This window comes from Onychostoma macrolepis, chromosome 03 (genome assembly GCF_012432095.1).
Source record: "Onychostoma macrolepis isolate SWU-2019 chromosome 03, ASM1243209v1, whole genome shotgun sequence".
NCBI lineage: Eukaryota > Metazoa > Chordata > Actinopteri > Cypriniformes > Cyprinidae > Onychostoma > Onychostoma macrolepis.
The window spans coordinates 12,251,910-12,323,998 of NC_081157.1; the positions used below are offsets into that span (position 1 = coordinate 12,251,910).

Here is a 72,089-nt window from a genome sequence, read left to right on the forward strand (position 1 = left end):
ACTCTTTTGTCTTGCCTGTGCCATATCTGTTTATTGATATTTGACCCTGCCTATGTTTTGACTAGGTTCACTAAATAAAGCTTGCACATGGATCCGTACGCCTCACGTCCCTCCAGCTCCATAACAGAATACTCAGCCATCTGTGAGCGGAAGTCCATGGTTTATGTAGGGTGTGTGATTGTGTGATAGTTCTCAGGTGTGAGTGTGTGATTGGTACAGCTGTGTGCAATCAGTGCAATGGATGATGGGAATTGTAGTCTGGTGAAAATGCAACAGTAGTGTGGTGCAAGAGTTCATGTGGTGAGCAGGTGACCTTTGGTGGTGAGTGAACAGAAGTGCATGGGCAGGATTCGTGACACATATGGTATTGAAAATATAAATTTAAGTATATAAATAGTATACTATTTATAATTTAAGTATAACAATTTCCTTTTTACATATTGCATTTACATGTTATTTTGCATATTGCTTTATCAATTGAATATTTCTATCCATATGCTTCCATAGTGTATCCCTTGAAAATGCAGTATAATGTGTTTTTGTCTTTGCTCCAGAAAATAAAACATTTCGAAAGTTCTGACGACGAAACAGACATTGAGATGAATCGACAATATGACAAAGCAAAAGTGAGTATTTACCATAATATTGTGCAATACATGAAATTTTTAAATAAAATTGAACCTCATGTTGATGATTTTGCAGTCCTAAGACGGAATATCCTTTTAATGATTATTACAGAGATATTACAAATCAGAAGATCTATGGTTTTGTTTAAAGGGGAGGTTTATTGCAATTTCAATTTTTTAACGTTAGTTAGTGTGTAATGTTGCTGTTTGAGCATAAACAATATCTGCAAAGTTGCAGCGCTGAAAGTTCAATGCAAACAGAGATATCGTCTTTTAAAATTCTGGAAGTTTAATGCCTACAAAAACGGCTGGTAAGAGACTACAACGAACTACTTCCCGGGTCTGATACGTCACTGACCCAGATAAACCCCACCCTCGGGAACATGTAAGAAGTGGGCGAGGCCATGCTGCGCTGCTTTAGAGAAGAGGAAGAGAAAACTAGGGGTGCATGTAAAAAATCTATTCATATATGAATCACGATTCTGTCTTCTAACGATTCTAATGGATTCACAAGTTTCAAAATCAATGTTCTAAAACAGAGGTTCTTAATACTGTTCCTGGCTCGCCCTTCTCTGCATCTCTCTCTCTCTCTCATTCAGATCGTCAGATCAGCTCCAACAAACTGTTACGAGAAGCGTTATACATGGACGCGTGTGCGGTTGCCGTACTGTATTAAAGCTTTAATCAGAATAAAACCGTATATTAAAAGCTAACATAAGCAGTAGCATAATAACAGCGTATCTAAAAGTATGAGACAACAAACAAACAAACAAACATACCATTAAGAGCCGTGCTTGCACAGGTTCTGCGTGATCCTCTTCACTAATATCCTCACTAATATTCTCAATCGGGCTCAAATTGATAAGCAATATAGACGTTTCTATATTGTTATAAATCATTGTTTACAATACAACCGGAGCATGCCGCCGAGCTGAGGGGCGGGACATTTAGACGCACGCTCCGTGGTTTAGCGAATCACAACACACTGAGCCAGCTAACCAATCAGAGCCCATCACGTATTTCTGAGGGAGGGGCTTCATAAAAACAGGAAGTAATCGAGGCGTTTGTCAGAGAAGGGACAGAGCGGTGTGGAATAAAGGTAAATTATATGAAAAATAATGCGTTTAAAAAAAAATGAAGCATGAACACGTTAGACTGCACCCCATAAACACAATCAAGCCTAGAAAAAAAACAGTAAACCACCCTTTTAAAAGTCAGTTGTTTACAGAATTCACGTACAGATGTCCTGTTGGCCCTTCCCTGTTTTGTATGTTGTATATAACATGTACAGTATTTACATTGTTGTATTTTTATTTCTTGTGGACTTTGGTTCAGAGACAAAAAAAGGCTTGCAAAGGAGAGGCTCCTCACTCAGTTGAAGGATACACTGAGGAAACCACTCCACTCCGCTCCACGCAGAACCAATCCATTACACTCCACTTCCTTACATAGTGAGGAGGAAGTTGAAGCCAAACCCGTGGACACAAATTTGGATTTGTTCGATTACCCAGACAATTCTCAACCAACCGTATGTCATTTCAGACCATAAGCAAGGAACAAAAACATTTGGACCGCGTAATAGTTAACCTAATGTATTTTTAAGCGTAATCGTTTAGCAGGTTTTCAAGACCAATGTGACCACATTAAGTGTTTTGCAAGTAGAAGATTATCATGCAAATATATATATATTTTTTTATAAATGTAGGACACCTCAGGAGCTCATGAGGTAAGTGGGGAGAGCATGGAACAGTCATTATATGTCAGTGGTGAAGTGGTGGAAGCTTTCAAAGGTACAGTATGAAATACCTGAAATGTGTTTTCCTCTGCTACGGGAGGCTATGAGGAGAATTCTGTTTTATATATATTATTACATTTGTGATTGCAATCTTCCATTGACTTGCAATGTATTCAAAGCAGTGGGTAAAAAGTGGTGGTACAGGATTTCAGTTTTATCCAGGGAAAGATTCTGAGCATTAGGAATTAACAGTAATAACAACCGTTGTAAGCATTTCAAGCAGGCACCCATCTTCATCGTTAAGATTAAAACTGACAGAGTGTGTCTGCCTCTAACAATGCTAGGAAGTCTGTTCCAGAGTTTGGGCACTAAATAGGAAAAGAATCTAACACTTGCAGTTGATTTTGATATTCTATGTATTATCAAATGGACAGAGTTTTGAGATTTCAGTGGACATGAAGGACTATAATGCGATATGAGCCTGCTCAAGTACTGAGAAGCTAAACCTTTTAGGGCTTTATAAGTAATCAGCAAAATTCAAAAATGTATATAGTGTTTAATAGGGAGTCAGTGCAGTGTTGACAGAACTGGGCTAATATGGTCATACTTCCTGGTTCTAGTAAGAACTCTAGCTGCTGCATTTTGGACCAGCGAGAGTTTATTAAGCACACAGAGCAACCACCTAATAAAGCATTACAATAATCTAACCTTGAGGTCATGAACGCATGAATTAGCATTTCTGCATGAATTGATGTTTCTGTATTTGACATTGAGAGCATAGGTTATAATTTAGATGTATTTTTAAAATGGAAAAATGCCGTTGTACTAATGCCACTAACATGTTTTTCAAAGGAAAGATTGCTATCAAATAGCACGCCTAGGTTCCTAGCTGATGATGAATTGACAAATCAGGAATCAAGTGCTAGACAGTGTTCTAGGTTATTACATGTGGGGGTTTTGGGGCCGATAATCAGAATTTAGCAGTAGGAAATTATTAGTCATCCAATTTATTATATCAGCTATACATTCTGTTTTGTGAATTAGTATGTTTCATTGGGCCACGAAGAAATATAGAGCTGAGTATCATCAGCATAACAGTGAAAGCTGGCACAATGTTTCCTGATGATATCGCCCAGGGGTAACATGTAAAGGGTGAAAAGCCTTGTGGAACTCCATACTGCACGATATGATACTTCTTCATTTACTGCTACAAATTGATGACGGTCATATACGTAAGATTAGAACCATGCCAACGCAATTATGCGAACATAATTTTCTAGTCTATTCAACAGAATGTTGTGGCTGATTGTGTCAAACGTAGCAAGTCAAGTCAAGTCACCTTTATTTATATAGCGCTTTTACAATACAGATTGTGTCAAAGCACTTAACAGTATCAAATTGGAGGATAGAGTGTCAGTAATGTATAATGATAAGATTAAACACTCAATTTTCAGTTAAAGGCATTTCATTATTGAATTCAGAGATGTCATTGTCTAGCTCAGTTTAGTTTAAATAGTATCTGTGCAATCAAATCGACGATAATCGCTAGAAATTAAGTGTCCCCAACTGTTACGGGGCTGACGAGACGAGAGGCGATACTTTATTGGGCAAAGACGTGGTCGTACAGGCAGGGTCAGACAATGGCAAACAGGTATGGCAGAGACAAAACAAAGAGTAATCCTAGGGCAAGCAAAGGTCGACGATCGGCGAACAGAATCCAGTGGGCAAGGCAGAGAGATAATCCAGGGAACACGGGCTAAAATCAAACACGGGAAAACAAAGGCAAGGCAAGGAAAACTAATAGGGCTCTGTAGGGCAGCGATAATGCATACAATACTCGGCCACGAGGGAGAGAATGTCCAGGGTTGAAATAGTGTGTGTGATTAGTGATGCTGTGTGATCAGGTGTGCGTGTGATTGGTGCAATGAGTGATTGGTGACAGCTGTGATCGGTGTTGGATGATGGGAATTGGAGTCCATGTGATGTGTGGTGTGAAAGTCCATGTGGTGAGCGGGTGACCTCTAGTGGTAAATGAACGGGAGTGCAGACCAGATTCGTGACACCAACTGAGCAAGCCAGAGGCGACAGCGGCAAGGAACCAAAACTCCCTCTGTGACAGAATGGAGAAAAAAAAACCTTGGGAGAAACCAGGCTCAGTCGGGGGGCCAGTTCTCCTCTGACCATATTTGATATTTTTCATTTATATTATTTATTAATTTGTTATAATTGTAATGTATATTTTATTTATTGTTTCTCGGTCTATTTTTATAATATATATTTGTTTGTTTATTATAATTTAAATTTATGTCTCAGGGCTGCAGACATCATCTCTTGGTGCTGATCCACCATCTGATCGGATACGGACTGAGAAACAGAATAAGAAAGAAACAGACAAATATTAGCGTAGATGCCATTCTTCTTACGATGTAACGAGTACATCGTGTGTTATGGGGAGTGTTCCCGGTTCCGGTTGATCTAATTAATGCAGCCTAACAACCCTTTAACGGATTTGAATAATAGAAGCGTATTAATGCGTTATGTGTACGCCAGGATAAAGAGATGGGTCTTTAATCTAGATTTAAACTGACAGAGTGTGTCTGCCTCCCGAACAGTGTTAGGTAGACTGTTCCAGAGTTTGGGTGCTAAATAGGAATAGGATCTGCCGCCCGCAGTCGATTTTGATATTCTAGGTATTATCGGACGTGGAGGACTATAATGCGATAAGAGCTCGCTCAAGTACTGAGGAGCTAAACCATTCAGGGCTTTATAAGTAATTAACAAGATTTTAAAATCTATCCGATGTTTGATAGGGAGCCAGTGCAGTGTTGACAGAACCGGGCTAATATGGTCATATTTCCTGGTTCTAGTAAGGACTCTAGCTGCTGCATTTTGGACCAACTGTAGTTTGTTGATCAAGCGTGCAGAACAACCACCTAATAAAGCATTACAATAGTCTAACCTTGAGGTCATAAACGCATGAATTAACATTTCTGCATTTGACGTTGAGAGCATTGGTCGCAATTTAGATATGCTTTTGAGATGAAAAAATGCAGTTTTACAGATGCTAGAAACATGGCTTTCAAATGACAGATTGCTATCGAACAGCACACCTAGGTTCCTGACTGATGAAGAAGAATTGACAGAGCAGCCGTCAAGTGTTAGATAATGTTCTAGGTTATTACATGTGGGGTTTTAGGTCCGATAATTAACACCTCTGTTTTTTCAGAATTTAGCAGTAAGAAATTACTCGTCATCCAGTTTTTTATATCGACTATGCATTCCGTTAGTTTCTCAATTTGGTGCGTTTCACTGGGCCGCGAAGAAATATAGAGCTGAGTATCATCAGCATAACAGTGAAAGCTAACACCATGTCTCCTGATAATATCTCCCAAGGGTAACATGTAAACATGTAACTGTCAGACTGTGTCTCCGTGTCCAGTGTTTTTCCCTCCTCCTGTGACCTTATATGGAAGTTCCTGTCCTAGTTTGTCATTATGAGTTTATTAGTCCCCGGCCCTGTGTGTTTAATTATCTATCTCCCTGTGTACTTAAGTCCTGTGTTCCCTCTCCTCGGTGTTCGGTCTTGTTATTGTCAATGTGTTTGTGAATAGTGTGTTTCCTGAGTGTATCATTAAAGATCTAGTTATTTGTATTCTCCTCGCCTCCCTCGTCTACAACACAAGCGTGACAGTAACATGTAGCACTAAGATCCAGTAGTACTAATAAAGAGATACAACCACGATCAGAGGATAAGAGCAGGTCATTTGTAACTCTAAAATAGTCTTAATACTATTTTACGGCATAAATCCTCACTCAAACTCATCAGATACCATTTTTATCTAAGAAGAATATAGTTGTGTATATATATATATATATACAGTGAGGAAAATAAGTATTTGAACACCCTGCTATTTTGCAAGTTCTCCCACTTAGAAATCATGGAGGGGTCTGAAATTGTCATCGTAGGTGCATGTCCACTGTGAGAGACATAATCTAAAAAAAAAAAATCCAGAAATCACAATGTATGATTTTTTAACTATTTATTTGTATGATACAGCTGCAAATAAGTATTTGAACACCTGTCTATCAGCTAGAATTCTGACCCTCAAAGACCTGTTAGTCTGCCTTTAAAATGTCCACCTCCACTCCATTTATTATCCTAAATTAGATGCACCTGTTTGAGGTCGTTAGCTGCATAAAGACACCTGTCCACCCCATACAATCAGTAAGAATCCAACTACTAACATGGCCAAGACCAAAGAGCTGTCCAAAGACATTAGAGACAAAATTGTACACCTCCACAAGGCTGGAAAGGGCTACGGGAAATTGCCAAGCAGCTTGGTGAAAAAGGTCCACTGTTGGAGCAATCATTAGAAAATGGAAGAAGCTAAACATGACTGGCAATCTCCCTCGGACTGGGGCTCCATGCAAGATCTCACCTCGTGGGGTCTCAATGATCCTAAGAAAGGTGAGAAATCAGCCCAGAACTACACGGGAGGAGCTGGTCAATGACCTGAAAAGAGCTGGGACCACCGTTTCCAAGGTTACTGTTGGTAATACACTAAGACGTCATGGTTTGAAATCATGCATGGCACGGAAGGTTCCCCTGCTTAAACCAGCACATGTCCAGGCCCGACTTAAGTTTGCCAATGCCCATTTGGATGATCCAGAGGAGTCATGGGAGAAAGTCATGTGGTCAGATGAGACCAAAATAGAACTTTTTGGTCATAATTCCACTAAACGTGTTTGGAGGAAGAAGAATGATGAGTACCATCCCAAGAACACCATCCCTACTGTGAAGCATGAAGGTGGTAGCATCATGCTTTGGGGGTGTTTTTCTGCACATGGGACAGGGCGACTGCACTGTATTAAGGAGAGGATGACCAGGGCCATGTATTGCAAGATTTTGGGGAACAACCTCCTTCCCTCAGTTAGAGCATTGAAGATGGGTCGAGGCTGGGTCTTCCAACATGACAATGACCGAAGCACACAGCCAGGATAACCAAGGAGTGGCTCTGTAAGAAGCATATCAAGGTTCTGGCGTGGCCTAGCCAGTCTCCAGACCTAAACCCAATAGAGAATCTTTGGAGGCAGCTCAAACTCTGTGTTTCTCAGCGACAGGCCAGAAACCTGACTGATCTAGAGAAGATCTGTGTGGAGGAGTGGGCCAAAATCCCTCCTGCAGTGTGTGCAAACCTGGTGAAAAACTACAGGAAACGTTTGACCTCTGTAATTGCAAACAAAGGCTACTGTACCAAATATTAACATTGATTTTCTCAGGTGTTCAAATACTTATTTGCAGCTGTATCATACAAATAAATAGTTAAAAATCATACATTGTGATTTCTGGATTTTTTTTAGATTATGTCTCTCACAGTGGACATGCACCTACGATGACAATTTCAGACCCCTCCATGATTTCTAAGTGGGAGAACTTGCAAAATAGCAGGGTGTTCAAATACTTATTTTCCTCACTGTATATGACAATATTAGTATTTTTCACAGAAGAGGGAGGTTTGAGATCAGTCTAGGATCAAGTTGTTTTTTAATGACATAACAGGCAAGGTTTTTGGAACATATTCTAATGACAATGACAGATTAATAATATTCAGAAGAGGATCTATGACTTCTGGAAGCACCACTTTTGGTAGTTTAGATGGTATAGGGTCTAACATACATTTTATTGGTTTAGATGATTTAACAAGTTTATGTAATTCTTTCTCTCCTATAGCATAGAATGAGTGGAATTGTTCCTCCAGGGATTTATAGATTGTCTTTTTCTGCCTTTGTCTTTAGGATGGTTCTCCATATTTTATCTGTTTCCATTCAATGATTCACAGTTTGATCTCATTTCACCTGTTAGATCTCTGGCAGTCTTCTTGTAGACACTCTGCTCAACAGGCTGTTTATGTTTCTGACAGATGATCTCACCAAAAATAGCAGCTGATGCAGCTCCATGACAGTGGCTGCGTCCGAAACCGCCTACTTCTCTGCTATATAGTAGGGGAAAAGCAGTAGGTGAGCGAAGAAGTATGTCTGAAACCTTAATATTCATAGGAGTAGTCGAGAAGTTCCTGGATGGTCTACTGCTTCAGCCCAGATTCTTGAGTGCTTATCAAGCCCACAGGAGATCAATACGTCATCATCAAACGTGATGGAGAACAGCGACGAGGCTGTTTACAAATGTGAGTATTATAAAGCAAAAACATGATTGCATGTGTTAAAATCGCATTTGTTGAGCTACTGTAAATGGTTCATTTGCTTAAGGTGTAAGAGACAGTAACATTATAGTATATTTATCATTTTGCTGTAAAAACATGTTTTATTACGTAGCCTATAGCGAACAGGGGAGCTCCAGTAAACACACGCACGTCTCCAAAGAGCATTTACATAAACCATATTCATCTTAAAGACGATTACTAAATGTTTATTTAATATGTGACAGGAACATTTTCTAAAAGAATTACAGATGAGCGCATCACAACATGAACACACATCTGAGTGAGTGATGTAACGTTACATGTGTTATGTAGAATTCACTGTCAACACTGCTTTAGATGAATGTAAGTAATGTAAATAAACAAATCTACATGGAGTAACTAAACATAAGTTTTCTATTTCATTTGTATTGTTGATAAATTGGAACATTTGTGGTGGATAAAAAGCGAGTTAACACAGGAGCAGCTACCTCAACATGTAAATATAGTATTGAGCAGATAAATCACAGAGGTGACTGAATCTTGTCTGGATGTTACAGAGACACACGAGTGTTTATCCGGTGAAGAGTGACTGATGGAGGGATGCTGCCATCAAAGGCTTTGAGTGAGTACACTATAGAAATGAATAAAACATCTTTTAAATCTTAAGTTGTAGTTTATTTTAATTATTGTAATTTCAAACAGAGCTATTACAGCACTTTTCTGATTCTAGATTTCTGTGCATTTGATGCAGAGCTTTTGTGGTGGAGCAGGTGACAGCGGCATTTGTGGAGAAAAAAGAAAAGAAATACTTAAAACAAAAATATAAAGTAAGAAAAAGTATGAAATCAGTTTGTTACTTCTAATACAGAAATCAAATGACATTGTGCTGTTAAAATGACTGTTTTTGTTGTTTGTGCATCGTTGTATGATCTGAAATGTCCACAGACTGCTGTGAGCAGTGAGGATGGAGAGCCCACACCAGCATCCTGGAAATTATCCAGTGCCATGAGACGCTCCATCACTGCACCTGACCTTACTCTCTCATCTGAGCTGGATGCTGCTGGTCTTTTCTTGTCCTGCTGGTTTCTGTTCATACAACATCAGTCAATAGAGCCCGAGTTTCAGAAGCTTCAAAAGCGTCATGAATCTTCTGAAAGTCAGGCTCGACTGACTGATATCATATGAACAGAAACCAGCAGGACAAACTTGACCAAAATCACCTTTTGTGTTGCTGAAGGACACACTGATGGTGATGACTGCAGAGATACCAGTTCACTACACCACAAAAGTAAAGAAGCTACAGTATATCAAAAATTGGCATGTAATTGTAAACATGTGAAATAAAATTTGGCAAGAAATGAAATGCTGACATGTTTTACTGTGTAAATGTTTTACAGGTAGTTGTTCTCATGGAGAGCAGGCACACAGATGTTTGGAGCAGACGGAGCGGCAGCTAGATTATCCCACACGCATTCTCATGCTCTTGTTCAAGATTGTGTGTTTCAGGGGTGTCATCATGGTCTTCCTCATCCTCTGTGCACTCAGACAACGATAGCCTCGATGTCCCTTTCTCATCCATGATCAGATTCAGTCTGACTGCAGCAGTGAGGGAGGTGATGGACGGCAGAGACAGGTGAAGGTGGATGCGGTGGTCTTCATCAGAATAAAGCTGCAGAACTGGACCAGCTGTGTTGAAATGGCAGTAGGATGTGGGCTCACCATCAGTAAATACATAATTGTCAGAACAATGTTTGGATAAAGCTTTGTTTCATGTGTCCTTGACTTGTATGTATTTATTGTCTTGATTACTTTTATTTATTATTTTACTCATTTATTCATGTTTCCTGTCGTTGTCAGTAAATTAAATATAATTGTTTCATTAACATGCATTAATTCATTACTCGACTGAAAACTGAGATGTATTCACCTTGGCTGAAATTGACTAGTAGTGTGTAGTTATGCATAGCTATGGCATATGACAAAACAAAATACATTTTGCTTATTTTACTAAAAACTGTAATTAATTATTGGTCAGCATTTCTTTATTATTGTTCATGATTTGTGGTGTGGGCTAACGATGCATTCTGAGGTAATCTTAATTTCTAAGTAGTAATTACATTTATTGAGTGTAAAATCAACAGTCTTCTCCAAAGACGAGAACTTCTGAGCTGATCGACGTCTCCTTTGCGGAGATATTACAAACATTGCAAACATGGAGGAAAACTGCACTAGGTAGGGTTGTGGATTTATTTATGTTATGAGGTGTTTGTGCGCCTGTCGCTCTTATTTTCTTTTTATTATTATTACTGCAGAACTTATAATTACATACAAGCTCAGGGAAAGATGGTAGTATCTTTAACAATGAACAACATAATGACAAAAAAACAAAACAACTATAATGGGTTTGCGTACATCATAGTATGAGATTATATACAGAAAAAAAAGAATATCTGAATAATAAAATTCATATAATCATAATGCATTAAAAATTGCATTTGTTTTTATTTATACTGTAAGCCTCAGGGATCAAACCAGAGAGACATTCAACAACAACAAAAAAAAAAAAAAAAAATGAGGAAAACAAAGGAGATTTAAGCCAGTTTTGCGTGTGGATGAACAATTTTGCAAATAAAATTAAGAGATTAATAACATATTCAAGAGAAATGATTTTAGTTTTTCTTAATAAAAAAAAAAAAAAAAATCTTTAAAGATTAAACTGTGGTACGGTGACGCATTTCTGCCGCACACATATTATTTTTTCCACTCAATTATGTCGTAATAACGAGATCTTATGTCGTTTTAACGACATCTTTTCTCGTAATAACAAGATGTTTTCTCGTTAAAACGACATATTTCTTTCTCATAATAACGACATATTATGTCATAAATATTTTCCCGTTATAATACATTATGTGAGCAAGCTGATTGTCCGTGCTACTGTCCTGACATAATCTGCACGCTGCTGAAGTTATGAAATACACTGTTTTAAATGTATTTTAATGTAATGGTTTTAATTTGTAGCGGCATGTTTATTAGGATTAATCTCCAATCTGTCTACAATATAGTGCTATTAACTGCACTCAGACCCATGACTCATTTAGGCTATATGATCAGATCAAAACAGCTATTTTTGAATATCCACTCCGGGCTTGGAATATTTCTTTATTTGAATGACTGAAGTTTGATTTAACAACAAATCGAAATACGAACAAAAAATAAAGACATTTTCTAATAGGCTAATAATAATAATAATTATTATTATTATTTCGTTCTGTTTGGCAAATGGGAAAACGAAAATTAACGGTCGATACTTTACTCTGATTATGTATTAAATTATATCTTTAGTTGAATCAAGCTGCGCATCGCGTTCCTCTTCTGGGTTAAATTCCAGGCTTCGCTTTAGGCCGCGTGTCCACCAAAGCGTTTTTTTGCCAGCTGAAAACGCTCGGCTGTGAGCGCTTGACAGCGCAGCGTTTTTTTCCGTATAGATTATAGACTGTACTCTTTGGTTGCTATGATACGGAATCCGCTGAAGTAATGGCAGACACATAGCGAATGAAATGTTTCTCCAAACATTGTATTTCATGACACTATTATGGTAGTCCTGCAATTCGATCTATTAAAGAAATAAACACTCGGAGACAAGCAATATTAACTATTGTTGTTCAGCCTTAGTACAGTCGGTAGTCCCGCCCCTCCTCCACTCTGATTGGTTGGCTGACTAGAAAGTGACAGTGATGAGCACAGCATTTAATCCAAATTTGAACATTCTTCAACTCAAGGTGCCGAGAAAAACACGCCCGAACTCTCAGCGCGAAAAAGACGCTCAGCGCTTGGCACGCTCCTGGCGTTTTAAAAAACGAGGCGCTCCCATTTAGAACAATTGAAAAAATATGCCAGTCTCGGCTAAAACTTGGTGGACACACGGCAATTGGCTACTGAAGGAATAGGCTGCGCTGCGCCTGGGTGTGTGAGCACAATAGTACAGATGAGCTCAGACTGGAAAGATTGTACAGAACCTCTTGTTAGATTTAGGCTATAGGAATTAAATAAACACAAATTTGTTTTCTATTTTTTTATTTAGACCTTTAGACATAACAAGGTGCGCCAGAAAGCGCACCCTGTTATTTTACAAAAGCAATTTGTAAAGTTTTGTTGTTATTGTAGAAGTATAGAAAATAAAGGAGACATTTATATTTCTTTCTATATAACTTAGCTAATGGATCGCGCTGGCGCCGCCGAACCAAGAAGAGCAGTAGCCTACTGTGCTTTATATGAAACGTATATTTGCAAGAAATATAGCCTATAAAACAGCCAGACAGTATGAAGAAACGTTATTGTGACTAATTTCCAGAGCGGTACATCAGATGAACTCTTCTGTGTGATGGGATAGACAAGACTGAGTTGAAAAGTGGCGTTTTTAGGCTGGCCCATGCACAAATAGCCTATAGCATAAGCTCTTTTTTTAACCCACGAACAAAAAATACGAAAAAGCTTTCCCGTTTGCCAAACAGAACGAAATAATAATAATAATAATTATAATAATTATTATTATTATTAGCCTATTAGAAAATGTCTTTATTTTTTGTTCGTATTTCGATTTGTTGTTAAATCAAACTTCAGTCATTCAAATAAAGAAATATTCCAAGCCCGGAGTGGATATTCAAAAATGGCTGTTTTGATCTGATCATATAGCCTAAATGAGTCATGGGTCTGAGTGCAGTTATTGGATAGCACTATATTGTAGACAGATTGGAGATTAATCCTAATAAACATGCCGCTACAAATTAAAACCATTACATTAAAATACATTTAAAACAGTGTATTTCATAACTTCAGCAGCGTGCAGATTATATGTCAGGACAGTAGCACGGACAATCAGCTTGCTCACATAATGTAGGCTACCATCTATTATAACGGGAAAATATTTATGACATAATATGTCGTTATTATGAGAAAGAAATATGTCGTTTTAACGAGAAAAGATGTCGTTTTAACGACATATCTCGTTTTTACGAGAAAAGATGTCGTTTTAACGACATAAGATCTCGTTATTACGACATAATTGAGTGGAAAAAATAATATGTGTGCGGCAGTAATGCCTCACCGTACTGTGGAATTTATTAGTAGATTTTAAATTATAAAAAAAAACTTAACCCAAAATGTATTGGTTATACTACAATCACAAGGGCAGCTGTTTCTTCTATAAGACCGAAAAGTAGCTAATTTATTCAGCATCAAAATATTTACAGACAGATGAATTAAGCCTGTCGCTCATATCTTTTAAGTTGTTGCTCTTGTTATGATGTCATAGATCACATGATAACGTCAACATGGCGGATCGCATTCATACTCAACGAGATTTGGCTGTAGAGTACGTACTCTTTTAGCGCTCGTTAAGTAAGTACTTATTGAAATTAAGTACCTACTCATTGAGTAGGCGGTTTCAGACGCAGCCAGTATTTTTTGGAAAATACTATAGTACTCTCCTCTCTTCCTCTCAACATATATTACAGGATCATTGGCATCTCTGAACAGTCTGTGTTGGTCAATGATCATCTTGTTTGCTCTCTTACAGATGGAAAGAACCAAGTCCATGAAGAATTCAATCTTAAGCCCGAGACACACTGCACGATTTTCGGATGTCCCAGACTAAATATTGGCATCGTGAAACAATCGTGGCGATTTCTGTGATCATGGCTCCTAATCGGTGGTCCTGTGTCGTACAGTGAGAGAGGTTCAAAGATGGCCGTTGTCACGGTCTTGCGACCAAAGATAGCCTACGATACAGCATGATCATCGCACAGTGTGTTTGCTGCTACGATCCACGTTTACTGACCAACCAATAAAAATGCGACATGAAATCAACAATGCATGGCGATAAAACATAAAACTGCTTACCTCAAGCTCTTATCCCTTCCTCTTTCACCGTTTCCATAAAAACTATAAGTGCTAAAGTGTGATTTATCAAGCTCTTTTTGTTTACCACTAGCGCATCCTGATGATGTTTTATTCTTCTATAGGAACGTGCATCGTGGCATACGAGTCAATAGGTGTCATCATCGTACAGTCTACACACATCGTAGCCAAGTTTATTAGATCCATGTCGCACAGTGTGACATGCAATTGCATGTAATGATATTATATTGCTAAAATCGTGCAGTGTCTCTCGGGCTTTAAACACATATTTTATTGATCCTTCCTGATGTGCTATTAATCTCGCCTTTATGTAACAGCTGATGTTGTAGCCCATCTTTGAAATTTCAAATGACTGAATCATTGAGTCTGTCTTCTGAGAAACGTCTGTAATTAATGTTCTTTGGATTTAATCCTCTCTAGATAGAGCATAAGGGTCATTCTACAGAAACGTCCACTTTTCTGTCCCTAGACTTTACAGAAATATTACAATTGAAATACACACATATATATATAACCAAACTTCTCTTGAGCTGATCTGATGGCATTTGTGAGAAATCAGATGGATTTCTTAAATTGTACGTAATCTGAATAAATTGGTACAGAGAAAACATCCCTACACTCACTACTCTCCCTCCAGTGATCTACAGGAATACTTTCACAGATGTCACTGAGAATCTCTCTCATTATGTCAATGTCTTTGATTGGAGGAGTATCTCTGATGATCTTTTTCACACTCTGTTCCCAAAACACATCAAACTCTTTCTTCAGTAGCTATTTTTTTATAATTTGTTTTGTCTTTGAGATTTAAGTTTTAAGTTTAAGTTTTTGTTTAAGGTTAAGTTTTTTTGCTCTTTGTTTTCATGTTTTCATGATGTGTCCTCTATGCATCTGTCATTTTCTTCAGGTCTCGCTGCAGGAGAATCTCTCACAATGTATTCCTGAAGATCTTTGATTTCAAATGATGTTTTCCACTGAATCAGTATATCTTTATCTTTGTTTTGAATTCTGACATCATACAAGAGTAAAAACTCTTCCTCTGACAGTAGATTATTATTGCAGTCCCTAAGATGAGCAGTCCTAAGCAGTCCTTAATTTTCTCTTTAAATGAAATTTGTACCTTAAAAACCTTTAAAAAATTGATGTTTGTCCACCCAAATGTTCAAGACTTGGTTTTTCTCTAATCAGCAATGATATGAATAATTTATGCTCCTTAGAGGCCATGGTAGAGTTACATACTGATTTTCTATCAGGGTTTTTCCTCACTCAAAATGAGGCGGAGGTGGTACCAATCCTGATCATGTCTTCAACTGGTGGAAGCAAACACTTTTTACAAGCGACGTATTTAGGTGTTCTTATAATTAGATTGTTGAAGAAAATGCCAATTAACATGTTAAAGCATATTCTACAAAAACCTCACTTGTTGAACATTACAAATACAACATAACAGGTAAAAGTGGGCCCTTTTGCAGTGTAGTTGGCTTAAACATAAGGTTGTTAAACATTGCATTGAAGCCATTTTTCATTTACACAGTGCACAACCAGAAGCAGAGCATTTCAGACTCCTATTTTTCATTGATAAAATCTTCATCCACTCTTCATAGTCCAGTGCCTCCTGGACCACATCGTATTGATGCCAATATACATTTATCCATTTATTATTATAAAGAGCTTTTCTAGAAAACAAAACAAAACCTTTTCTTACGACCTTACATTAACTCTTGTAGGTGCATTAGAGATACAATTAGCATCATGATACATAAGACACTTTATAAGATTTATACTACGCTTTTACTCACAACTCAATTTAAACCACCATCGAGTATTAATAACAACTTTGTAATAACTTGCAATCTAATGTGGGTTTTGGTCATATTATGTTGCTAAAATATGTTATTTGTAACCTTTTATATTAGGCTAATTGCTACATCAGCTTATTATTTCTCATATAAAGATCATTTATTGTTATGAGAATAGCCAAGAATTTCATGAAAATAACATACAAATCATATACTTTCATAATTATATGTTTATTAGCTTCATATTTTGTGTGTAGAAACGTTTCTCTGGGTTTATGTACAGAATAGAATGCAAAAGTGTAATATAAGTTCTCCAAAAATGTGAACTTTTGGACTAAAAGCCCTATTGGATGCTGTTGAGCGATACTTGCATGTGACTGCCTGCTTGAATATTGTTGACAACTAGAGGTGGCACAAAATTTGATGGAGGCAGTTGCCTCATAATTCTCTATGCAGGAAAAACCTTGGTCTTTGAAGTAGCCTTGTCCACTTTATGTATAAAACTCTAATTCATAAGTGCATAATGCATAAGTCGTAACAACAAAATTTTACCCCAGTATATAATTTTATGATGACAAAAATCCTATGCCTTTTAAATCAGTCTGTTATTGTTAAAGGTTTCTCATTGAAAGCAATGGGTGTACAATGGCACTACAATAGTACAGAGAATTTATCTACTGTAGTTCTGGTATAAAATAAAAATTTTCAATTGTGTGTTAAGGATGTTCCTTTTCCTATCATGTACTACTCTAGAACAGATGCCTTAATTTATGCACTCATGTTTTTTTTTCTAATGCAGGCAATCAAACTATCTTTTTCCAAAATACAAACACCTAAAGGGCTTTTCACATTGCGCTTAAACACCGCTGTGGTCTAAACACCGCTTTTATCCCCAGGTAAAGGATTGTTTCACACATGTACACTGCCCTTCAAAAGTTTGGAAACACCCCTTGCAAATTGTGGTTTTGGATGATATCAGCATAAATCCTTATCATTTTTTGGTGCAAATACTGTACATTAAAGTAACTTGACATTATCATTGAAGACCGGCAATGATAATTTTCATTTTGATTACATAATAATGGCAATATATACATGTCAAAGTCAGACATGCCCCTTTGCCAGCTGTGATGCCTTGTTACTGGTTTAAACTTGGCCCAGGTTTTTAAAAGATTTTTGGGTCAGCACACCTTAATAGCTTCAACAATTGATTGCTAATTAAGTTTAGAATACAATGAACCTGTTTTATGAATGAGCTGTAATAGCTGCTAATGGTGGATATTTTGATGAATCGAAAATGTAAGTATTTTCTATGTATAAACTGTTTATATAATAAAATATGTTTTCCCTTATCAGTGAAAAATTATCACAAATTAAAAAGGATTCATGCCAATATTGTCTAAAACCCCACTTTTCTAGGGCATTTCCAAACTTTTGGAGGGCAGTGTAATTTAGAAGTTGGGTTAGCACCGCTTTTTATCCAGGGTTAAGAAACCCTGCTCTGGAGCGTTAATATTGAATGTTACAATGTGGTTTATAAATCTATGTAGAGTAAATTAAAATGTGCTGTTTTATTTTTTTCCTTGCTATACATTTTTGCATAATGATACAGTGTAGAAACTAGATCAAACTTTTTTGAAATACCATTTTGGTTCTCGTTTGTTTTATATTGTTTACTGCTTAGTTTAAAAGCAGTTTCAGCTCTATTATTTTTAAAGGTATTTATCCAAACTTTCAACAGCATCTTGTTTTGTGAGCTTTTTCCATTCATCTGGAATCTCACCCTGTCCCTCAAATGTTTTTTCATAGTGCTTTTCAAGTTCTTTCTTGAATCTGCACACAAACCACTTCCAGTAGGGTAGTTCAGAGAGGTCAGGGGTGATGCTCCACTTTGCATAAACTCCTCCCGCTGTTCTGTATTCTTTATATGGAAAGACGTTGTCTGAAACATGAAATGTTTGATCAGTTGTCACTAAATTTGTGCAAATATTAGCACAAAGCTTCTTTGATTTTACATAATGCCATCCATTAATTCCATCCACTCTGTGGAAAGGAACGCTATGATCTCCATCATGGTTTTCTATGGTGTTTGTGCAGATGGCTGTACAGAACGGACACTGAACCCAACAGCACTGACAGAAGTGATCAATCAGAAGCTCATCTGGCCTGAACTTGAGGTCCAGTTTTTCATCAAATACATCTATTTTAAACTCTTTACTGATGTCATATGTTATAGCAGGAAGTTCTTTCTTTATCACATCTTCTAGGAGGTTGAAATCATCAACATCATCATGTTTGACTCCACTGAAATCTTTTACAGAAAAGATCAGCTCATCTGAGAGCTGCTGTGTGAAAGTCTTCAACCACAAACCAGCATCTCCACTGTTGACTTGAACATGTTCAGTAGATTCACGAGCTGCTTTCATGATCTTGTGCTGCAGTTGTTCAATGTTCTCCTTCATCTTGGGTAAAACACTGACTCTGAACTGATCAGTGATGTACTGACTGACTTCATCTCTGATGAAACTCTTGAAGTGATCTCTGGGAGTTTTAATGTAGTTTATATATTTTTTAAAATTATTCTCTTCCGCCAGTGTCTTCAGGATGTGTTTCTCCAGATTTGATCTGTTTCCATTCAGTGATTCACAATTTGATCTCATTTCACCTGTCAGATCTCTGGCAGTCTTCTTGTAGACACTCTGCTCAATGGGATCTTTGAGTTTCTGACAGATGATCTCACCAAAAATAGCAGCTGATGCAGCTCCATGACAGTATTTCTGGAAAATACTATAGTACTCTCCTCTCTTCCTCTCAACATATATTACAGGATCATTGGCATCTCTGAACAGTCTGTGTTGGTCAATGATAATTTTGTTTGCTCTCTTACAGATGGAAAGAACCAAATCCATGAAGAATTCAGTCTTAAATACATATTTCACCGGTCCTTCCTGATGTTCTATTAATCTCGCCTTTATGTAACCTGTGAGTTGTTGAATGCAGCTGATGTTGTAGCCCATCTTTGAAATGTTGAATGACTGAATCATTGATTCTGTCTGTTGTGCAGTGTCTGTGCCTAATGCTCTTATTTGAATTTCATCCTCTTTAGATAAAACATAACCAAACTTCTCTTGAGCTGATCTGATGGCATTTGTGAGAAATCGACTGGATTTCTTAAATTGTACGTAATCTGAATAAGTTGGTACAGAGAAAACATCCCTACACTCACTACTCTCCCTCCAGTGATCTACAGGAATACTTTCATAGATGTCACTGAGAATCTCTCTCACATCTCTCATTATGTCAATGTCTTTGATTGGAGGAGTGTCTCTGATGATCTTTCTCACACTCTGTTCCCAAAACAAATCAAACTCTTTCTTCAGTGTTTCTTCATCATTTGTTTTGTCTTTGAGTTTTAAAGCAAGTTCTTTACTCTTTTCATAGAGAGTGTTTTCATGATGTTTCCTCTGAGCATCAATCTTTTTCTTCAGGTCTCGCTGCTGAAGAATCTCATTTAATTTCCTCTTTGTTCCTCTCACAATGTTTTCCTGAAGCTCTTTGATTTTGATTTCAAATGATGTTTTCCACTGAATCAGTATATCTTTATCTTTGTCTTTCTCAAAGAATTCTGACATTGATTTTTTCACTTCTTCACTTGTTTTCTTCAGTTCTTTTTGAAGATCAGTTTGCGTGACCTCATGAATTGCATCATTATATATTTTGTTGTGCAGTTTGTTCTCAGTTTCCAGCATGGCACTGCGAAGACTCCAGGTCCACTTGCTGTAGTTGGTCTCCAGTTTTCTGTAGGCTGCAATCTCCAGAGAATTTCTGAAGCTGAAGACAAATCGTTCCTTCAGTAAAGCCTCCCAGAGATCTTTAATACGAACCTTTAAGTCTTTCATCATCATTCCATTTGATTTTGTGGCATGAGAAATAATAGATTCCTTCAGTTCTTGAATATTTTCACAGTAGTTTGGGTTTGGTGGTGCCATGGGTGGGCTGCCTTCCCAGAATTGAGCAAAATACTTCACATCATTCTGAACATCAAATTTAATGACGTCACTAAAGCGTTCTGCATCACAGACTTCGTCTTTAGCAGCGAGTTTTGTCATTTCATCCAGTGTCTCCTGCAGTCGTCTCTTTCCCTCCATGTTTTTCTCTCCAGCTGTGATGTCTGAAACGTTCTGATGCACAAACACACAGCTGGGATACAGTCTGACCTTCTTCATCCTCAGAAAGGCCTGAACAACAATCTGAAGAGTGTCCTGCATCTCAGCTGGATTTTCTCCAAAGATGTTGATCAATGTCAGATTTCCAAGACCAACGACAAATGTGGCCAATTCATTGTCATGATGTCTTGTTGATCTTCCAGCCAGTTCTAGAGCACGAAGACCCTCAGTATCGACAACCAGAATATAGTCAAAGTTCATCTGTGTTTTCATCTCGTCTGACACTCTGACCAGCTGCATGAAAGCTCCTCTGGTGCACCGGCCAGCACTGACGGCAAACTGGAGTCCAAACATGGCGTTCAGCATGGTGGATTTCCCAGAGCTCTGAAGCCCTAAAACTGACAGCACAAAGACTCTCCGATCTCCCAGTTTCTGGATGAGTTGATCTAAAACAGCAGAGATCCAGAGCAGAGGAACATGAGCAGCATCTCCATCCATCAGCTCCAGTGGAAATCCAGAAATCATCATCTCTGCTGCAAGATTTGACAGAGAAGAGAAGTTAAACTGTAGGTTTTTTTTGTTCTTCTTTACAGATGAACATGATTCATAGATCTGACCGATCTCCCTCATGATGTGCTCCAAGCCAAAGGTTGCAGCTTGAAGCTCCTCGGATATTTTCTCAAGTTCTGTTTGTTCAACTTTAAGTTGATCAGGTTTTTCATAATTTTCTTTCAGTTTTAAGACTGTTGACCATTTTTCATTATACCTGTGGTGTATAGCAGAAAGGTCAGCAGAAGTATATTCATCCAGCAGAATTCTGAGCCATTTGAGAAAGAACAACTTCTCATCTTCATGTTCATCATATGAGTTCATTCCTTTAATAAAGAGCTTCATAAACTCACTGATGTCAGATTCATGCTGCTGTGTACGAATTTTCTTCATTTCTGATTGTTTTCTACTGATGTCCATTTCTGTCTCATCTCCTTGAGGTCGATGTAGTTCTTTGTTCTTCTGACTCCACTGATGCCACAGTTTCCCCTGATGAGGCAGAAGTGATTCTTTGATTTCAGTTAGATCTTTATTCTCCAGTAAACTCATCATCTGCTGTGCTGCTTCTCTTCCTCTCCTGCAGTCACCATCATCTTCCTCATCTACTCTGATGTCTGAGTGTTTGGACACATCTTCAAGTCTGAAAATGGAAGATGACTCAGAAAAACAATCATTTATAGCTCTTCTGAGTTCTTCAGATACATCTGACTGATTTCTGTCTTTCAGACCTATTTTGTATTTCCCTTTTCTCATCTCAATTACAGTAGAATCATCCTCAGTAAGAAGACAAATGAGTGGCTTTCTTTTTCTGAACAGGTTTTGTATTATTGCTGCACTTATGTCATTCCTCTCAAGTCGTGGTAGAAGAACAACATTGACTGAGGCCATTTCAGTGAGGATCTGCAGCTGTTTCTCATGTTTTCCTGCATCACCGTGTAGATTACAGAATGCAACACAGTCAGTGAATTTATCTGTGTTTTTCCCAGAAGGGCAGTACCAGGCGATCTCCACCACTCCATCCATCAGGACTCTGGTTCTGCTGCTGCCTGGGCAGTTCCTGTGGAAGAATGTGTTGTGTCTCTCATTTATCAGACTGTTCATTAGATGAGATTTAGAAGAGGACACAAAGCCAAACCTGAAGAAACACACCATTGGAGTTTCTGCCTTGTAGACTGACTGGTTTTGACTGATGGTTTCATTGTTGGTATTTTTTTTCTTCCAGCTCTTGTTGATTTGTCTAAATGTCCAGAGAGGAAACTCAATCTGTCGTGTGAATGGATCAGGAACAAGTAGAGGCAAAGCAAACTGACACTGGGATAGTTTAGTCACCATCAGCTGCTTCAGGAAACCATCAGCGCAATGAAACACGGCCATCTGGACATCCATCGGGTGGATTCGCTCAGACTGGCTTGTTCCTTTTTCAGAAAAAGATATTGCTTTGAATATATCACCACTGTCTTCAAATGATTCATTGTATCTTTGTGTGTGATCCTGTTCATTGTTCTTTTTAACATTAAGATATCTTGCTCTGTAGTTCATCATCATTAGTTTTTGTAAGAAACTCAGAATCAGCTCCTCCTCAGCACAAGACTCATGGGACTGTAATGAATGTGCCATTAACTGAAGAACATCTGCAGCTCTCAGTTTGTTGTTCCTGTGAAGATGAAGTCTGCGAAATGGATGCTTTATTTTTTCTCTTTCCATCATTTCCTGTTTAGTCACCATCTTGTCTGATCTGTTGATATGGTGTTGATCTGGTTTGACTTTTGTTATAATGTCCTTATTTTCTCCCTATTTTTTAGACAAAATTAATAGATTTATTTGTTCAGTATTAAATATAATGTGGAAACAGTGTGTAATTATTGATAATGAGAAATGTTATTTGCAACCGATTTCTTTACTTGACCAAAACACTGTTACAAATAAAACAGCAGATCATTTTATTTCTGTCTGCATTACCTTTGTTTTGAGTGTGGTCAGGAGCACTTTCTTTATTGAGACTCATCTTTGCTAAACTAACTCCAGTGGCTCAAAATGAGCTCTCTGTAGGCCCAGCAAGACTACAGAGATATCTCAAAAGGGGATAAGAGATCCCCTATACAACCAACAGGATCTTTGTCCTCCCTGACCTTGCACAACATATGTGCAGGTAGGCTCTCTGGGGTAAATGCATATTTGCACAGACCCCAGGCCCCAGCTGAGAGTCTTTGTTCTCCCTGGGGTGTCACTCATTGTGTCAATGCATCAGCTGCCAGTTTGAGCTTGCCTGGGATGTGAGTGGCCCACAGTGACTTCAGTCACTGCTGACACCAAAGGAGGAGATGGCAGGCAAGTTGCGACATGCAACTAGAACGTAAACTGCTCTGGCAGTTTATGTAAGCAACTTCTGCCATGTTGTCCGTCCAGATCTACGTGTGCTTGTCCTAGATTAACGGTCAAAACCTCTGCAGGAACAGCAATACTGCCAGCATCTCGAGCCAACTGATATGCCTGCACGGTCAAGGTCCTGTCCAGGAGCTCAGGTCCTGTTGGATAAGGCACCCCAGCCTGACTTTGATGCAACTGTTGCAACAACACCGTGCCTGGACACTTGTTTTAGGGAAACCCCTGCCCGTAGAAATTCAGGTGTTGTCCAAGGTCTGAATGTACTGTGGCAGCACACAATGCATACTGCAATGCAATGCCCATTTCGGGACTTAAGTCTGAAGCCAGTACTAAAGCTGTCTCATATGCATCAACTAAAGGCCATATGCTCCAGGAACCTCTGAAATAGTTTCAGTGGGACCAGGGCTGGTCCTAAGCAATTTGGTGCCTCTTGTGTGGCAGTCAATTCCACCACTGATCATTCACACTGAAACTGCATAGCTTTATGAAATAAAATAAATGGTACATTCAATATACGTAAGGGTACCGCACACAAAAGCTGACATTATCTACCTAGCTATTTACCATATTGACCTGAATATAAGACAATGTTTTTTTCTTGTAAATACATCTGAAAAAACGTCTTATATTCAGGGTCTAGATTTTGACATGTCAATAATACACCCACAACAATAGGTGGCGCCAAAAACGCATAAAACGAGTGTGCCATGAAATATGTGATGTGATGTGTGTTGTAAAGATCGCGAGTGAAAACAAAAGAAAAATAAAAGCTTACAACGGCACGAGTTATGACTGTCATGTTAGCCTGATGGGACCAAACTTCCTCTGTAAGTGATTTTAAAACATAAGACAGTACCCAGATTTGAAGACTACAATAAGATTTCACTTCTACTGTTAATACAATTTTGGTAGGCTACTATGAGATGGATAGCCTAAATGTTATATAATTCAGATGGGCTACCTGTTATTTTTATGGTACTGTACTGTATATCAAAAAGTGTATATTTTTCAGTGTCATTGCTGGCACATTTTACCAGTATTTACCATACTTTCAAAACAAAAATTAAAATAGGAAAAATTATTTAAGAAAAAAATGTTTTACAGACAGAAAAAAAACAACAAATAAACAAACAAGATTAGGTTTTCAAAAAGCCTTTTTCCAAAAGATACATGTGGAAAAAAAGGGGGTCGTCTTATAATCAGGGTCATCTTATATTCGGGTCAATACGGTAAATTAGAGAACTTTACTATTAATGTCCAAAGGTAGCTGGAATATTTTAATCTAATTTTATTACATTGCAAAATTGCAATACTAATACTTACATCTTAATTTCAAACATTCTTAAATTTAGGGATGCACCTGTAGTGAACAACAGTCAAACTGGCATTCCAAGGACCAGTTTATGGCAGGGCCCCTCTCTAACTGCCAATGTGGAGGGAGATGTGCCCCACTGTGATTGGATCTTGGTGGAGGAACATAAAAAGATGATCAGAACCATCAGATAAGATGCCAAGACAACTGCCAGACACCGCTAACAGGACAGGAAGGGAGACCTTCTACATCCACAACCACCTAAGAGAGGACTTCTCATTGGACTACAGGTTGACCCTCACCATCTCACCCAATCCTAAGGTTTAGGAAATGACTGCCATAAAAATTCCTCCAGATCTCTGGATGCAACAGCAGTGGCCGAAACAAAAGAAAGACCACACAGATCTATCCAAATCCATTCATACCTATGTTTGGAGACCTTAAATGGATGCAAACTGCAAGGGATTCACTTCATCCTCAGATGAATACAGTTTATGTTGATGGCCATTGACTGTTAACACAACAGTTCACGGAAGCAGGCCTATTAACATATTATGGTATGAATGAGTGATAGTTCAACAGTTTCCTATCATGTTTGGACTCTTTTTGCTCCTCATGATGCTGATAATAGTTTGAAAGAGGTTTGGTAAAGAAATATTGCATGGGTGAAATGTTAAAGACACTGTTTAACTTTGTACTCCACTGTATGCAAATGAGTTCCACACTAGGGCAGGCAACATCATGGCCACCTTGGACACAAGTGGCCAATCACATTCCTGGAACGGAGAGGCGCCAGATTCCAATCTCCTCCTCATCAAAAAGAGATAAAGGTACCTTCCCAAAAGACACTCCTTGTTCTGAGTCTGAGTCCTGTTACCGGGAAGGCAGCAACAGGAACACTTCCCGTTTCTGAGTCTTTCATCTAGAGAGACACTAACTGAAACACCAAAGTTCTGAGTCTCTGATACATCCAGAGAGACAGTAGCAGATACGACGTTCTGAGTCTCTGGCCTGACGAGGAAAGAGATTTCAAGACAGCTAAGGTTTAACTCAGCTCCTGAGCAAACCTTCCTTATCGCATTTGGCTGCCCTTCAGTTGCAAAGGACCCAGCAGTGACGGACCCCGTCTGACTCTTGCCGCTCCGAAAGCAGCACAGCCCAGTGTCTGCCACTGCGGAGGTCCTTTGCGGAAAGGACCTCCGCAGTGGCAGACACTGCCTGAAACCCACAGCTCCTCAATGACGCAGCCAGGCTGCAAAGGACCCCGTGAAGACCTATCTGACCCAGCTGCCCGGTCCATGCTCTAAGGACCCTTTGTGGCACAACAGAAGTTCAGCATCCTCCAGGTCAGCGCATTGACGGCTACCGGAACGCAACTCTGTGCCCTCCCCACTGCACGCAGTCTGCATCACCAGTGGAAGACGTCTCTACCGCCCGGACCGATCACCCGCCTGTGGAACGTAATTATAAACTTACCAAACCTCTTTCTTAAAGACCTTGGCTTAGTTTATACCTGCAGCCTATGTTTCTCTAACCTGTTTAGATAACATTTACTTGGGGTCAGCATTACAAATAATTATATATTATTTGTTCAGAGATAAATAAGCAGTTATTTATCGTTAATTCCACCAGAGCCATTAAGTGGTTCCCATAAGCAACATTTCCATAGAAATCTCTTCCATTGCTGCATTCAGCTCAACAGCATTGCATTCAGCCGTTCTGTGTTCATTCCATTTATTTGTTTTTGCGATTTAATCTTCCTTCATATTTAGTTGTCTATTATTCTCTATTAGCAGTGCATATTCATTTATTGGTATCATCACTAATTGTTGTATTTACTCTTGCATATCTATTGTTAATAAATTTAATTTATCTTATTACAATTGTGTCTTCTTTGTAGGATCAGAACGAGTCAGACAAATTTAAGATTCGATCAGAACATCGAAACATGAGGAGCCGAAATTCCAGAGAAGCCCAACAGGATGTCATAAATCTGTCCATGGTACTCTGGCGCCACAAGTCTGGAGCAAGCCTAACCAACAAGCCTCTTTCACAGAACAGCTCGCAACATTAAGACAAAAGAATACTTATTGATAAGTCCAATGCCGGAAGGAGATCGTCAAATTTGGGGCAAGTAATCAAGATTAATGGTCAAAGAGATGGCCATCACATGGTTCCACGATAGAAATCACAAGCTTCCTTAGATAGACTTTTTCCCCACAAGACAAAGACTGAGACTGAAATTCTTTAGGAGACCTTTTAACCTCTCTCTGGTCTACACCGAACATGCCCCTATTTTTTATAACATGTCTTTTTCATATGCATATTAAATCATCCTAAAAGGGCATTTCTATGCATAACACCATGTTATGTATGTAACCCACACATTAGACTCTCATGTTTTAAGCACATATTATGTATGTCTTTCTAATAACTACTGAATGACTTTAAGGGTTAGTCGTGTCTGGTATGTATGAGTTTGACAATTCTAGCTTGAAACGTTTCTTCCAATTGATTCTTTGTCAAATGTATCATATTCTGGTTATAGAAATCCCATCCAAAAGTATACTTTGCAAGAGTGTGTAAAATTCTGACCATGTGACCAGATAACAAACTGATTTATGATGGGAGGAACACCCCTAGCTAAGATAATAGCCTATCTAATTGGTCAACACACCAGTTGGGAGGTGTTCCAAAAGCCGAGTTTAAAAACTCAGGACACCATCAAATCTTCCCTCTTCTGCGTTCTTCTTCAAATCCAGCTGCTCTTCTCTTCTAACTTTTAGCCATGCATTTTGTCATCACTTTCTGTGCTCTTTGAGCGCCATTCCAGCGTGCTTCGACCTGCACACCAGCTGCTACCACGATGAGAAGAAAAACCACCCTAGTCTCATTACTCATTTTATTCTTTTACTTTAGTTTCTTTTCTTTCCGTTGAGTTTCGTGTTCAAAAGTTAAGTTTGCCGCAAAGTCCAGCTCCGACTGCACCCGCTTCAAACTTCAACCAGCAACTGACTCCAAAACCGTCTTCAGCCAACGCCCAACCATTGGCTTCCCAAGACATCACTTCAAAGACTACTGAACTTTCAGCCAATCGGGAAACCCCCTTTCCTGCAACAACGATGACAGAAGGGAGTCCCTTTAACACAAAGGCAACGCGCAAGTAACCTCCAGATTCTAACTGAGCTGGTGCATTTAATATAAATTTTAGCCTCATTGAGAAACTCAATGCGAGGGTTAATTAAGTGATTAAAGTAATAAAGTATCTCTTTATTAGTTCTACTGGATCTTAGCGCTGCGTTCGACACTATCGACCACAACATTCTTTTGAATAGACTAGAAAACTTTGTTGGCATTAGTGGAAGTGCCTTAGCATGGTTCAAATCGTACTTATCTGACCACCATCAGTTCGTAGCAGTGAATGAAGAGGTATCATATCGATCACAAGTGCAGTATGGAGTACCTCAAGGCTCAGTACTAGGGCCGTTACTTTTCACGCTTTATATGTTACCCTTGGGAGATATTATTAGGAGACATGGTGTTAGCTTTCACTGTTATGCTGATGATACTCAGCTCTATATTTCTTCGCGGCCCGGTGAAACACACCAAATTGAGAAACTAACGGAATGCATAGTCGATATAAAAAACTGGATGACAAATAATTTTTACTGCTAAATTCTGAAAAACAGAGGTGTTAATTATCGGACCTAAAACCCCACATGTAATAACCTAGAATATTATCTAACACTTGACGGCTGCTCTGTCAATTCTTCTTCATCAGTCAGGAACCTAGGTGTGCTGTTCGATAGCAATCTGTCATTTGAAAGCCATGTTTCTAGCATCTGTAAAACTGCATTTTTCATCTCAAAAGCATATCTAAATTGCGACCAATGCTCTCAACGTCAAATGCAGAAATGTTAATTCATGCGTTTATGACCTCAAGGCTAGACTATTGTAATGCTTTATTAGGTGGTTGTTCTGCACGCTTGATCAACAAACTACAGTTAGTCCAAAATGCAGCAGCTAGAGTCCTTACTAGAACCAGGAAATATGACCATATTAGCCCGGTTCTGTCAACACTGCACTGGCTCCCTATCAAGCATCGGATAGATTTTAAAATCTTGTTAATTACTTATAAAGCCCTGAATGGTTTAGCTCCTCAGTACTTGAGCGAGCTCTTATCGCATTATAGTCCTCCACGTCCGCTGCGTTCTCAAAACTCTGGCCGTTTGATAATACCTAGAATATCAAAATCGACTGCGGCGGCAGATCCTATTCCTATTTAGCACCCAAACTCTGGAACAGTCTACCTAACACTGTTCGGGAGGCAGACACACTCTGTCAGTTTAAATCTAGATTAAAGACCCATCTTTTAGCCTGGCTTACACATAACGCATTAATACGCTTCTATTATTCAAATCCGTTAAAGGATTGTTAGGCTGCATTAATTAGATCAACGGAACCGGGAACACTCCCCATAACACACGATGTACTCGTTACATCGTCAGTTGAATGGCATCTACGCTAATATTTGTTTGTTTCTTTCCTAGTCTGTTTCTCAGTCCGTATCCGATCAGATGGTGGATCAGCACCAAGAGATGATGTCTACAGCCCTGATCGTCAGCGGAGACCAGGACACCCAGATGACCCCCAGAGATATATCCCTAGATATATCAACCAAAAATAACAAAATAACTAAAATATAATAAAATACCTAACTACATAATACTACTATTGTTAGAAATTGCAACAAAATTAAAATAGAAATATAAACTTTTGAACTGCGGGTTTCGTCTGGTCAGAGGAGAACTGGCCCCGACTGAGCCTGGTTTCTCCCAAGGTTTTTCTCCATTCTGTCACAGAGGGAGTTTTGGTTCCTTGCCGCTGTCGCCTCTGGCTTGCTCAGTTGGGGACACTTAATTTCTAGCGATTATCGCCGATTTGATTGCACAGCTACTATTTAAACTAAACTGAGCTAGACAATGACATCTCTGAATTCAATAATGAAATGCCTTTAACTGAAAATTGAGTGTTTAATCTTATCATTATACATTACTGACACTCTATCCTCCAATTTGATACTGTTAAGTGCTTTGACACAATCTGCATTGTAAAAGCGCTATATAAATAAAGGTGACTTGACTTGACTTGATTGATGGTTGTTCAGGTCTATGCAATTGCACATATTGCTATAACTTGGGATATCACATTTTCATTCTCTTAAACTCATCCTTTCATCACTTTCTCTCTCTCTGCAGCGTGTGAATGTGTGAATGCGTGTGTTCATGTGTTAGATTAGTACAGTGGTTCCCAAACTGGGGAGCGCGGAGTTATGATAAGGGGGGCGCGGCAAGGCTAGTGTACATACAGTCAGCCGATATTTATAGGGATGCAACGAAATTTAAAAAGAGAAATACGGTCCAATGAGCCGAAAATATGTGCCGCGCCACCTGGCAGTATTCAGCGTGCACTCTCTCTCTCTCTCTCTCTCTCTAATCACTGCAGTCGTGACACTCCGCTGAATATTCCACTCTATGAATGTGCGCAAAGCAAAGTCCACTCAAATAACACACCAACAGAAAATTTCTATGTATACTTGTTTATTTTGCAATAGCGCTATTGTGATGTAGCATGCTGTACTGCACAACGGTGGTAAAATGACGCCCCCCTCTCGTGACGCTATGCTCTGCTCACGTGCTCTGATAATAATAGTTTTGTAGGACTATAAAAAAAAAAGTTATATCCGATTCTGTTTAATAGAACTGAATAAAAAATAATATATTGATTGATATTTAATATTAATAGGCTATATTTTCTGTCCAATTTTATTGTTACTTTCAATAAACGTGGTTATTTTATTGGCTTGTGATTTTTAAATTCAGTATCATTAAAATTGAGTTAAATTAAAAAGTCTTACAAAAATGACTTATTATTTAATAAAATAATAAATAATTATTATAAAGCAGTTTCGGTTTTGGCCAATAATGTTCTTTTCGGTGCATCCCTAGATTTTTATGTAAAAATACATGTTTTCAGGGTGATACAAGACCCCACTGTGAAATTATCTTGGTAATTATGGCTTCTTGCCACATATGTAAATAAATGAGCAGAAAATGTGAATTTCATCATATTTTATTACCTCAAGACGACTTGCAGTCCCCGCTGCAGCGGTCTGTTATCAGTTCTAGCGGTTGTTGTCGTTAAATAACAGACCACTAGATGGTGCAATTGATTAATCATAAATGAGAATTGCTGTTAGCCGAATAAAATTATGAATGAATGACGCATAGTAGTTCTGCTCTAACCAAGGACAAGTTTTTGAAAAGACAACAAGTGCCAGGTAAACGTAAAGTAGATGATGAATCTACTTCAAACACCACGGACTTCATTTATAAAGTGTGCGTACGCTCACATTTGATCGTAGAGTGTGCGTACGCTTAAATCCACGCCAGCGCTCATATTTATAAAGACGGTCTTTGACGTGGAAAAGTGCTTAGCGTCACGTCAGGGTCTGAGCAGACATACGCACTTTTTATTGTCAGAGTATTGCAATCTTTTTTAATGTAAGCTGTTCTTGCAGCTCGCTCTTCTAAATTCTGATGATTGGTAATATTTTATATGTTAATTATATTAATTAGGAGTCGTTTACAAGGCAGAGAGCTGAAACCATTCAATTGCGCGCAAGTTCAAGATCATTTGCGATTCATAGATTTCACATCTGAAAGAGACGCGTACGCGCGTTTTCTGTTCGTACGTTCATTCTAGGAATCAAACGTACGCATATTTGAGAAATGATCATAACATCAAATTTAGGATGGTTTCTGCGCAACATTTTATAAATGAGGCCCCACAACTACAACAAAGAGAAGAAAATATGATGAGGCATATCTATATAATTCGATTTTTGCGCAGAGGCGAGTTTGAAAAAATCTGTTGAAAACAATGAATACTGTTACATAGTTAAAAATAATAATAATAAATAAATGTTGAAGCTGCATGCTTTACTTGTAATGCTTCTACTCTAAAAGTGACCAGGTTCCTTATTTTTATTTTTATTTTTTTTCTAGTTGTCACACACTGAATTTGTGTTAATTACCATTAATGAATTACAATGTTTCAAACAAATCCTCCTGGAGCAGGTGTGTTTATGTGTATGTGTGGGGGTGGGGGGGGCCTTCATTTTTTTTATTCTGCAAAAGGGGGGCCCGACAGAAAAAGTTTGGGAACCACTGGATTAGTATATGTCTTGGGTTTATATAAACAAAGTCTTATTTATATTGAAAAGAGAAGTATCTTGTGTTTTGTGCTTACAAGTTAATGTCTTAAACTGCCGATCTTGTTACTGTGCTTATTAATAGTGTTTTCACTATATTTTGGATTTTAATATCCAGTGCAGAGTTGATGTTGTACGGCTCGTTCAGTGAATCGCAGGCCGAGTCAGTGATCAGCCACAAAACAGCGATTCTGTCCAAATTCCCTATAAAATCATAAATGATTCCCTTTGAGCTAAATCATATAAATCAGTTGACCAGCTCCCTCCAATGTGTGCAGTTCAAATTATTGAACAGCTTGTGGGAAACACGCCCGTATTGCCAAATTACCAGTCTTTGACTGGTGCACTAAACTAAGTGAGGTGGGAATTGGTCATCTGATATACTCATAACCGCACCTTGAGTGATGTGTGACCCAAAATCACAACGTCTTAGGTGACATGAGTCCCACATACTACAACTATTTGGGCAAGGGCGTTCTGTACGCCAAAAGACGTTGTGTATCACAGTTTTTCAGTTTGGTTTGTTACACCCCTAACCGCTCTGTGCATCACGCAGCCTCACGTATCAATACAAACAGCACGGGGCATCATTTTTTCTGCCTCTAGAAGGCTGCTCTCATACTGTGTAATGACAATGGACCCTTCTCAGCCACTCCAGCAATAAATGCAACCCAGACAAACTGCTGGTATGTTTTTTGCCGATAACTGGTAATTCCAGCATTCGGCTATCAGTGCCGATTAATCTGCAGAACTGATCAATCGATCAACCTCTAGCAGAGATCTCCACTGATGCTGGAGATTCCCAGCACCGAAAAATCTTCAGTAGACATAATATTATTTGTCAAAAGCAGCAGGCTTAAGATGTTATTCAGCACATTAGTGCAATATCACAGTCCTTTAGGTATACATGTAGTAAAGTTTTAAACATGGTAAGAATCCAGGTCTGGTTGCTCTTGATTAAATTGGTAACACTTTATAATAACGTTCAGTTGAAAGGCATTTATAAGTGATTAGTTAATGATGAACTAATCATTTGCAAATCATAACTATATGTTCATAAATGATTAATAAGTGATGTTAATATTTGTATCTATGTTTTGTAGATTAAGTTATAAATCATTTACAAGTGATTATATAATGATGAACTAATCACTTACAAAACGACTATACATTCACAAATTATTAAGTAATATGCTAACGATTTACAAATCTTAAAAAATAGCATATTATGAAATAATCAAACATATCCTCAGTAAATGGTTAATAAGTTACTACTTAATATATTATTAATCACTTATAAATCATTGAAATGTCAACATTGTACTATTATCTCAGCGTTAAAATACTCCATGTGTGTCAGAGAAGACATCTGTCTATACCCTCACCAGTCAGCACTTACATTGCAGGACACACTACAAAGTATTCAAAACCTGTTGTGTAAATGCATGAATAAATAATTTACAACACTTTCTGCATCCCCTAATCTAAAGTGAAAACTATTCATCAGTTGTAAATGTTTTAGCATTCATAGATCTTTCACCCCAGTGTGTACACACATGCAACCTGTAACCAGCAGGTTTGTAAAACATTTACAAGTGATGAGTAGTTTACACTTTAGATTAGAGGATGCAGAAAGCTTTGTTTTTTATTCATGTGTTTACACAACAGGTTTTGAATACTTTGTAGTGTGTACTGCAATGTAAGGGCTGACTGGTGAGGGTGTAGACAGATGTCTACTCTCACACATGGAGTATTTTAACGCTGTGAGATAATAGTACAATGTTGACATTTCAATGATTTATAAGTGATTAATAATTATATATATTAACTAGTAACTATACTGAAAAAAATGATTCATCGAATTTACTAAATATTTTTAAGATAAGTGGTTGCAATCAATTTATTTTAGCTACATTTAAATAAAGAAATTTAGTTGACTAATTTTCAAAAAAAAAAAATTGTTAAATGTAGCTAAAATAAATTGTTTGCAACCACTTACCTTGTATAATTTTTTTCAGTGTATTAACCTTTTACTAAGGATCTGTTTGATTATTTCATAATGCTATTTTTTTGAGGATAACTTACAACAGATTTGTAAATCGTTAGCATATTACCGTATTGTCTCGAATATAAGACGACCCTGATTATGAGACGACCCCCCTTTTTCCAGATGTACCTTTTGGAAAAAGGCTTTTTGAAAACCAAATCTTGCTTTTTTTTAGTTTTTTTCTCTCTCTCTGTAAAACATTTTTTCTTAAATTATTTTCAAATTGCATATTTTTCCTATTTTAATTTTTGTTTTGAAAGTACGGTAAATACTGGTAAAATGTACCAACAATGACATTGAAAAATATACACTTTTTGGTAACACTTTACAATAAGGTGTCATTTGTTAACATTAGTTAATGTATTAACTAAAGTGAACAAACAATGAACAATGCATTTATTACACTATTTATTAATCTTTGTTAATGAAAATACAGTTGCTCATTGTTTATTCATGTTAGTTCACAGTGCATTAACTAATGTTAACAAACACAACTAATGAACCTTATTGTAAAGTGTTACCCACTTTTTGATATACCATTGAAATAACAGGTAGCCCATCTGAATTATATAACATTTAGGCTATCCATCTCATAGTAGCCTACCAAAATTTTATTAACAGTAGAAGTGAAATCTTATTGTAGTCTTCAAATCTGGGTACTGTCTTATGTTTTAAAAATCACTTACAGAGGAAGTTTGTTCCCATCAGGCTAACATGACAATCAAGACTCATGCCCCTGTAAGCTTTTCTTTTTCTTTTGTTTTCACTCGTGATCTTTACAACACACATTACATTACATATTTCATGGCACACCCGTTTTATGCGTTGTTGGCGCCACCTATTGTTGTGGGTGTATTACTGACATGTCAAAGTCTAGATCCCGAATATAAGACGACCGCTTTTTTTCATATGTATTTCCAAGAAAAAAAACATTGTCTTATATTCGGGTCAATACGGTACTTAATAATCATTTGTGAACGTATAGTCATGTTTTGTAAATTATTAGTTAATCATTAACTGATCACTTATAAATGACTTACAACTGAACATTATTATAAAGTGTTACCATTCAATTTTATATATGTTACTGCAAACTACTGAATATAAATTATTCAATATGATCTGGTTTTTGTGTGAATACTCACCTTCACTGAGTGAATTGATTCACAGTCTTCAGGTGTTTGCTCAGGGATTCTGATTTTTGTTATTCCCTTTTCTGTGTCTTCAGATGAATCTTAAATAGATTAAACAAAATTAGCTTTATAAATACCACCGTTAACGATAATGTCATTATTGATAACATTAAATAATTATTTTGGGGTTCATTCAAAAATTAAGAATGTCTGACATTCATTTCATCACTTTTTATGTTTTTAACAAAACTTAAAGATGCAGCTTTTTAATTTAGAATAAGTGATTAAATCCAGGGTCAACCATAGCAGTACCCTTTTTAGCACTTCTAAAGCCACTGTTCTGAAAATCACCATTGGTTAAAAATCACAGATGAGTGGTTTCATTTTTTTAAACTCTTCTGTGCTGAACACTTGTTGAATTAGCTGTACTTTATGTATGGAGAGTATAGCTTCATTGACGGCCAAATCTCAATTTCTTACATCAAACAGGATGGACCATCTTGGGTAATGGTACATTATCAAATGTCCATAAGAACTCAGAGTCACGGAATTTTAAAACCATAATTTACAGGCATTAAAAACCATAGCAATTAACTCTTTCCCCGCCATTGACGAGATATCTGATCAATTAAGAGATGGCGCTTCCCCGCCAAAGACAAATTTTTACGGCAATCTGTGTTCTTGGTATATTAGGGTAAGGAAAGCCCTAGCGCATGTCCTGAATGAGTTATGGGACTTGCGGGTCTTCTGGGTGTGAATACAAGACGATCGGCATAAATGGAAGGATCAGAGAAAATGTAGATCATATATGTAGACAGTATTGGGGAGAGTTACTTTTAAAAGTAATGCATTACAATATTGCGTTACTCCCTAAAAAGTAACTAATTGCGTTACTTAGTTATTTTTTATGGAAAGTAATGCGTTATGTTACTTTTGCGTTACTTTCACGTTACTTTTTAAATATGAGCAGGGCTTGATTGTTTGTTTTTCATATAAAAAGTTATATTTATAGCAAATGTAAAAGCCCTTTCACACAAAATTTTTTAATGAATAAACAATTTTATTTTGATATATAATATGTTCTTATAGTAATAGCAGAAAATATTCTGAGCGCCGTCAAATTTAGGTGAAAATCATCAAAAATGCTGGCGATGGCTGGCAACTTTTTTAAAAAATGCTGGCGGGGAAAGAGTTAACAAATCCTAAAAGGTAAAGTGAATAGGCTTATAGTTTTTCTAGTCATTCTAAAGAATTAAAACATTTATTCTGTATGTATTTATACTTTTTGTCCCTTTTACATCCAACATTACCATGCATTTTCACTGATCAGATCACACTCTGACTGCACATTAACAGCCAGGTGTAAATGCTCCGAAGTGGTAGGCTGATTTTATTTTTGGATAAATTATTTTATTCACTACATTATCTCTCTTAAGTCACCATATAGTGTACTGATAATCAAAACAATTCTGAGCTAGATCAAGCTTTAATCTGTGCAAACCCAGCTATCACTATATGCACCTCTAAACAAAGAATGAAAAAGAACAGACTGACCAATCGATCGATAGATCAGTATTATACTAATGTATCATAGTCATCAAGGAAAAGGAACTGGATGAATATTCTAAATAATACCAATGCGACTGTAGCAATGTGCCCATCATTCAATTGGCATCAATTAGCACTCTCACCACCATAACATGAAGAAGCAAGCTTTCCCCGGGCCCACCTACACTCACAAAAGCACAAGGCGCATCCACGAAAGCCTGTAGGATGCCAAAGCTACTCTCACTGCCCCACTCCTCTTTCACTACCATAAGTAAAGAGCCATCTAGGCATTCAAACATCTGTCTGTGTCGTGCCTCCTTCCTGCCCCGCTACATTGGTGGAGAATGCGGGCATTCAACCCCCGTGTGCAGGCGGCGTAGCTTGTGAGGCTGGTGAACTTGTGGGTCCTTCACAGAGATCCACAGGTGGCTGATGTCTCTGAGAGAGCGATGATAGACCGTCTCTTGAAGCTGTACCCCGGGCGCATCGCATACAAGAGGTGGTAGAGGCAGTGGAACTATCAGAAGCTATACAAGCTAGAGAGGCTGGGGAGAAAGCTGGCTCATTCACTCGGAGAGCAAAGCTGCGCAGAGAGCAGCCTCAGACTGCCAGACATACCCGTCCTGCAGTATATTAACTGTGTATTCTGATCTCTTCCAGCAGGTAAGGCAAGGAGGCTCCTTTGCGAAATAACAATTGGAGAATGATCGGTTGAAGCACTGCTGGGGGCAGGCCAGAGAGGTCAAAGGCAAAGATCACCTCCCCGGGCCCCACCCCACTCCTTATTTTGTGGTCCAAAATGTTCTCTTATAATGTGTGGCAAATAGAAGAGTAGAAGACAGAGCTGGTCATGGAACTGTCCCACTCACATCCAATGGCTGGGCACCTGGGGGCAGCCAACACCCTCCAGAGACTATGGGACCGCTTTCATTGGCCAGGAATGGATGTAGAGGTCCAGTGGTTCTGTCAGAGCTGCCCTGTGTGTCAACGCATCGTTCCTCAGCGACCTCCACCAAGTCCCCTGATCCCACTGCCAATAATTGAGTTGCTATTTGAGCGAATAGGCATGGACCTCGTAGGGCCAATCCCCAAGTCTGCTCAGGGACATGAACACCTCTTGGTGATTGTCGACTATGCCACCCGATACCCCGAGGCAGTCCCCCTCCGTAAAGCCACATCGGCAAATATCACTCATCTAACTCTTTAGTCAAGTAGGCCTCCCCAAAGAGATCCTGATAGACCAAGTGTACCACCCGCAGACAGACGGCCTGGTGGAACGCTTCAACCAAATGCTCTAAACGGATACTGCCACATGTGCTCTTTGGTGTACAGAAGGTACCCCAGGCCACCACAGGATTTACCCCCTTTGAGCTTTTGTTTGGCCGTCAGCCCTGAGGCTTACTGGATATGGCAAAAAAGGCCTGGCAAAAGAAGTCCCCCTTTCACACCACCATTGCGATGTAAGGGAGCTGTGAGACAGAATTGAGTGAATAATGCTGTTGGTGAAAGAACACATGATGGAAGCCCAGCATGCCCAGAAGTGAGTCTACAGCAGACCGTCAAAACCCCGGGAATTCCAGCCATGCGACTGGGTTCTGGTTCCACTAACTAATGCTTCCTGTAAATTCCTTGCTTCATGGCAAGGCCCATACACTGTGATGGAGCAGATAAGGCCTGTGACATACCGGTTAAGGCAGCCTGGGCGCCGACGCACTGAGCAGATCTACCAAGTCAATCTTCTGAAGCGATGGATGGAACCCTCCCAATCCACTGCTGTCCTTGACAAGGACGACATCCCTGTGGTAGATCTAGGAGAAAATTTTCAGGGGCTCAGCAGACAGATTTGAATTCCCTGGTTCAACAGTTAGGCGAATTGTTCTCAGAAATTTCCGGGCAGACCAGCGGCCCTACCGGGTCCCAGAAGTTCGCCGGCAGGCCATATATTAACCCTCTGGGGTCGACAAACGCGGATACGCATTTTGAGGCAGATTTCCCTGATAAGGCCGAAATGAGCTTGAATTACTCTGCCATTTTTGATCGTACAGATAAGCGCAATACACCATTTGAATCTGTAAGGGGTCTACTTTTATTTGTATACACTCATAATAACAACTAAACTTTGTGCTTTTTGAAGAATAAAGAAAAAAACAGGTTGCGTTCTCAGTCGAAAACAAATATTCTGTGGTAAAGTAATCCGTATGAAACCAAGGACATGTCCAGTTTTTCCGTCTGGTCTCATTATCTCTAATTAGGTGACGCCCACGCGCTGCTCACGCTATTGTTATTACAAATCTCCACGCCAGCCACGCGGCATGTAAACGCCCACACCACCATAAACAAAGCAGCAACACGTTCATCTCGGATACTTTTCAGTTTTGGAAGAACGCGCTGAGAGGAAAAAGCCTTGTATGTACCCCAGAAGACGCGCTGAGAGGAAAAAGCTTTGTTTACTTCACAAACACGCGAGCGCAGCTGGAGCCAGCGGAGGAGATCTGGATCGAGTAAGTAATGTTTCTTATTGGCATTAGACAATGTGCTGTTGTGACGTAAACTTGAACGCATTTATGAACTTTTCCCAAACTATAACTACAGAATAAAATGTGTGAAATCGAGTGCAACCTTTTTTTGCATTTAAATGTTGCACGACGTGAGGATAGTTATATGTTCTATAAACAATAATACAGAAGTAATGTCTAAGAAAGTTTAGACCAATCTTTACTGTGAAATAGACTACTCTGTTTGCAAATACCTGCTCAAACATGTTTATAATGAGCTTAACAATAATAATTTAGTTTCTCAGTTATAAAATGTTTTTGTATTGTATGATAATACATGCAAAGCATGTGTGCATCTATGTTATAAAATGACGTGGGCAATATTGGTGATTGCTAATGTAATAATATAGTTGCTCCTGATAAGCCTATCAACATGCTCACTAATTTATTTATTTATTAATTTTAGTGTGTGTGTGTGTGTGTTTTATTAATTTTGAATAGTAAAAATATGTAGGCCTATATATTATAATAAATATAATGTACTGTTTTTGCTGTACTTTGGATGAAAAAAATGCAGGCTTGATGAGCTGAAGACACTTCTTTTAAAAAAAACCCATTACAAATAAAATCTTACTGTTTCAAAAATTGGACTGCTAGTGCATGTTTGCTTTATCTTTGTCCGTTCATTGTGTTGCTCATGTCTGTTTTGTGTTTTCTCATGCAGTTTCTGCTTACTCCCGTTTTCCTGGGTTCCAGTTTCCTGCCACTGTTTTGGATATTGCACCCACGATGTCTTGACTCTTCTGTTGTTTATTTGTTTGTTTGTTCCTAATAAACTGTTTAACTGCACTCGCAAGTGAATCTCAAGTTATTTTATGTGATGTGATAACTTAGAAAATTTAAATCAATATATTGTTTTCTCTGAATGAGTGAGTAAGATTATTTTCAGATCGGTTTGAAGCAAAAATTCTAGGCTACAAGATCCAGTTCTGAAAAGTCTTGTGAACAAATGTTCTGTATGTGTTTTATGGCCTTATTTCAGTTACTTTAAAATTGTAGTTTTTCCCTAACCACGCATAAACGTTGTTTCCTCAAAAACACAATCACGTACGTACATGCTGCTCACATATTATTGTAGCCCAGTTTGTGCTGAATACAGTGTTTTTAGACTTTAGCCATTAAAATGTTTAAGCAACTGAAAAAAGCACAAATGTCAGGCATGTCAAGACTTCTCAGAGGCCCCAAAACACCCTCAGACCCCAGAGGTTTAAGAGGTACAAAGTATGCTTAAACTAGGAGTCCTTGAAGCTCCCAAGAGCCTGTAGTCCAGCCCTATCGTGATGGTACCAAAGAAGGATGGTTGCTTCCGGTTTTGTTACGACTACTGAAAGCTCAACAGCATGTCCACATTTGACAGTTACCCCATGCCCCCAGTAGACAAGCTGATCGAATGGCTAGGGAGGGCCCACTTCATCTCTACACTAGGCCTTACGAAAGGGCTACTGGTAGGTCCCCCTTATGGCCGAAGCTCGGGAGAAAACCGCCTTTAGCACTCCTTCACTGTCAGTACCGGGTGTTTCCCTTCAGGCTGCATGGGGCGCCGGCAACATTTCAGCGCATGATGGACATCTTGCTCCAGCCTCATCAACAGTATGCTGTGGCCTATCTGAACGATGTAGTAATCCACTCTCAGCCATCTCCGGAAGGTGCTGACCACCTTATAAGGGCTGGACTCACTGCCAACCCCCGCAAATGCCACCTAGGCCTAACAGAGGCACAGTACCTGGGTTTTCGCACTGGGAAGGATTTGGTACTTCCCCAAAAAGAAAAAGTAAGTGCGGTCAGAAATTTCCCATTACCCCTGACCAAAACAAATGTGCATGCTTTCTTGGGGTTGACAGGATATTACCGATGCTTCATCCCCAATTTCCTCTGTGGCTTGCCCTGTTACAGACCTAACCAAAAAAGAGTTCCCTGAGAAAGTTTTGTGGACTGAGGAAACCGAGAAAGCCTTTCAAATTTTGAAGACAGCTCTGACCACCCAGCCTGTGCTTCATGAATCATGCACCATATTTTATGTTGCCCTTCATCTTCCAGACAGACGCATCTGACACGGGCTTGGGAGCTGTCTTATCCCACTATTTGGAGGGTGAGGAACACCCAGTCCTATACATCAGCCGCAAGCTGACCCTGGCTGAAGCCAAGTATGCTGCAGTGGAGAAGGGCCTCCAGCACTGTTTGGAGACAGCTACCCCCAATCAGCTCATCAGGAGGAGAGAGACATAAAGCCCACAACAAGCCTCAGTTAGATGGAGAGGATCCATAGACATTAGACACTGACCTGTCTAATGTGTGTTCCATTCTTCCTAGGAAGCAACTAAGAACCAGGCCAAGCCAACAACAACAAGAATCAAGCTATTCCCCGACCCCACGTACACTCACGGAACGGAGCATCTCGTCTGATCTTTGTCTGGCCAGAGGAGAACTGGCCCCCTACTGAGCCTGGTTTATCCCAATGTTTTTTCTCCATTTCTGTCACTGGAGTTTGGGTTCCTTGCCACTGTCATCTTTTTGTTCGCTTAGTTAGGGACACTTAATATTTGGCAATATTATTGACTTGACTGCATAGACACTATTGGATGAGCTGATGATGACATCACTGTTTTCTCCAGAGCTGCTTTATAGATTAACTGAACTCATTCCAGAGTTGATGAACTTTACAGTTATTAAACTGAACTAAATCAACAATGACATTAAATGGAAAAATTGACTGTTCAGTGTTTTTCTCTTTATAGAGCTGCTTTATAGCAGAATTTAATTTTGAAACATTAACATGAAACATCATTGAAACATTATTTTCCTGTTTAGCATTGTAAAGCTGCTTTGCCACAATTTGTATTGTATAAAGTGCTATATAAATAAAGGTGACATGACTTGATGAATGGTAGTGTCTGTATCATAATATAAATCCAAATGAAAAATGCCAATTAACATCTAGGAATAATTGGGTTTCATCAGATAGTGTTACTTAAAAATAATATAAATAACAATTTCTGTACAATATGATAAATACTGGTTTTAAATTATTTTACCTGGAATTATAGATGATTGCTCTCCCTCTGTTGTCATTTCAGTCCATGGCATTTCTGTTGATTTGTCCCTCTAGGGAGATTCATGGAAGATGGTGAGTTGCAAACTACATGTACATGTGAAAATAAGTCTTAGTTAATTAAAGTAAGTTTTACAGTGGTTATTTCACGAGGACTCAAATTTTCCTTCATCCTTCAGTTAAAAAAAAGTTTGACGTTGTTTTGCTATTTTTTTTAACAGTTCTCTTATGTGGATAAATCAACATTATGGAATGACTACACAAAAATTAAAACACACTAACATTTTGTATTTTATGTGTTTTATTAACTTATGTATTGATAATTTTGATAGTTTTTAGGCATGTGTGATCTGTTTGAAATATAGCACACCAAGTCAGAACAGACTGAAGGTCTAAACTTACCATACCTGATGCTTCTGTCTGTAATTGTCTGCACCCTTGTGAACCACATTTTTCTGTTTTTGCTCCTGCCACAAGTCCTAGTGTTCCTGCCATTAATTCACTGTTTATTTTAATTGCTCTTGCTGATACTGCTGGACCTGATGTTGCAGATTCTACCAATGTTTCTCCTTCTGGTGCTGCAGCTGCTACTGTGGATGCTCCTGAATCTACAGTTACTGTTGTTGTGGGTAATACATCTTTTGTTACTTGTATACCATACTGAACATCTGGTGTTGCTCTTTTCACTAGGGCAGTTGCCCACTGAAGTTTGACTATTGCCCACTGTATTGTATTTATTACCCATTGCAATTGTGCTTTTGCTATTACCACTATTGCAGCTCCTGCCAACACTCCAATTACTGCTGATCCTGTTAGTGATTCTGCTCCTGCCAGTAATTGCAATATTCCAGCTGCTGTTCCTGCTAGGCCTCCTGCTACTGCTGTTACTATCATTGCTGTTACTGCTACAGCTCCTGTGCTACATGCTTCTGGTCCCCATAGCGATTGTAAAATGACAACTCCAGTTGCTGCTCCTACTGCTGCTCCTACTGCTGCTTCAGCTATTGTTGTTCCTGCCATTCCTACTACTACTGCAACTATTGCAATTGTCAATGTTATCGTTATTTTTAGTGGAGACTGTGCTTCTCCTGGAACTGCAACAAAAAGAATAAGAATTTTCATCATCAAATGTCATCATCACAGGAATCTTCACAGAAATCATCACAGAATATAATATCTCAGGAAACAGAAGCAGAGAGTGCTACACGGGTGTCTTTATAAAACCCCTGGTGCTCATTGGATATAATAGAGGTAGAAATCAAATTGTATAGACGAAATACTTCCAAGGCACTCACAGGGTGAAATAAAAAGCCTTTAATATATTGGCTTAAAGCATTACAAATAATTAAAAGTAGATCTACGCGTTTCGGCACAAAGCCTTCTTCAGGACACACATCAATTGCTTTACACAGGTGCTCTTAAACTAGTGTTAATTGCTGAATCATCCAAAACAGCTGGTTAATATGTAGGAGTGGCTAATACTGATATCTCAATCCAAAAAAGGCACAACCTTCATAAATACAACAATACAAATATCAAGTCACACATCATCAACAATACAAATTACAAAAATGGTAGAAAATCTATTTCTTCATTGACTCCTGGGGACTTAGTTGCCTGGAGCATGTGGATCCAAAAAGTCTCTCTTTGTAAAAGCTGTTTCTGTCTATTCCCACATCTTATTGAACCTGGGATAGATTCAATTCCAATAACTTTAAGAGAACTCTCGGTACCATGGCCCACCTCATTATAATGCCTCGCCATAGGATATGCCATATTTTTCACACGAATAGCATATTTGTGTTCAGCCACTCTTAAGTCTATACAACAGAATATAATATGTTCACTAATATGGATATTGATGATATCTAATTATAATTCAAATTCCTTACCCATGTTGCTTGATTTTAAATCACCAGGATATTGGTGAAGCACAATATGATGACTCTTAGCCACCCAGATCCAGACTGTATTCAGATCAGATGATGGATGAGCACCTAGAGACGAACTCGACTGCCCTGAAATGTCAGCGGAGACCAAGACATCTAGATGTGCCCCAGAGACTGATCCCCTCCGAAGACCTCGTCTCCTATACGGCCATTGGGACAAGACCATAGGAACCAGATTAGTCCTCTGCGCAATCTGATTCTGCTTCAGCCTAGATTTAAACTGTTGGTTTTGTCTGGCCAGAGGAGAAATACACACTATTTCAACCATAGACTTTAAAAAAAAAATGGACGTAGTGTCCATGACGTCACCCGTAGGTACACCCGTAAGATCATTTTTGAAGCTCAAAGTAGGCGGAGATGGCCGTCGCCATCTTGGCTGCGCATCACTCCCGGATAATCGAAAATGGGCTAAAAGGCGGGAGGTGGGTGGAGCTGGTTGTTGAAACCACGCCCGCAAAGCGCGACAGTGGTGACAGCAGCGGCAACCCACCTGTCACTCAAGTGGCAACGCCCTTAATAATACAGAACTTTAAGGCTTGATATCATTTAAACGGATGAGTTATAAAAAAAATTCACCCCCTCACAGTTGTCACAATGGGCAAAATTACCTATATAGACTAAAATCGTTTTTTGTACCAGACTGTAAACATGTTTTTTTCTGCTGTAAAGTTGGGCATTTTAACATGGAGAGTCTATGGGATTGACTCCCTTTTGGAGCCAGCCTCTAGCGGCCAGTCGATGAATTGCAGTTTTAGTCACTTACGTGTTGGTTTCAAAAGAGGGAGCGGGAGGTTGCCGCTTGATTTCAACACACTATTTACCCATTTATCTCTCTGGGGTCGACTGTCTCGCCGGCGAGACAAGCTCATTTTTTTTCTTATCAATGCAAAAGACACTAAAAATACTCAGTCGATTTTGGTCATAAAGATAAGTGTTATACATCAATTGAAACTTTGAAGAGTCTATTTTTTTTTGGGTACACTCATTATGAAAACGAAATTTTGTGATTTTGTAAAATAAAGAAAACAAACAGGGTGCACTCTCTGTCTTCTCCGTCTCCGCGAACTGCTTTTAGAAACGTGTCACTAAAATGAGCTGTAACTCAGCAAATACTCCGCACACAGACATGGGAGTTATATCTATAGAAAGCTTGAAATGTCTAAAACCAACACGATGTTCAGTCTTTCCCGTCTAACTAATTATCTCTAATGCAATCCCGCCCCCTCGCGGCTCGCGGCGTCCATATATAGGAATAAGGCAGAATTTCGCTCAAAAGAACAAGAAGTTTTCATCCAGTAGAGGAGATCAATCTGATGAGTAAGTAATGCTTCTTTTTTTGCATTAGTTAACGTGTTATTGTGACATAAACTTGGAACACATTTACTAGTTGGGCTGTTCCCAAACCAACATGATGAATGCTACACATCTAAGAATGTGTAGACCATGTTTATTATTAATACTCTGTTCACAAATAGATTTTAATAGCATGCTAAACAATAATAATTAGTTTCTCAGATATAAAATGTCTTTTTTTTATGATAGTACAAAGCATGCGTGAGTCTATGGCTACCAAACCTACAGATGTTCCTGATATTAACATGCTCACAAATGTTTTGTTGTTGTTGTTGTTTTTTATTGAATCAGATACCTGCACCACAGATGAATCCTGATGACTTTTTTCAAACTGTTTTCCCACTACATTGATATTCTATGGTAAAACAAGCTCTTTGACTACTGATTATGTTTTTTTCTTCTTGAATCCATGGAAAGAAGCAGAAACATTTAAATAACACACGTAAATATCAGGTATGATTTACTTGTTTCACTTGTTGAACAGAATCTGTTGCAGGAATGACTCAAAGTCTGTTCACATCTCTGTGGTTAGATCAGTGTGCACAATAATGTGTCTTTGACCTTCATTATGTATGTTTTGATTATACTGTGTTGTAAATAAAATACAAATAATTTAAAAAAAAAATTTTTTTCAGTCTCCTCACATTCTGTCTTCTCTGCCTCAAAGTCACAGTCACACTGTGGCCCATTAGGGGGCGGCCCTTTGTCTCTCAGGTGAGAATCACTTAATATTCAAGGTCTTTGCCAAATTTAAATCAATACATTGTTTTCTGTGAAGGAGTAAGAAAGATGATTTTCACATCATTTTGACATGAATATTCTAGCCTACAAGACTGATTACTCAAGTCTTATTCAGAACTATTCAGTATGTGTTTTATGGCCTTATTTCAGCTAAATTTTCCCCCCAAAACTTACTAACCACGCATAATCTTTTTTTTCTAAAAAATGCAAACATATACAGGTGCATCTCAATAAATTAGAATGTTGTGGAAAAGTTCATTTATTTCAGTAATTCAACTCAAATTGTGAAACTCGTGAATGAATGAATGAATGAATGAATGAATGAATGAGGCATTTATATAGCGCTTTAATGTGTATTGCAATACACCCAAAGCGCTTTGCAATCATGTGGGGGGGTCTCTCCTCAACCACCACCAGTGTGCAGCATCCACTTGGATGATGCGACGGCAGCCACAGGACAACAGCGCCAGTGCGCTCACCACACACCAGCTACAGGTGGAGAGAAGAGAGAGTTAGAGCCAACCAAGTGGATGGGGATTATTGGGAAGCCACGATTGATAAGGGCCAGTGGAGGGAATTTGGCCAGGACACTGGGGTTACACCCCTACTCTTTACGATGAGTGTCATGGGATTTTTAATGACCACAGAGAGTCAGTTTAACGTCTCATCCGAAAGACGGTGCTTTTTTACAGTATAGTGTCCCTGTCACTATACTGGGGCGTTAGGACCCACACAGACTGCAGGGTGAGCACCCCCTGCTGGCCTCACTAACACCTCTTCCAACAGCAACCTAGTTTTCCCAGGAGGTCTCCCATCCAGGTACTGACCAGGCTCAGCCCTGCTTAGCTTCCATGGGCAACCGGTCTTGGGCTGCAGGGTGATATGGCTGTGGCTCGTGTGTTAAATAAATTCAATGCACACAGACTGAAGTAGTTGGTTCTTTTAATTGTGATGATTTAGGCTCACATTTAACAAAAACCCACCGATTCACTATCTAAACAAATTAGAATACTTCATAAGACCAATAAAAAAACATTTTTAGTGAATTGTTGGCCTTCTGGAAAGTATGTTCATTTACTGTATATGTACTCAATACTTGGTAGGGGCTCCTTTTGCTTTAATTACTGCCTCAATTCGGCATGGCATGGAGGTGATGACAGTGGCCTTCAGCTCATCTGCATTTTTTGGTCTCTTGTTTCTCATTTTCCTCTTGACAATACCCCATAGATTCTCACCAGCAGATGACATTGCACCCCAAATCATCACAGACTGGAAACTTAACACTGAACTTCAAGAAACTTGGGCTATGAGCTTCTCCACCGTTCCTCCAGACTCTAGGACCTCGGTTTCCAAATGAAATACAAAACTTGCTCTCATCTGAAAAGAGGACTTTGGACCACTGGGCAACAGTCCAGTTCTTCTTCTCCTTAGACCACACTTTTCTTCCACACTTTTTCCTTCCACTCAACTTTCTGTTAACATGCTTGGATACAGCACTCTGTGAACAGCCAGCTTCTTTGGCAATGAATGTTTGTGGCTTACCCTCCTTGTGAAGGGTGTCAATGATTGTCTTCTGGACAACTGTCAGATCAGCAGTCTTCCCCATGATTGTGTAGCCTAGTGAACCAAACTGAGAGACCATTTTGAAGGCTCAGGAAACCTTTGCAGGTGTTTTGAGTTGATTAGATGATTGGCATGTCACCATATTCTAATTTGTTGAGATAGTGAATTGGTGGATTTTTGTTAAATGTGATTCAAAATCATCACAATTAAAAGAACCAAAGACTTAAACTACTTCAGTCTGTGTGCACTGAATTTATTTAATACACAAGTTTCACAATTTGAGTTGAATTATAAACTTTTCCATGACATTCTAATTTGAGTTGCACCTGTACATCAATCTTGCTCACATATTATTGTAGCACACAAAAAAAAAGATGTTACTCATCCAGAATAATACTTCTACCGCCGTCGTTCCCGCGGCGATAACATTTAAAAAAGTGTATTTGCTGCCTTTTACCGTTAAGTGGCGCTTTAACCACAGACGTTGAAAAGTAAGAATTTGAACGCGTTGGAGCACATTCCCTAGCGTTTTGCATAGCACTCTGAAAAATAAATAAATAGGACATCTGTCATTTAAAATTATAGGTTAAGCAAAATATAATCAAAACCGAGTTGATCGTCCTTCAAGGACAGCGCATCATCCACGCTTTGCTTCATACTTATTCTGCTCTGTCACTGATCGACAACCTGCCTGAGGGCCGTATATCAGCATCGGTACAGCCTGCTCTGAGCATCGCTGCGCACAGACCCCGCAAACAAAATACATGTTACCGACCTACCGCCTTATTCCCACGGCGCAAGAAATCCGAGGTGCGTTTCCCGAACAACGACGTAACTCGCAGATTAACCACCATAGTATGATGCATTGTTTTGGAAACGAACTAGCTAGTCACGACTGTTTCCCGAACACGGTTGCATCTCCGTCGTTTGAACCACATTGGTTCAGCAACATAGGACCATTGTTAATGACGTCACACGCATGTGTTGGAGGAATAAGTTCTGCTATTTAACTGATTAGAGATCTCTAAGATGCTGCTGTATTGAACATGGCACCTACTGACTAATTTACAATTTTTTGTTCCCTGTCATTGTGCTTTATTTGATGTTTGATTAATCGCAGGTTCCCTCATATGTCATACTCCGGGGTTTCCTTAGGTATTTATGCACATGCGCACTTTTCAAAAATGGTGATTACAAAGGACGCGCAAAAATTCATGATTAAAATGCATTTTATATTTAGATAGAATGGAAGATACAGATAGTACAGCATGTTAGCTTACGTGTTGTGCCCAAGAGCATATTTATTTAAGCCCATATATCTTATTAACAAGAAACTATGCTTCTAACCACAGGTCCGAGAGCTGCAGTTCAAACCACGTAAGTTTGTGACGCTGATTGCGAACGTTCGTTTGAACTGTGGTTTCGGGAATCGTTGAACTATGCTGATAACGACCATAGCTGGCTAATGATGCTTTTGGGAAACACACCCTTGGTCGGGTCCCGCAGTTATTGCGTTAATGCCGTTAATGGAGATCTACTTTGCAGCCCCTACTTTGGAGCTCAACTTTCCCAAACCCCAACCTTGAACTGGAATTACACAAATGAAAATTCAGTCACACTGCTGGAGGCTATTTTATATTTTTATTTTTTGCTTAACGTAATATAGGCATGTTCTATCTAAAACAAAAATAATTATAATGTGTAACATTAAGCAGTATGTTTTCAGCTGCAGAATACACACACATTTCTGATAAAGATCTTATTTCAAGTTTTTCCATGCCAGTGATCCTGCTGACCACAACTGGACGAATTAACTTTGGTTTTGTCCGCAAAGCAAGAGAATGGTTAGTGATTAATTTCACTTCATAATAATAAAGGCGTAATGCACCTCAAAAAATTAAGTTTATGCATATATGTAACCATAACAATTACTGTGTATAACAATAAATCAATGTTTAATTTGTTAACCCACACCTGGACGCCACGCACTGAACGCTCTCTTTGCACACGTCATTGTTTACGAACAGATTAAATGATACGTGACAAGTCAGCGAGCAGTAATGGCGTCGGCGCGATGCAGTGCGTGCCGCGTGGGGGATGGGAAATGCTGAATGAATTCTCGCGGGATATCCACCCTGCGTGTAGCTGGAGGCAGGGCTGCATCTCGCAGTAGTTTGATATCGTGGGGGATGGGATCTCGCGAGAAAGTTGTTCATGAGTTCACCCATGTGGGCCCCAGATTAACGCGTTTGCTGGGTAGTTAACAAAAAACTATACCCAGCATGGGTAAAAAACAACCCAACTAAATGGCCCAGCAGGCTGAACTCAGCTAGTGTTAAAAAAAATAAAAATAAAATAAATAAATAAATAAAAACAGCATTTTGCACTAATAATAAATGAACTCAAACAATGATTGGAAATGACTATTGCTGTCTTAAAATAAACCAAAAATACTGTAGGTTGGTAATTTAAAAAGCAGACACAGAATTACTAGAGGCAACAGTGAACATTTACTAATATTGAATAATACTGAAGGACATGGAGGCGCTAGCGAGATCACTTGCAATTTTTTCTTCTTAAGAGTGTAAAATTAAAATACGCTGTAATTTTTCCTCATGAAGGTAAGAGTATACATCATTAAAAGCCGCAAATAGTTTTATTTGTGTGCACTCACAATATCAACAAAATGTTTTGCTTTTTAAAATAATGAAAACAGTCTTGATCTTGAGCAGGAACACTTCACAAAAACTGAACCGATACTCAGCAAATACTTGCCTCACTGACATAATAAATATATTTATAGAATGCTATAAAATACTACTTTACAACGAAATAATTCAAATCGAAAATTAACAAATCTTTCATTAGCCTATGTAATCCATAAAGATGCATTTCTCTCTAAAGGCGCGTCCAGTGAGGAGATATGGGGAGTAAGTGTGGAGCAAAGCGTGGATATGCGCTGTCCTTGAAGGGCGATCAACTCGGTTTTGTTTAATAATTTTAAATGACAGATGTCCTATTTATTTATTTTTCTCTGCAACACTTTTCCTACCATCTTAACAGAAAAATGTCAAACGAATTTAGTATTTTGACAAGATTAAAAGGCTATTTTTGTACAACTTACTTTTTTCTCTCTCTGGGACACTTTTTCCTATCGTGTTGTAAATGTTAAACGAATGACAAGACGAATAGAAATAAATACAATTTTTGTACAATATTTTTATTTTCTCTGTGACACTTTTTTTCCCTCAAAGTCAACAAATTCAAGACTTGACAAGACGAATAAAATAACAAATACAATTTTGTGCAGGCTACACTTTTATTCGTTAGCCTATATCTCTCTTTCAGTAGTGGAAATGTAAATGTGAGATTCTGGAAACGAGATCTAAATTTAGTGAGAACAGTCGGGTCGGGAAGAAATTATTCTAATTAAGCGGACAGTGGGTGAACAAAGAGTGAATAGCGGGAGCGGGTGGGTGAGGGACAAAAAAACCCCAGCGTGTCAACCGTCCCTTTGCGCCACCTGGTGGTGATTTCGCGAACGACTTTCACATCTGAGTAATTTGTATTTGCCGCTGCGGTAATAGGCACAGTACCGTTTCTAGGCATAGACGAGCTAGGCGGTTCGCCTAGGGCGCCACCAGCTGAAGGGGCGCCAATGAGCGCACGTACTGGTACTAGAGCTGGGAATCGATTCCAAAAAGAATCGATTCCGAGGCGTTGGGAATCGAGAGTCGATTCCAAAGGTTGGAATCAATTCCATCAAGAGGAATCGACTCCTCATTCAGAGCTTTTTTTTCAGTTCAACAAAGCTCATCTATGGGAGCCTCTCAAACGGAAGGCTGCATCCTACGAAGGCTGCACTCATTTAAATTCACAAAAATAAACTGAAAGAAAACGAGTCGGTACTGCATCATCATAATTTGAAGATGCAGCCTTCCGTTTGAGAAGCACCATTCACCTCATGCTTGATAAAAGCCGTAATTAAGAGAGTTGTGAGATAAAAGATTATTTTATATATATATATAAAAGATCTATTTCATTTTTATATTTACCCTTCGCCTCATGCTCGCTAAAAGTGATTAGAAGTTTCTTTCGGATAGTTTTAATGAACCAGTTTAAAAAAAAAAAAAAAAAAAAAAATATATATATATATATATATATATATATATATATATATATATATATATATATATATTTATTCAGGGTTATTTTATGGTGGAACTGGCTTATGTTGTCCACAATTTTGAGCGCTGCACGGCAGAATAAATCTTGACGTGATTGAGGATCTTATTTCCATCTAAAATTCTATTTTTATTTCTATCAGCCAATGATAATTCTAAAAGAAAACGTCACGAGCATAGATCAGTGACCGAGAGCGCATCTGATTGACAGATAAACCACGAGCTCTATCAGTGTTATTGTTAATGTTCTGGTTATTTTGTTTCAATGTACAGTTTGTTAATTTTATCCAAAGCATACAGTCAAAGAAAACTTCATCATTCAGCTGAACTGTGCACATTTATTTTAGCCACTTCATGTCTTGTTCAGTTTATGCGATAAATGCATGTCCCTGCTGAGCAGTGAGCTATGACTAATTTCACGGGCAAAGCAGACAAAATTACAATTAAAGAATCAATCATAGCTATAGAAATTTATTGTCATTTTTTTTTTTTTACAAATAAAGCTTCATATTATGAGAAGGATACTTTCTACGACCTTTATATCCTGCAGTCATGGCGAGATTAGGTTCCTTCGATCTAAAAAAAACAAGAATCGAAAAAGAATAGAAAACAACAGAGGAATCGATTCTCGGAATCGACTCCCATCGATTCCAGAACCAGGAATCGGAATCGATTCCAAAATATTTGGAATCTTACAGCCCTAACTGGTACTACATTTTAGCAGGGTTGTGATAAAGAGTGGCACGGTCACCCTAAAATATGACTGCCGCCCCCACTGGATTTCCAACATCATTGGGCTAGAGTACTGTCAATCTCACGATGCCTGTATGCCATTGGTCACTAACAGGCGGACTGCGGTCCGGGTCCGGACCCAGAAGCCGTCCCATCTGGACACGGACCTACATATCTAGCTTCTATTTCAACTGGCGCAGCTTTTGTAGTCTTTACGGTAGTGGACTCCGGTCCGAATCCGTGAAGGCTTTTGACATAATGAAATAAATACCAAACGCTAATTTCTAGTAAATCAAATTTATATCTAGCAGATCAAGGTCAGCTCTAGAGCCGTTTGGGTGCAGATGTGCGTGCAGTGATGAGAGCAGAGAGCGCCCGCTGCGCGCAGACAGATGAAACTTTCAGTGGGTGAAAAACAATGGCATTTTCAAAAATTAGGAAAGTTGACGGGTCCTTAAAAATCTTTGGAAAAAAAACAGGTGGCGCTACTATCAAATTGATGTAGTGTGAGGTGACAATTGCACGCAAAGTTTGGTGTCAATATATCAAAGCTTTGCAGAGATACAGCCACAGAGTCATTTTGGCAACATGCCTCATCTTTGTAACTGCGCTATATGAAAACGATTCCGTCTATCAACACGAAATCCATAACTTTTTGTCAGCACAGTCTGAAGATGATCTGACTCAATTTTAGTGAAAACGGTCTAGGTGTTCGAAAAAGTAGGTTTTCAACATAGATCAACATAGCGGATAGGAAGTTCGACCGACTATGGCATAATTGGTATCTAAGTTTTCGGCATGACTCAAGGAAAATTTTAAGATTGTTTCATTACAATAGGCTCATGCTATCAAAAGTTCTTAGTAGTTTTGGAAATGTCATATTTAATAGTTAATGAATGGTTTATCACTCTCAACCAACAGGTGGCGCTGTTACCAAATTGATGTGGCGTGGTCAGTGTGAGGTGACGATGGCACATACAAGATTTGGTGTCAATATGTGAAAGCTTTGCAGAGATACAGCCTCAGATGCAGTTTGGCACCATTCCAGCAAATTCGTTGATGCATTAACCCTTTAACGCGTACGATCACACCGGTGTGATCAGTCTTGGCTGGTCCCTGGAGCGTACGATCACACCGGTGTGATTAGAACGTTCAGTGCGTCACGTCATCAACTGCTGAATTCAAATCTGTTTTCTGGCGCGGAGCCAGATCAGACGCCCGCGCGCTTGTCATATCACTTATTCAGTATTTTCAACCATTTAAATACACATAAGTACCAGCAAAACCATACATTTATAGTTTGTAAAATATGCACTGATGTCTATGGAAGCATAATGATCCTTACAAATATAATCTGACGACATGTTTTATTGATATCATATACAGATTGTGTAGATAACTTTAAAGTTTACTCTGCTCTTCTCCCAGTTTACTAGAGACTTACTTTAATGTGTTTCGGGAGGAGAGGATGAATTTACGTGTTGTTAATTCCACAGCTGGGATTCAGCACGAACAAACATGGCGGCGCCCATCACCCGGTATAGATCAACTAACACGGTCATTATAAAAGTGTTTAAACAACCAAATACATTTACTTGCACATATTTCAGAATCGGAATACCAGATATTTCATAATATAGCGAGTATGTTTGTGAATATTAATATTAAAAAAAGGAAAAACGAAATAAAAGCAATCCATGTGTCATACAGCGCTATTAGGTCTGCGGTGTGTCACATGACAAGCATGACGCGTCGCCATGGAAACAATAAGGCTATACATTCTAAAATAACGGTCGCCTAAAAAAACTCACGCTGGGGACTTTTTGAGTACCATCACGGTATGGTGCCGAAGAGGCATACCAAGTTTCGTAGCAATAAGTCAATTCATTCTTAAAATATAGCATTTTACAAAAAATTCAAAATGGCGAAACCCAAAATGGCTCACATGGGAAAATTGGGTATCATTCAACTCAGCATGCTGCACTGAATCTAAAGAGACCAGTTTGTGATTTTTGGCCAAACCATGCAAAAATATGCATTTTTCATATCTTCTGACCACTTGGTGGCAATGCGCCAAAACACTGTAGGTAGTCTCAGGTCATGCCTGTTATAACACACACCAAGTTTGGTCTCAATATGCCAAACCGTTGCAGAGATATAGCCTCGTGTGCTTTTCATCAAATTCGTTCATGCGTTATTCGAGAACGGTTTGACTAATCAACTTTATTTGCATAAGTTTTTGCCAGCATGGTCTGAAAATGATTTGAGCCAATTTTGGTGAAAATCAGACAAACCGTTTAGAACGAGTTCGAAAAAGTAGGTTTTTAAAACTATTAAATATAGCAAAAAACTAAACCTTACGATGTTTAAATTTTGGTGTTCAAAAGTTATTAGCATAAACATGAGTGAAACTTGTGGTGGCGCTAGAGAGTTTGAGTTAGAGACACCAAATTTGCTATGATTAATATTGAGACTGTCCTCTATCTGTGTGGCAAATTTCATAGCTTTCCCGCAAGCGGTTCTATGGGCTGCCATAGACTCCCTTGCAGAAGAAGAAGAAGAAGAAGAACGCCAACGGATATAATAGGTGCCTACGCACCTTCGGTGCTTGGCCCCTAATGAAGATTTTGTACATTTTAAAGTTAAATTCTTCTATCTAATGCACTTTGAGAGTTCAAAATTAAGAGCTTCAACCCATGTTCCTAAGAAAACTTAAGTCAGAAAAAAGTCAGTGAATTGACTTGTACCTGAACTTTAAAGGGGACTCAACCCTCTTTTTATTTGTGATATACTATCTCAGTCTAAATTACATTCACACTGGTGATTTAGAAGCCAAACAATTTGGAATATAATAATAATAACAACAATGACAGTAATACCCATATATTGTAAAACAATTGCACTGTAATAAATGAAAATGAATATTTCATATGTATATTATTATTGCTTTACACTACAGTAGGGAAATTACAATACTTCTTTCCGAATTTCTACACTTGAAAGAGATATTTTGAATTTGGACTGCATTTAAACCGCTAGCTGTCAGCAATTCATACTGCACTTTTAAGTAGTGATGTTATGTTCTGTGCCGAGGCTTCGGAGCGTGTGTCGAGAAATCCCGACAGCTTTCAGTGAAGCGCGTATCGAGGCTTGTATCGCTTTAGAGCAATGATGTCATTGATGACGTCCGAAGCCTCGCTTGGCCTGACTGGTTCAGGAAGCGGTTATAATCTTGTAAATTCACAGTCCTCTGCCCTGTTAAACCCAGCCACTTTCCAGTTTTAAACTAATAATATTGCCCCTCCTGCCTATTATGAGCAAAGACTTGATTTACACACATTTGCTAGCCCCATTCATTTCAAGCCAATACATTTATTACACAGTTATGTTATATTGTGTTATACAATCATTATATACCACTAGAAAATACACATATTCATATAAATAGATTAGTCTATGTGGAAATGGATTTTGTTCTTCACCGTTATTTCTAAGCCTTAACTGGTGCAAAATACAGTGCGTCACAGATCACGTATCTGCTTGGTTTACACTCTTTGGCCACCGGGTGGTATTGTGAGCAAATGAAGCCTCGAGAAATGAACCCTTTTGTAAACCACTTGGCTGAAAAGCTTCAATGCTTCAGAGGCTTCATCTCTCCATCACTACTTTTAAGCTTTTATTTTGACGGAAAGGGCACTAGAGCTTTTATTTGGAAGGAAAACTGCAGCTTGAAAACAAAAACGCGTCTCACTACAAATCTAGTGAAATTATATAATCATCTGCCGTGAAAATAAAGCCTAACTGGTCGCTGTTGTGTTTCCAAACGTGCACTAAACTCACAACACATACAATAAATGAGTTCACTGTATTCATTCATTGTGAACTGAGACGTTCTGAGGCGCGGAAAATACCGGATCACGAGCTTTGAAATGCACAGTGAACAGACTTGATGAAGGGATTAAGCCATTTTGTGCTTTTGGTTTTATTTCATACTGTGCCAAAGCATAATGGCTCCAAACACAACTTTAAAGACCTTTTATGTTAGAATAAGAAGTTTAAATATATTTTTAAAACTACACTTTTTGCCCGGAAGACCTATTGTTTCATATCGTCATACGACCACAATAATATCGAGACAGTTTGCTGTCTAGTTTGCTTGATATTATCGTTACATCCCTATTAATGATACTTTACCACTTATTAATTTCTTCATTTATTTATCATTTTTGCAGGTGCATGATTGCCAGCTGTCATTAATGGTCTGGCTAGATTACATCTTAACAGAGGGTTAATGCAGGCATTTGATTTTTTCCCCCTTCATATACTGTACCTGTTCCACTGACTATGGATGCTGTAGAACCTGGTCAAAAAGAACGCACACACATGAGTAACTTAAGAGCATTCCACTGGAACTAATCTTCCATCATCAGCTCGTAAAATTAGCAAATGACAAACACAACGTAAAACATGATAATGTGAAGATGAAATGTCCGCGCTACATCTGCTTGGAGTTGTAATTAATAATTAATCCTTTGGAGAAGCTCCAGAACCAGAGCATTCGCGATACTGCGACCCCGCTTACCATAAACTACCTTCTGATAAACAAAAAATTGACTGACTTACAACTTCGTCTGAGCTAAGAAGATCACCAGAGCCACACATCGTGATACTCCTCATGACTGCATTCCAAGAGGATGCCGCCTTTTTTGCTCGTACAACAAAGAAACCCCAGTTACACAGAGTTTCTTCATCCATGACTTAACCCGTTTAGTAGGTAAAATTATAGATATTCGATGTGACAACTATCTCATGTTTGGTTGAATTATACGTTATTTTTATTACAATAATGTAAAAGGATAAATGTTGACTTTTAGCATCATAAGGTATGATTATAACACTTATATAGAAATCTGCTAGGATATTTCCTCCATGTGACATATTTATGAGCAGATAATGTATGCACGAAAAATAAGTCGTGCTGGGCGGGGCTCCGCCCTACAGAGACAATGTGATTGGGTCAGACAGTGAATAGGATGGACTTAATTCTGTCCGATAAAACAGACACCCAACTTTGAAAAGTGGAGAGAAAAACGTGGGGTTGAACAACTGGTGAAACTGCAAGAAACTTGGCTGAAAGTCTGGGCGTTGCCCCTCTGATCGCACTGCGAAACATCTGGCTGATCATCTCGAAAGACTTCAACACCCTGTCCACGTCTGACCAAAGAAAACTTGCAAAGCCGGCGCGTAAGAACTTCAAACTCGCTATTCGCGCGCTGCCAGAAAACCATCAAATCCAAAAGGAGGAATCCCGAGTGACGTCACGCGATAACAACACGTCAGCAGGAAAGTCCGGGGCTTCCCTCCAGCAACACAAGAACAGCCTTCAACTCACAGCAAGTAAAACAAACAAATCTCTAATTCGCTGAGCTGACTGAATGAATCGTTAAAAGATAACGATAATCGAGTCTTCTGTTTGTGACGTCCCAAGGTCATCTTTATTCTCAGGAAAGAGAATAGTTTAACCTTCTTCAAACTGCTTTTATCTTGCCATAATGTGTGTATGTGTGTGTATGTGTTTCGTTTTGTATTGTACCCTAGAATAGTAAATAAATTCTCGATTCATTTTTAATGAATAGTCTGGTGCCTTGATTTTCAAATCTTAAATTATTTGCCATAGATCGTGTTAGCTACCTGTGCTCAAAGATTTCCCAATCAATTCTGTATTATTATCAACAATAAGAAGAATTGCTAAATTATACTGTATTGATACTCGCTGGTCGAGTCGTTAATTTGTATAAATTATACAAATTTTGATTAATATCAATTAATCAGATCAAAACCGAATTTCTACGATTTGGTTCCCTAAAGCTAAAATTTATAAATGGATAGGATAAAACCTTACATTACGTTACAATGCATTTTATTTATTAATAATTAAAATTAGACAAACACACCATTACACATAATATACAGTTTTGCTTTTATAACTTTTGCCATTAGTGATAGATTGCCACGCTAATAGAAAACATAAGAAATAATTTACCTGATTAAGCTGTGTTATAAGACCTTACAGCACTCTACACTCTCCTCCAAATGTAATAAATATAAATCTGACAAACCTGAAATGAAAATGGATTCAGAAGAGCAAATTGAAGTTCTCTGCTGAATATCAAATACAATATGTGTCTTGGATTCTTGAATATTGAATCTTAAATACTTGTACCCAAATTATGCAACTCTCTGTGTCAGCCAATCAGATGTGATCTAAAGGTAAATCACATGACATTTAAGAAACAGCATAGAGTTGTTTTTTTTATTGCTTTATAGTTTACATGAGAGTAAAATGGTAAATAGGGCAGATGGTTTTAAAGGAACATTTGTAGTTATTATAGTTATATTGCTTACCTGAGAAAAGCCCTGCTTCACTGGGTGAGGATGAGAAGCATTTTTGTCATGATATGAAGAAATGGAACTTCACATTCTGGCTTGACGACGCCTGTTAAATAAGCAATGTGGCTTTTCCACTCAGAATTATGAAACATCAGAAAGTTATTGGATGAAGTCTCTTTGTTTGCCTCTCTCAGGCATCAGCAAAAATATAAAGAAGCTGCTCACCTTCTAAATGATGCTCTCTCAATCAGAGACAAGACACTTAGGAACTTACACCATCCTGCTAAAAGCGAAATAAATGTTGATGTTTTTTATTTAGTTGTAACTATAATCAGAATGGGAAATTATTTACTATCATTTGTGTGTAGGAAATGGCAACAAAAAGATGTTAGAAAGTACATTACTGTTGTGATGATGTATATTAAATATAATAAAGACTTTAAAACAGATCAAAACTATTTCATTACCATTATACGCATTTATTGAATACCAAAGCAAAGGCCATTTTTGTAAAAAGTAAAAAGGCCATTTTTGAGTCTTCAAAATGGTCTCTCAGTTTGGTTCACTAGGCTACACAATCATGGAGAAGACTGCTGATCTGACAGTTGTCCAGAAGAAAATCATTGACACCCTTCACAAGGAGGGTAAGCCACAAACATTCATTGCCAAAGAAGCTGGCTGTTCACAGAGTGCTGTATCCAGATGTAACCCTCTGCAAAATCCCTATGAAAAAAATGAATGATGTTGTGGCATATATGTATGAACTCATTATCATTAATTGTGCCTTTAAGTCACCTTGGTCTGTGAAACCTGATATCAGAGAATCTACCTGGTAAATAGAGTGTGTTAGCAATTGGACATTTGCTATTGGTGGAAAGAAAAAAAGCATGAAGCTCTTTCTCAGGTGATGAGAGTGACTATTGGTAAAGAGTGATGAAATGATCTGTCGTGCAGATGCAGGGAAGTTTGAATCGATTACTCTCTAACCGCATTGTATTTACATAAATTGTAAACTGATATAAACTCTAAAAGATTTTTGAGATTTGTCATGAACACCTGAACCGTTGGATTTGAAGCTGTATTTCGTTGATTGTTAACAAGCTTAACGAGTTTGAACGATCTAACATTAACTCCTAAATTATTTATAGCCCGGCACAGCCCCCAAGAATTTCCAAATGATTTTCCTGTTTTTAACTCTTGGTGTCACTCTCATTAACATAGAAAAATAAACATTAAAACCTAAAAAGTGCCTAAAATGTGCCCTATACACAATTAATATTATGGGGAGGGGTCAAGCAACTCAAGCAAGCAACACGCAAACTTTGTGCAAGACGGTGAAGGTCAATTCACTAAAGAGAAAGTGAAAGTGGAACAAAAAAAAAACAACTGATGGCTAGTTTTTTCAGAAAAGTTGAACTTTTTCAACTTGAAAAGACGCTCTGAGCTGCAGAAAAGACGCTGGCGGTGGCGTTTTAAAAAGCTCTCAGGACATTTTTGAAAACACGGTTTAGCTACTCCATAGCATTATAATGTAAAACAGACCACGGCAGCTTCAGCTTCAAAAAGACGCCAAGTGTGAACATAGCCTTACGCTGCATTAACGGCACATATTCTCTCTGAGACAACGAGAGACGAATCTACTCTAACAAATGCTGATAATGGTATATAGGCTAACTGTCTTAAATTATTCCTTTAACAATTTCTTTTGAGGCTCGTACAGTGAAAAACATGAGAAGAAACGTATTTTGTGTTAAACAGGTTGTTTTTGAAAATCAGTGCCTGAAATAAAGCTGCTCTGAATTGTCATTGATGACTGCAGTGATAAAAATGTAATTATAGGCCTATCATTGTATAAATTAATAGACCTGTTTAAAAAAAAAAAAAAATTCAAAACATTTTCAATGAGGAGTAATAGCCTATTTTATTGTGCGGAGCAATAATTCCATGTAATTTAATAATAAAAGTCATCTAATAATAATAAGCCTGATAATAAGAAGAATGTAACAGGCCTACATTAATTGGAAATGCTAAATCCTCTTAATATTGCCAATTGCTTTATGCTTATCTCTGGCTATCATCTTCACATGATACCATGCAAATCAGCACGGGAGGTTATCACCCACAATGTGTGCCCGTGTGAAAATAGTTTTATGAATTGTAAAAATAAAATAAAATAAAAATTGATTTTATTGAATTGAAAAAAGAAAGAATCCCAACTTTCTCTCTCATTCTATTTTCGTAAATGATATTACTTTGTAAGTGTCATATTTGGCAGTTGGCATTAGTATATTAACAGTGGCATATGAGAAGTTTAATACCACAGAAAAAGTAGCATATATTAAAATTCATTTTAAAAATACCGTTGGAACTTTCTACCTGTTTTTGAAGCTGCTGTATATAAAAAACACTGATAGCTAAAGTTTAGGCGTTCATTACTTTCTCTCAATTTAATTACCATACCTGAATATAAGATGATGTTTTTTCTTGGAAATACATCTGAAAAAAACGCGGTCGCCTTATAGCTATTCAGGGTCTAGACTTTAACATGTCAATAATACACCCACAACAATAGGTGTATAAATCCTTGACCTTTCTAAGCAATTATAGTTCTAGGCCTCCATAGGCATGTTAACAGGTCACGCTGCAGTTTTCTGTAAAATAAATTAAAAATAATCATTATCAATTATTATTACTTTGTTTAATGTTTTTTATTTAGTTGTAACTATAATCAGAATTATTAGTAGTCATACTGATATAAAAAAAACAACACATTTTTTTGCAAATTGTGCAGATCTACAAACAGGCACAGTAAACTTAGTATATCATTTCTGGCAAATAAAGAAAAAGTAAAATCATGTAGTAAAATGTTGATTTGAGCAATTGATGGGAAATTATTTACTATCATTTGTGTGTAGGAAATGGCAACAAAAAGATGTTAGAAAGTACATTACTGTTGTGATGATGTATATTAAATATAATAAAGACTTTAAAACAGATCAAAACTATTTCATTACCATTATACGCATTTATTGAATACCAAAGCAAAGGCCATTTTTGTAAAAAGTAAAAAGGCCATTTTTGAGTCTTCAAAATGGTCTCTCAGTTTGGTTCACTAGGCTACACAATCATGGAGAAGACTGCTGATCTGACAGTTGTCCAGAAGAAAATCATTGACACCCTTCACAAGGAGGGTAAGCCACAAACATTCATTGCCAAAGAAGCTGGCTGTTCACAGAGTGCTGTATCCAGATGTAACCCCTCTGCAAAATCCCTATGAAAAAAATGAATGATGTTGTGGCATATATGTATGAACTCATTATCATTAATTGTGCCTTTAAGTCACCTTGGTCTGTGAAACCTGATATCAGAGAATCTACCTGGTAAATAGAGTGTGTTAGCAATTGGACATTTGCTATTGGTGGAAAGAAAAAAAAAGCATGAAGCTCTTTCTCAGGTGATGAGAGTGACTATTGGTAAAGAGTGATGAAATGATCTGTCGTGCAGATGCAGGGAAGTTTGAATCGATTACTCTCTAACCGCATTGTATTTACATAAATTGTAAACTGATATAAACTCTAAAAGATTTTTGAGATTTGTCATGAACACCTGAACCGTTGGATTTGAAGCTGCATTTTGTTGATTGTTAACAAGCTTAACGAGTTTGAACGATCTAACATTAACTCCTAAATTATTTATAGCCCCGGCACAGCCCCCCCAAGAATTTCCAAATGATTTTCCTGTTTTTTAACTCTTGGTGTCACTCTCATTAACATAGAAAAATAAACATTAAAAACCTAAAAAAAGTGCCTAAAATGTGCCCTATACACAATTAATATTATGGGGGAGGGGTCAAGCAACTCAAGCAAGCAACACGCAAACTTTGTGCAAGACGGTGAAGGTCAATTCACTAAAGAGAAAGTGAAAGTGGAACAAAAAAAAAACAACTGATGGCTAGTTTTTTCAGAAAAGTTGAACTTTTTCAACTTGAAAAGACGCTCTGAGCTGCAGAAAAGACGCTGGCGGTGGCGTTTTAAAAAGCTCTCAGGACATTTTTTTGAAAACACGGTTTAGCTACTCCATAGCATTATAATGTAAAACAGACCACGGCAGCTTCAGCTTCAAAAAAGACGCCAAGTGTGAACATAGCCTTACGCTGCATTAACGGCACATATTCTCTCTGAGACAACGAGAGACGAATCTACTCTAACAAATGCTGATAATGGTATATAGGCTAACTGTCTTAAATTATTCCTTTAACAATTTCTTTTGAGGCTCGTACAGTGAAAAACATGAGAAGAAACGTATTTTGTGTTAAACAGGTTGTTTTTGAAAATCAGTGCCTGAAATAAAGCTGCTCTGAATTGTCATTGATGACTGCAGTGATAAAAATGTAATTATAGGCCTATCATTGTATAAATTAATAGACCTGTTTAAAAAAAAAAAAAATTCAAAACATTTTCAATGAGGAGTAATAGCCTATTTTATTGTGCGGAGCAATAATTCCATGTAATTTAATAATAAAAGTCATCTAATAATAATAAGCCTGATAATAAGAAGAATGTAACAGGCCTACATTAATTGGAAATGCTAAATCCTCTTAATATTGCCAATTGCTTTATGCTTATCTCTGGCTATCATCTTCACATGATACCATGCAAATCAGCACGGGAGGTTATCACCCACAATGTGTGCCCGTGTGAAAATAGTTTTATGAATTGTAAAAATAAAATAAAATAAAAATTGATTTTATTGAATTGAAAAAGAAAGAATCCCAACTTTCTCTCTCATTCTATTTTCGTAAATGATATTACTTTGTAAGTGTCATATTTGGCAGTTGGCATTAGTATATTAACAGTGGCATATGAGAAGTTTAATACCACAGAAAAAGTAGCATATATTAAAATTCATTTTAAAAATACCGTTGGAACTTTCTACCTGTTTTTGAAGCTGCTGTATATAAAAAACACTGATAGCTAAAGTTTAGGCGTTCATTACTTTCTCTCAATTTAATTACCATACCTGAATATAAGATGATGTTTTTTCTTGGAAATACATCTGAAAAAACGCGGTCGCCTTATAGCTATTCAGGGTCTAGACTTTAACATGTCAATAATACACCCACAACAATAGGTGTATAAATCCTTGACCTTTCTAAGCAATTATAGTTCTAGGCCTCCATAGGCATGTTAACAGGTCACGCTGCAGTTTTCTGTAAAATAAATTAAAAATAATCATTATCAATTATTATTACTTTGTTTAATGTTTTTATTTAGTTGTAACTATAATCAGAATTATTAGTAGTCATACTGATATAAAAAAACAACACATTTTTTGCAAATTGTGCAGATCTACAAACAGGCACAGTAAACTTAGTATATCATTTCTGGCAAATAAAGAAAAGTAAAATCATGTAGTAAAATGTTGATTTGAGCAATTGATGGGAAATTATTTACTATCATTTGTGTGTAGGAAATGGCAACAAAAGATGTTAGAAAGTACATTACTGTTGTGATGATGTATATTAAATATAATAAAGACTTTAAAACAGATCAAAACTATTTCATTACCATTATACGCATTTATTGAATACCAAAGCAAAGGCCATTTTGTAAAAAGTAAAAGGCCATTTTTGAGTCTTCAAAATGGTCTCTCAGTTTGGTTCACTAGGCTACACAATCATGGAGAAGACTGCTGATCTGACAGTTGTCCAGAAGAAAATCATTGACACCCTTCACAAGGAGGGTAAGCCACAAACATTCATTGCCAAAGAAGCTGGCTGTTCACAGAGTGCTGTATCCAGATGTAACCCCTATGAAAAAAATGAATGATGTTGTGGCATATATGTATGAACTCATTATCATTAATTGTGCCTTTAAGTCACCTTGGTCTGTGAAACCTGATATCAGAGAATCTACCTGGTAAATAGAGTGTGTTAGCAATTGGACATTTGCTATTGGTGGAAAGAAAAAAAGCATGAAGCTCTTTCTCAGGTGATGAGAGTGACTATTGGTAAAGAGTGATGAAATGATCTGTCGTGCAGATGCAGGGAAGTTTGAATCGATTACTCTCTAACCGCATTGTATTTACATAAATTGTAAACTGATATAAACTCTAAAAGATTTTTGAGATTTGTCATGAACACCTGAACCGTTGGATTTGAAGCTGCATTTCGTTGATTGTTAACAAGCTTAACGAGTTTGAACGATCTAACATTAACTCCTAAATTATTTATAGCCCCGCACAGCCCCCAAGAATTTCCAAATGATTTTCCTGTTTTTAACTCTTGGTGTCACTCTCATTAACATAGAAAAATAAACATTAAAAACCTAAAAAAAGTGCCTAAAATGTGCCCTATACACAATTAATATTATGGGGGAGGGGTCAAGCAACTCAAGCAAGCAACACGCAAACTTTGTGCAAGACGGTGAAGGTCAATTCACTAAAGAGAAAGTGAAAGTGGAACAAAAAAAAAACAACTGATGGCTAGTTTTTTTCAGAAAAGTTGAACTTTTTTCAACTTGAAAAGACGCTCTGAGCTGCAGAAAAAGACGCTGGCGGTGGCGTTTTAAAAAGCTCTCAGGACATTTTTTTGAAAACACGGTTTAGCTACTCCATAGCATTATAATGTAAAACAGACCACGGCAGCTTCAGCTTCAAAAAAGACGCCAAGTGTGAACATAGCCTTACGCTGCATTAACGGCACATATTCTCTCTGAGACAACGAGAGACGAATCTACTCTAACAAATGCTGATAATGGTATATAGGCTAACTGTCTTAAATTATTCCTTTAACAATTTCTTTTGAGGCTCGTACAGTGAAAAACATGAGAAGAAACGTATTTTGTGTTAAACAGGTTGTTTTTGAAAATCAGTGCCTGAAATAAAGCTGCTCTGAATTGTCATTGATGACTGCAGTGATAAAAAATGTAATTATAGGCCTATCATTGTATAAATTAATAGACCTGTTTAAAAAAAAAAAAAAAAAAAAATTCAAAACATTTTCAATGAGGAGTAATAGCCTATTTTATTGTGCGGAGCAATAATTCCATGTAATTTAATAATAAAAGTCATCTAATAATAATAAGCCTGATAATAAGAAGAATGTAACAGGCCTACATTAATTGGAAATGCTAAATCCTCTTAATATTGCCAATTGCTTTATGCTTATCTCTGGCTATCATCTTCACATGATACCATGCAAATCAGCACGGGGAGGTTATCACCCACAATGTGTGCCCGTGTGAAAATAGTTTTATGAATTGTAAAAAATAAAATAAAAAATAAAAAATTGATTTTATTGAATTGAAAAAAGAAAGAATCCCAACTTTCTCTCTCATTCTATTTTCGTAAATGATATTACTTTGTAAGTGTCATATTTGGCAGTTGGCATTAGTATATTAACAGTGGCATATGAGAAGTTTAATACCACAGAAAAAAGTAGCATATATTAAAATTCATTTTAAAAATACCGTTGGAACTTTCTACCTGTTTTTGAAGCTGCTGTATATAAAAAACACTGATAGCTAAAGTTTAGGCGTTCATTACTTTCTCTCAATTTAATTACCATACCTGAATATAAGATGATGTTTTTTCTTGGAAATACATCTGAAAAAACGCGGTCGCCTTATAGCTATTCAGGGTCTAGACTTTAACATGTCAATAATACACCCACAACAATAGGTGTATAAATCCTTGACCTTTCTAAGCAATTATAGTTCTAGGCCTCCATAGGCATGTTAACAGGTCACGCTGCAGTTTTCTGTAAAATAAATTAAAAATAATCATTATCAATTATTATTACTTTGTTTAATGTTTTTTATTTAGTTGTAACTATAATCAGAATTATTAGTAGTCATACTGATATAAAAAAAACAACACATTTTTTTGCAAATTGTGCAGATCTACAAACAGGCACAGTAAACTTAGTATATCATTTCTGGCAAATAAAGAAAAAGTAAAATCATGTAGTAAAATGTTGATTTGAGCAATTGATGGGAAATTATTTACTATCATTTGTGTGTAGGAAATGGCAACAAAAAGATGTTAGAAAGTACATTACTGTTGTGATGATGTATATTAAATATAATAAAGACTTTAAAACAGATCAAAACTATTTCATTACCATTATACGCATTTATTGAATACCAAAGCAAAGGCCATTTTTGTAAAAAGTAAAAAGGCCATTTTTGAGTCTTCAAAATGGTCTCTCAGTTTGGTTCACTAGGCTACACAATCATGGAGAAGACTGCTGATCTGACAGTTGTCCAGAAGAAAATCATTGACACCCTTCACAAGGAGGGTAAGCCACAAACATTCATTGCCAAAGAAGCTGGCTGTTCACAGAGTGCTGTATCCAGATGTAACCCCTCTGCAAAATCCCTATGAAAAAAATGAATGATGTTGTGGCATATATGTATGAACTCATTATCATTAATTGTGCCTTTAAGTCACCTTGGTCTGTGAAACCTGATATCAGAGAATCTACCTGGTAAATAGAGTGTGTTAGCAATTGGACATTTGCTATTGGTGGAAAGAAAAAAGCATGAAGCTCTTTCTCAGGTGATGAGAGTGACTATTGGTAAAGAGTGATGAAATGATCTGTCGTGCAGATGCAGGGAAGTTTGAATCGATTACTCTCTAACCGCATTGTATTTACATAAATTGTAAACTGATATAAACTCTAAAAGATTTTTGAGATTTGTCATGAACACCTGAACCGTTGGATTTGAAGCTGTATTTCGTTGATTGTTAACAAGCTTAACGAGTTTGAACGATCTAACATTAACTCCTAAATTATTTATAGCCCGGCACAGCCCCCAAGAATTTCCAAATGATTTTCCTGTTTTTTAACTCTTGGTGTCACTCTCATTAACATAGAAAAATAAACATTAAAAACCTAAAAAAAGTGCCTAAAATGTGCCCTATACACAATTAATATTATGGGGGAGGGGTCAAGCAACTCAAGCAAGCAACACGCAAACTTTGTGCAAGACGGTGAAGGTCAATTCACTAAAGAGAAAGTGAAAGTGGAACAAAAAAAAAACAACTGATGGCTAGTTTTTTTCAGAAAAGTTGAACTTTTTTCAACTTGAAAAGACGCTCTGAGCTGCAGAAAAAGACGCTGGCGGTGGCGTTTTAAAAAGCTCTCAGGACATTTTTTTGAAAACACGGTTTAGCTACTCCATAGCATTATAATGTAAAACAGACCACGGCAGCTTCAGCTTCAAAAAAGACGCCAAGTGTGAACATAGCCTTACGCTGCATTAACGGCACATATTCTCTCTGAGACAACGAGACGAATCTACTCTAACAAATGCTGATAATGGTATATAGGCTAACTGTCTTAAATTATTCCTTTAACAATTTCTTTTGAGGCTCGTACAGTGAAAAACATGAGAAGAAACGTATTTTGTGTTAAACAGGTTGTTTTTGAAAATCAGTGCCTGAAATAAAGCTGCTCTGAATTGTCATTGATGACTGCAGTGATAAAAAATGTAATTATAGGCCTATCATTGTATAAATTAATAGACCTGTTTAAAAAAAAAAAAAAAAAATTCAAAACATTTTCAATGAGGAGTAATAGCCTATTTTATTGTGCGGAGCAATAATTCCATGTAATTTAATAATAAAAGTCATCTAATAATAATAATAAGCCTGATAATAAGAAGAATGTAACAGGCCTACATTAATTGGAAATGCTAAATCCTCTTAATATTGCCAATTGCTTTATGCTTATCTCTGGCTATCATCTTCACATGATACCATGCAAATCAGCACGGGGAGGTTATCACCCACAATGTGTGCCCGTGTGAAAATAGTTTTATGAATTGTAAAAAATAAAATAAAAAATAAAAAATTGATTTTATTGAATTGAAAAAAGAAAGAATCCCAACTTTCTCTCTCATTCTATTTTCGTAAATGATATTACTTTGTAAGTGTCATATTTGGCAGTTGGCATTAGTATATTAACAGTGGCATATGAGAAGTTTAATACCACAGAAAAAAAGTAGCATATATTAAAATTCATTTTAAAAATACCGTTGGAACTTTCTACCTGTTTTTTGAAGCTGCTGTATATAAAAAAAAACACTGATAGCTAAAGTTTAGGCGTTCATTACTTTCTCTCAATTTAATTACCATACCTGAATATAAGATGATGTTTTTTTCTTGGAAATACATCTGAAAAAAAACGCGGTCGTCTTATAGCTATTCAGGGTCTAGACTTTAACATGTCAATAATACACCCACAACAATAGGTGTATAAATCCTTGACCTTTCTAAGCAATTATAGTTCTAGGCCTCCATAGGCATGTTAACAGGTCACGCTGCAGTTTTCTGTAAAATAAATTAAAAATAATCATTATCAATTATTATTACTTTGTTTAATGTTTTTTATTTAGTTGTAACTATAATCAGAATTATTAGTAGTCATACTGATATAAAAAAAACAACACATTTTTTTGCAAATTGTGCAGATCTACAAACAGGCACAGTAAACTTAGTATATCATTTCTGGCAAATAAAGAAAAAGTAAAATCATGTAGTAAAATGTTGATTTGAGCAATTGATGGGAAATTATTTACTATCATTTGTGTGTAGGAAATGGCAACAAAAATATGTTAGAAAGTACATTACTGTTGTGATGATGTATATTAAATATAATAAAGACTTTAAAACAGATCAAAACTATTTCATTACCATTATACGCATTTATTGAATACCAAAGCAAAGGCCATTTTGTAAAAGTAAAAGGCCATTTTTGAGTCTTCAAAATGGTCTCTCAGTTTGGTTCACTAGGCTACACAATCATGGAGAAGACTGCTGATCTGACAGTTGTCCAGAAGAAAATCATTGACACCCTTCACAAGGAGGGTAAGCCACAAACATTCATTGCCAAAGAAGCTGGCTGTTCACAGAGTGCTGTATCCAGATGTAACCCCTCTGCAAAATCCCTATGAAAAAATGAATGATGTTGTGGCATATATGTATGAACTCATTATCATTAATTGTGCCTTTAAGTCACCTTGGTCTGTGAAACCTGATATCAGAGAATCTACCTGGTAAATAGAGTGTGTTAGCAATTGGACATTTGCTATTGGTGGAAAGAAAAAAAAAGCATGAAGCTCTTTCTCAGGTGATGAGAGTGACTATTGGTAAAGAGTGATGAAATGATCTGTCGTGCAGATGCAGGGAAGTTTGAATCGATTACTCTCTAACCGCATTGTATTTACATAAATTGTAAACTGATATAAACTCTAAAAGATTTTTGAGATTTGTCATGAACACCTGAACCGTTGGATTTGAAGCTGTATTTCGTTGATTGTTAACAAGCTTAACGAGTTTGAACGATCTAACATTAACTCCTAAATTATTTATAGCCCCGGCACAGCCCCCCCAAGAATTTCCAAATGATTTTCCTGTTTTTTAACTCTTGGTGTCACTCTCATTAACATAGAAAAATAAACATTAAAAACCTAAAAAAAGTGCCTAAAATGTGCCCTATACACAATTAATATTATGGGGGAGGGGTCAAGCAACTCAAGCAAGCAACACGCAAACTTTGTGCAAGACGGTGAAGGTCAATTCACTAAAGAGAAAGTGAAAGTGGAACAAAAAAAAAACAACTGATGGCTAGTTTTTTTCAGAAAAGTTGAACTTTTTTCAACTTGAAAAGACGCTCTGAGCTGCAGAAAAAGACGCTGGCGGTGGCGTTTTAAAAAGCTCTCAGGACATTTTTTTGAAAACACGGTTTAGCTACTCCATAGCATTATAATGTAAAACAGACCACGGCAGCTTCAGCTTCAAAAGACGCCAAGTGTGAACATAGCCTTACGCTGCATTAACGGCACATATTCTCTCTGAGACAACGAGACGAATCTACTCTAACAAATGCTGATAATGGTATATAGGCTAACTGTCTTAAATTATTCCTTTAACAATTTCTTTTGAGGCTCGTACAGTGAAAAACATGAGAAGAAACGTATTTTGTGTTAAACAGGTTGTTTTGAAAATCAGTGCCTGAAATAAAGCTGCTCTGAATTGTCATTGATGACTGCAGTGATAAAAATGTAATTATAGGCCTATCATTGTATAAATTAATAGACCTGTTTAAAAAAAAAAAAAAATTCAAAACATTTTCAATGAGGAGTAATAGCCTATTTTATTGTGCGGAGCAATAATTCCATGTAATTTAATAATAAAAGTCATCTAATAATAATAAGCCTGATAATAAGAAGAATGTAACAGGCCTACATTAATTGGAAATGCTAAATCCTCTTAATATTGCCAATTGCTTTATGCTTATCTCTGGCTATCATCTTCACATGATACCATGCAAATCAGCACGGGGAGGTTATCACCCACAATGTGTGCCCGTGTGAAAATAGTTTTATGAATTGTAAAAAATAAAATAAAAAATAAAAAATTGATTTTATTGAATTGAAAAAAGAAAGAATCCCAACTTTCTCTCTCATTCTATTTTCGTAAATGATATTACTTTGTAAGTGTCATATTTGGCAGTTGGCATTAGTATATTAACAGTGGCATATGAGAAGTTTAATACCACAGAAAAAAAGTAGCATATATTAAAATTCATTTTAAAAATACCGTTGGAACTTTCTACCTGTTTTTTGAAGCTGCTGTATATAAAAAAAAACACTGATAGCTAAAGTTTAGGCGTTCATTACTTTCTCTCAATTTAATTACCATACCTGAATATAAGATGATGTTTTTTTCTTGGAAATACATCTGAAAAAAACGCGTCGCCTTATAGCTATTCAGGGTCTAGACTTTAACATGTCAATAATACACCCACAACAATAGGTGTATAAATCCTTGACCTTTCTAAGCAATTATAGTTCTAGGCCTCCATAGGCATGTTAACA

At 37.6% G+C, this 72,089-nt stretch overlaps 2 protein-coding genes and 1 long non-coding RNA gene across 3 annotated transcripts; 1 reads left to right on the top strand and 2 right to left on the bottom strand.

Annotated features, from left to right (window-relative positions):
- Positions 1 to 7,861: 7,861 nt before the first annotated feature.
- On the bottom strand, positions 7,862 to 58,975 carry LOC131537214 (uncharacterized). The gene is made up of 6 exons (XM_058770520.1): positions 58,935 to 58,975; positions 44,186 to 44,382; positions 42,696 to 43,387; positions 42,277 to 42,346; positions 35,154 to 35,242; positions 7,862 to 8,354 (listed from the first exon to the last, which is right to left on the bottom strand). Exons 2-6 carry the CDS (start codon positions 44,187 to 44,189, stop codon positions 8,289 to 8,291), a joined length of 921 nt encoding a protein of 306 aa, XP_058626503.1. The 5' UTR covers positions 44,190 to 44,382; positions 58,935 to 58,975; the 3' UTR covers positions 7,862 to 8,288.
- On the top strand, positions 8,350 to 9,821 carry LOC131537275 (uncharacterized). The gene is made up of 3 exons (XR_009270236.1): positions 8,350 to 8,546; positions 9,119 to 9,183; positions 9,292 to 9,821. It is a non-coding gene; the product is annotated as an uncharacterized LOC131537275 (long non-coding RNA).
- Positions 15,881 to 22,791, bottom strand: LOC131537168 (interferon-induced very large GTPase 1-like). The gene has a single exon (XM_058770459.1). It carries the CDS (start codon positions 22,714 to 22,716, stop codon positions 17,989 to 17,991), a length of 4,728 nt encoding a protein of 1,575 aa, XP_058626442.1. The 5' UTR covers positions 22,717 to 22,791; the 3' UTR covers positions 15,881 to 17,988.
- Positions 58,976 to 72,089: the final 13,114 nt, after the last annotated feature.

Coding starts and splice junctions, on each gene's coding strand:
- LOC131537168 (XM_058770459.1), bottom strand. CDS start 22,716: ATGGTGACTAAACAGGAAATGATGGAAAGAGAAAAAATAAAGCATCCA.
- LOC131537214 (XM_058770520.1), bottom strand. Junction 42,347..42,695: donor AGACAGAAGCATCAGGTATG/GTAAGTTTAGAC, acceptor GAATCTCCCTAG/AGGGACAAATCAACAGAAAT. Junction 35,243..42,276: donor GCAATCATCTATAATTCCAG/GTAAAATAATTT, acceptor AATCTATTTAAG/ATTCATCTGAAGACACAGAA.